At 38.4% G+C, this 58,832-nt stretch overlaps 3 protein-coding genes across 3 annotated transcripts; 2 read left to right on the forward strand and 1 right to left on the reverse strand.

Moving 5' to 3' along the window:
* The first annotated feature begins 2,017 nt into the window (after positions 1–2,017).
* Positions 2,018–7,675, forward strand: LOC149838181 (ran-binding protein 1 homolog c-like). The gene is made up of 4 exons (XM_090006436.1): positions 2,018–2,230; positions 2,329–2,480; positions 2,601–2,726; positions 7,127–7,675. The coding sequence occupies exons 1-4, from the start codon at positions 2,073–2,075 to the stop codon at positions 7,180–7,182; spliced, it is 492 nt and encodes a 163-aa protein (XP_089862562.1). The 5' UTR covers positions 2,018–2,072; the 3' UTR covers positions 7,183–7,675.
* A 21,828-nt stretch (positions 7,676–29,503) lies between these two features.
* Positions 29,504–35,374, forward strand: LOC149838182 (stromal 70 kDa heat shock-related protein, chloroplastic-like). The gene is made up of 8 exons (XM_090006437.1): positions 29,504–30,482; positions 31,093–31,345; positions 31,750–31,829; positions 31,950–32,092; positions 32,197–32,295; positions 32,716–32,905; positions 33,677–34,075; positions 34,830–35,374. Exons 1-8 carry the CDS (start codon positions 29,934–29,936, stop codon positions 35,220–35,222), a joined length of 2,106 nt encoding a protein of 701 aa, XP_089862563.1. The 5' UTR covers positions 29,504–29,933; the 3' UTR covers positions 35,223–35,374.
* A 407-nt stretch (positions 35,375–35,781) lies between these two features.
* LOC149838183 (RAF-like serine/threonine-protein kinase PRAF) lies at positions 35,782–39,374 on the reverse strand. Its single transcript, XM_090008202.1, has 2 exons — positions 38,091–39,374; positions 35,782–36,488 (listed from the first exon to the last, which is right to left on the reverse strand). Exons 1-2 carry the CDS (start codon positions 38,275–38,277, stop codon positions 35,782–35,784), a joined length of 894 nt encoding a protein of 297 aa, XP_089864328.1. The 5' UTR covers positions 38,278–39,374.
* Between the last annotated feature and the right edge of the window lie 19,458 nt (positions 39,375–58,832).

The following is a 58,832-nucleotide window of genomic DNA, read 5'->3' on the forward strand; positions in this document are numbered from 1 at the left end:
ACATATTTCTCATTCAGAAGTCTTCTTAACACCATTCTCGTTGGACATCCACATCTTGAATCTGGCTTGCTCCTTGTTGGATTTTCACTTGACTTCTTCCAACCTTCCTTAGAACAAACATATGTCTTTCTCACCACGACACCCTCTGTATTTTTTGACCAAGAATACCTTCTAACACTGAAGCCAAGTTTTAAGGCATAATCATTGTAAAATTTATATGCAGCTTCTTCATTATTAAACTACATTCCTTCTACGAGAATAAAGTCAAGTGTACTATCATGTTCATTCTTAGTGCATGCACCTTTATCAAGTGTACTGTCATGATCATCTACCTCATTATCGAATTGCATTTCTTTTACTTGAACATTCAAGTTAAGAGTGAGTCCAATGCATGCACTCTTCTTACCATGTACATCATTAGTGTACATGTTCACTTCTCCATAATTTTCCAAAGATTGAGATAGATCATCTTCACTGCAACCAAGTGATAAGCTCACCACTGTCATAAGCAAGATATCATTTTGCGTTAAACGGATATCGATAAGGTTAAGCAAATCAAAGAAATGATTGAATGAATCACAATATAAAAGCCACAACGATTTGTTATTTGCTTATACTATACATCAAGTTGTTACTTACCATGCCAATAAAAGAAACGATTTATCGTATATGTGTGTTGACGGTAGCGATTCAAGTGACGGCGATTTAATTATATCTACGATACTATGAAGCGATTTTAATAGAAATCGCTAAATGAGCAGTGATTTGAATACAAAAATCATCACCGCGAGTGCGCAATAATATATTTTCGCACGCACATGTTTTAAATTTTTTTCTACAATATCTTACAAATCGATACTAAAAAACACATAATATGTTACAAATCGATACTAGAAAATACATAATATCTTACAAATCGATATACATATCACATAATATATTACAAATCGATACGACAATTCAGCATAATAGCTAACAAATTGACACTATAAAATACATAATATCTTACAAATCGATATACATATCGCAAAATATATTATAAATCAATACAGAAATTCAACATAATAGCTTACAAATCGACACTACAAAACACATAATTTCTTACAAATCGATATACATATCACAAAATATATTTCAAATCGATACAAAAATTCAGCATAATAGCTTATAAATCGATATTAACAAACAAAACAATATCTCACAAATCGGTAGTATGTTATTATAACCGCAATTTGCGATACATTGCATATACTGAGTGAATGAACGATATCGGATGGGGTAAAGATCCTTCCTTGCATCTGTAAACAAACATTCTTGTCAACAGGTTTCAGCATACATATATCTTTAATTTTTCAATCGTCGAAAAGACAAGATCCACCTGCAATAACAAAACAATGCCTTAATGGCACTCACAGTGACATACGTTCTTCAACAATAGCATGATGATATGAAAAGGTACTCACGATGCTTTAATGACATTTGTTAGAATGTTTGTGTGTCATTGTTTTTTTTATATTGCCTAACGAAAACGAAAAAGAAGATAAGACTGTAAAAAGAGATGGCCGACAAATGCCCTTATGACGTTCACCAATGATCAAACCAGTCGATCAATTTATAGTTATCTTCATAAGGTAGAAACAATCTCGAGAATATTTTGTAACACAAGGCAAGAATGAAAAGGCGACAATGTGTTGTAAATTTGGACTCGAGATGACGATAAATATTGCTTCGACGACAATAGATGATGATAAAAAATGTATCATCAAAGAAAGGTCATGTTACCGCATATAGCGCAAAAGATTATTGCTTAGGAGGAAAACTAAACATTTCAACATCATCCCCGACTTTACGAATGAAAAGCATTTTTATCCTTTTGGAGAACCGTCGTTTCATGAGAAAATAGCAAGAAAGAATAATTAAATCTTTGCAACAGCACCGATGCTGATACGAACGGGGCCGAACACTCAACACCCTCCCATAAAATATGGGCGCCTCTCTCTCCCTCTCTTCTCTCGAGAGAAGAGCGTGGCTGCTGCTGCTTTTGCTGCTTCTTCTCTCTCCGACGATCGTCAATGGCGCCGACGGATCCAGAGAAGAACGAGCCCGAGGAGGAGGTTGCAGAGGCCGCCGGAGACGACGAGGACACCGGAGCAGTCGTGGCGCCGATTGTCAAGCTCGAAGAAGTCGCCGTCACCACTGGCGAGGAGGAGGAAGGCGTCCTTCTCGATCTGTAAGTAATGAGAGAGAGAGAGGGAGAGCTCTCCCATCCGATCCTTGTTTTTTGTTTTTAAGGGTTAGGGTTTTGGTCCGATGTGGTTGCTTTCTCAGGAAGGCGAAGCTTTACCGGTTCGACAAGGAAGGGAACCAATGGAAGGAGCGAGGCGCCGGGAACGTGAAGATCCTCAAGCATAATTTGAGCGGGAAGGTCCGGATTGTTATGCGGCAGGCGAAGACCCTGAAGATTTGCGCCAATCATCTCGGTACGGTTCGATTTGTTTGTTCAGCCTCTGGCTTTGATCTCTGTTTCGTTAGATCTGGTGCAATTTAGGGTTGGGTTTCGATGGTGTAATTTGTTGATGATGGAAGTTTTCGGTTTGCAGTTCTGCCGTCGATTTCAATCCAAGAGCACGCCGGGAACGATAAGTCTTGCGCGTGGCACGCAACTGACTTTGCCGATGGTGAATTGAAGCACGAGCTCTTCTGCATCCGGTTCGGAGGTGTCGAGAGTGAGTGTCGTTTTTAGAGTACCCTTATTTGCCTTTTTTAGTTTGTTTGGTTATCCTTTTGGTTTCCGTTGCTTGTTTTTTGTATCTCTGTTATTCTTTTCTTGATGTAGTTCGCAATGGTAAGACGTTTTCTAAAACGTGGTTTTGTATTTTGATGGAAATTTTACATTACATGCTGAATTCTGCTTTGGGGGAGTTCATTAATGTGTTTTTTAGATTTTTCTTTTGCTTACATGTGGTTTTGTTTCTTTGGAGTCTTCACCGGTTTGTTGAGTATGGGTGATTACTATCGTTCTTTGGAGATCATAAAAGGAGTAATGATTGCTGTTTCCATGTGGCATTGCGCCATTTCCAATAATCATACTTGCTTGGTGCATCTAACCATGACATTTGAGGCCTTGTCTTGTTTCAAGTTACCTTATTTGGGATTAATGCCTCAGACTTTTTTTTCCTCTCTTCTTTTCTTCTTCATTGGGCTTTTGGCCTAGCCTTTCTAGCACTTCCAGGGTTGTCAATACCCATTCCCTGACTGCATAAAGAAAAAAAGAAAGAAAAAATGACAGAAAAAAAGAAAATGAACCATAATACTCATTCATAGTGAAAATATTCTCGTATGGCATCTTTTAAGCAATCCTGGTACCAACATTTATGTATGTCTGCCCATTTATATTGTGGATAATGGCGTAAAGACTAAGTTGAATGATAAGTTGTAGCTAAAGCCATTAAGAGCTATTTTGAACTGAAGCCTGCTTCCAATGAGTCAGGTAATTATGCCGAAGACAAAGTCAGCCAGTTCAGCCATCTAATTAGAATCATCCAGTGTAAGCTTAATTCATCCTAGAATTCTTTTTCATGGTTGTAATCATATTTGTGAAGAAATCCTACTGCTCTGGAACAAAACCCTTCACTGGGGTTTGCTCACAAATTCCCTACGGCTCATGGTTACATCTTCTCCATGTAAGAGCAATCGCTTTCATTCTTTGATTGGAGTTTCTTCAAATCCGCTGAACTAAGTGTCTCTCGGGGATGAGAATGGAAATAGTGGAAGCATTTACTTAAATTTGTATGAATTTGGTATTCTCTTTATTGGTTTCTTACTTAGTTGTCCATTTATTATTTTTGTTATTTTGTTATTTAAACTATAAAGGTTTCCCTTAAACCTTCATGACTATATGCTGTTTAACTTTATGATTTTATTTCTATGTAATACTGTTAATATTGAATTAAACGATATAAATAGAATATTTATGAGACAAAAATATCTATAATGGGAGTGACTCAAAATCATCTGTGCTATGAAAGGAAATGACTGAAGTTTACTGATTCATCTGAATTTGTTCAGATGTATGTTCATCTAGGGAGGAATCTCAGGAATATTTTCTTGTTGTCATTATTTTGAATCACTTGGTCTTGTGTATAGAAGAAAAAAATATAAAGATAATTGAGATGTGAAATTGCATATTCAGATCTGTGATGATCTTGGTTGTTAAAGGTAGCGAGGTGACCTAGGCGCAGCCCCACGGCCTAAGCTTTTGAGTTTGGGTGGCGGGGCCTTTTTCTACCATTTAGGTGCCGCCTAGCTCACCTAGGCTGTTACTGTCTAGGCCTTAAACTCATTTGTGTCTTTTCTTAAAGCTAAGTTGACCGCTTGGTCAACCGTGTCAAAGGAGGAAATAAAAGGGTTTGAGGTTCACCCTTTTTGTTGTTGCAGCAAGAAGAAGAAGGAGAACGAGGTACGCTCCCCCCCCCCCCCCCCCCCCCCCCTCTCTCTCTCAGTCTCTCGGTTTCTCAGTCACTCTCCCTTCCCCACCTCTTTCTCAATTTTTCCTATTTTCCCTTCTCACTGTTTTTTTCTTCTCTCTTTTTCTCCTTTTGTTCTTCTTCCTGTTTTTTCCTTCTTCTCATATCTTTTTTTCCTTTTTCTTCTTCCTCCTTCTCTTTTCCTTTTTTCTTCTTTTTGTTGCTGTTTTTCCTTCTTCCTCCTCTCTCTTGGTCTTCCTGTATTTTCCATTCTTGTGTTTCAGTTATATTATATATTCTGTGTTTGTGTGTTTCATATATATGTGTGTGTGTGTGTGTGTGTGTGTGTGTGTGTGTGTGTGTGTGTGTGTGTGTGTGTGATTCATATATAATCTGTTTGACTGTTTCTGAGTATATAACTTATATTTCTGGTTGACTGTTTTTGAGTTGTATTTCTGAGTGTGTGTAATTCATATATGATTTGTTTGACTGTTCTTTTTCACAGTTCACACTTTACATGCACCCACACACACTTTTTCAGTTATTATATGATGTATATTATATATATTCTGTGTTTCTGTGTTTCATTTATATATATATATATATATATATATATATATATATATAATTCATATATAATCTGTTTGACTGTTTCTGGGTTATGTTTCTGAGTTATATATGTCCGTGTATCCAGATTTTGTGTTCATTTCTTCTTATTTGTCTATTGATTATATTATGTCTAGTGTTGTTAATTTTTTTGTATACATGATTTTATTTTTTGTATATTGTTCATTCACATTGTTAGTTGTATGGTCTGTTTATTGATTCATTCAATTGTTCATTTATTCTTATTTTTTTTATTTGGTTATTTAATATAATTGCTTTATAGTGTTCGACAGCATGTGTTTTGTCTATTGGTTATTGTTGATTGATTTTATGTTGTATACATGTTTTTTATTAATTTTAGCAGTTTGTTTACATATGCTGTGCATTTTTTTTTAATTGGGATACCGACTAGTCTGCCTAGTCCTGCCTAGGCTCTGCCTAGTCTTTTTAGGGGCTCACTGCCGCATTTGACAACTAAGGTGATGACATTGTGAAATTCTATCTAATTGACCTAGTTGATCTGAGAAATTGGTGCAAGATAAAAACGTAGTTGTCTGCAGCTAATTTTTCACATATTAGTAGCTTTGATGATGATAATGAGACAGACTCAAAAAATGTTAAGTACTATATCCTAGCTATCTATCAATTTTGTCATAGGGGTGGCCCCACACCATCCGACTCATAATCCTGTCACGCTTTTGTGAACAGTTTTGGTTGGCAACTTCTCACTCCATGAATTTCTTTCGATAAAAGTTTTTCTTTTTGGTCTTCAAAAGGGGAAGATAACATTATGAGTATGAGCTACATTCTTTGCATTGTGGTTCTGGAGCAATAAATGCAAAAGTACAGGCTGCATAGGAGTGTATTTTAGTGTCCCATGCTGAAAAAAAGTAGTTACAGCATTCAAGATTTCATGATCTTGTGTTAGTCTATTTCCATACGAAAACCTGGTTGATCAGATTGAATTGTCTGGGCATCAACAGCCCCACAAACCAGTCTTAAAAAATGGTTTCAGTGTCTAAATAAGTGGCAAGAAATAAATAGACATGCCCTCCTAGGTAAGTGGCAAAAACCAAACTAATGTGCATGGCTTTTAGTGGATGCTAACATAGCACTGGTAATCGAGCTGAATGAGCCGAGCTTGAAGTGTTAAAGCTTGGCTCATTCTTGTGGCACCTTGATCCAAGTTCCAGCTCATAATGAGTCCAAGCTAAATGAGCCAAGCTCGAGCTGAAGTAATAGGATTGCGAAAAATAATTTGTTTGAGAGCTTGTAGCGATAAGATTTATCTCTAGACCTATTGCTTGCAAACCAAATGCTTCAATATTTTGTTCTACACTATATTATTTGATGTAAAATATATCCAAAATATATTTATTTACTACTTAATGAACTCATATGAGCTGATTCGATCCAAATGCCTTTTGTTCATGTTCTGCTTGCTGAGCCTATTTTACAAGTTTGAATGAGCTCTTTATGAGCCAAACACGAGAAAAAACACGAGTGGCTCAGCTTGTTTCCTGCCCTAATGGAAACAAGTTCACAGAAGTTTTTTGCTCTGAACAAGTTTTGACCACATGAGAGTTTGTTGCATTAATTGCCAACATGACGAACAATTTAATTAACTAAAGAAAATGCAAAGTTCATCTATCAGTTGTGCTTTGAGAACACAATGAATCTTTTTGAAGCTCTGCCCCACTCATTGAGAGGCTATAACTGCAAAGCGAGCCTGCACAATATGCGTAATCAAGTGTGAGCTGTGATTAATGAAAATTCATGTGGGCATTTAAAGGATAAAGAGGCTCTTCAGCTTTGATGTCAATCACTGCATGTTTTTTTCATCTTCTCTTCAAGAGCTGCTCATTTTCTTTGTTAATTTAGTCTCATGCAGTTATCTTGAATTATCAAATGGGGGATGCAATCAGTATATGTGCTTGAGGCCTTAATTCATTTTTCCATTGAAGAGCAATACCCCTGACTTCATTTTGAATTTTCTTTTTCCTTCGGTAAGTATGGAATCATTTTGACAAATTGTTTCTTTCTTACTCGTGTAGACTGCAAGAAGTTCATGGAAATGATTCAAGATATCGCCGAATCCCTGGGTAAATAGGGGGTAGAGAATAAGGATGCTGCAGCGACTGCTGATCTTCTTGATAAATTGTCTGTTGGAGGCAAAAAGGATGGAGAATCCAGCAGTAGCAGTACACAAGAAAGCAAGAGCAAACCGGTTGAACCAGTCGAGTTAAAGAAAACTGATACAGAGGGACCAACTAAGGAGTAAACAAGGGAAGGAAGGTACTGTTGGTTGCTGTGGTTTGATAGCCTGCATATTTTTATCTTTGTGAATGCTGGCATTACAGAATTGGACTGGAATCCGTTGAACAAAGTCGGGGTGCGTCCGTCAGGTCAGTCCAAGGACAGAGTCTTTATATTGCATTGTGGATCTGAGGTTTGTGGCTTTTTTTGTGTATGAGTTTCTAGGATCTCTCTGGTTCCTTTATGTTTTGCAGGAATTGTAGTTTTGTATACTTGCCTCTCGAGATTGAGTTTTGTGGTGTTGATATACTCGTCAATATGTTTTATTATTTTACAAGATCATTGATTCAAAAGGCAAGGTAAAAGTTTAGATTGGTTGCCTCCTATGCTTGTAGTTGCTTGTTTTTGTGGTTAGGCATCTTTCAACATATCTGATGTTAAGGTGCCTCTTGGTGAGTTTTGCTCTGTTTGATGTGAATCTTGCATTGGTTGATGGGTTGCGAGTCAGCCTTGATTGACCACTCGAGCAGTGGGGGTTAACAGGCTGGAAACATCTCCAAATAGATCTTCATTTAACTCTGTCCAGCTGGTTACGTGCATGAGCAACCTGATCAGCGGTCCATCTCAAGGTGGAAGCCCTTGGTGTTGCGATCCTTGGGCATTCATCTTGAGATTTACTTTTGATCATGTTGCTGTTGCACGGAGCAATTCAGGCATAATTTTTGTTGCACACATGCATACGTGACTTGGTTGTGTATGAGGCATTCATGCGTTTTAGGCTAATGTTTGGGAGCCTTGAATCGGAGGTTGTGTTGTGGTTTCCACCATGCTCTCAGTCTCTTGCTGTTTGGGCGTTGCTGAAACAATGCATTGGGAATGGTGTTGTCCACCCCAACACCACACTTCAACACCATTCACGGGAGAATATTTTTGGCAACTCCATCTTTCAACATCACAGGCAAAACAATATTTTGGCAACGCACTGAAACCGTGTTTCCATCCCATTGCAAGGCTTCCAAGCTTAGCCTTATAGTTCTTGGTTGCTAAACATCACCTTTGTTCTCTTTGAGTCGTCAGGTTTTAAGCCTTAGATGTGGGTGATATCTCGCAAAACAAATCTCTGATGTTCTGGAAGATTCTTTGGGGGAATGTTAAAATCGAGCTATGAAATAGTGACAGTTTCTAGTGGCTCTTCGCAGAGCTTGAAGCGCTCAAACAGGCGTGCAGGACATGGAGAGAAATTACTTCTTTTGGCCGGCAAGTGGCTTTGTTTTCAACCTCACCACACACTTTGGTCTGAAAGTTCACAACTAAGCTGTCACCAAGCATATGCTTAGAATTTGAACATCTTAATGAAACAGATTATGGGTCATGTGTATGGGTGTCAACGGGTCGGACCCCAGTAAAATAGGTGGGTCCAAACTTGGGTCTGATTAAGTGAAAGTTTTTTATATTAAAAATTTGTGAATCTTAATTGGAACTTGGGTCCGACCTGGGTTTTTTGGTATAAAATTTTATAAATCATACCCAACCTGTTTAACATTTGGAGTCTGACCCAGATAATTACTCAGACCCTTTTCTTTGTAATCAAATCCTGACCGTATTGGATTGGGTTTGGGTCCCAGTTACGTGAGCCGGACATGACAAGGAAAGAAACTGAATACACGCTAGAATCTTAACACACGTTTTTGTGGGTGTGTACTCCCACGTGTTGGGCCCCTCTTTTCTAAGAGACAAGCCCTATTGGTGGCTATAAAACTAGTCAGTTTAAACCACCCAGTGGGGGTTTGAACTTGCAACGTCCCATGGCATGATGACTTGCACAAACTGCTCCTACCAAATCCAGAGCCGTTGATGGTGTGTCTATATATATATAGAGAGAGAGTAGCTGGGGATACCTGTTTGATGGGTTTTCAGGTTTTTTTGTTTTATTTTTAAATTATGAGATGTGATCTATGTACTTGATTTTATAGGATCGAAGTGTTCCATACTGACACATGAGTGAGTTTTTATAAGGTTCAAAAAATCAAAATCTTTGTAAATTTTTTAGTCTCTAAATATCATTTTTTTTCATTGAAAACACGTGATCCAGGTGTGGATTATTCATAAATTAACCATGCCCAACATATTTATAAGGTCGAAACTGCAAAAACAACACTGAAAGAGCATAAAAACCCATCAAACACGTATTACAAACACCTAATGTTCAAGCACCTATGCTCTACTCTCTCTCCCTATATATATATATATATATATATATATATATATATATATATATATATATATATATATATATATATATATATATATATATATATATATATAGAGATAAAGATACATAGATAAAGAGAGAGAGAAGTACCTGACAACTTATATGTATTAAGTTTCACTAGGTCCATTACGATTATAAGGTAAGTTTTGGAGGGCTATAAAACTTGGATGACCAACACCTCTTTTCTTGCTAATACTAAGTTAAAACTTGGGTTTTAATGAAATTAACCTCACCCACTTCATTATTCTTATTTTTTCACTCCAACAAATATTCCTCTCTAAAAACCTTCTCTCTCTCTCTCTCTTTGGACTAGCTTCTAACTTTGCTTAACTACCGCTCTGCTTTCCGTATGCAAGTTGTGGACATGAAAGAGGAAGATTTGAGCTGCATTTACAATCTACTACCATTCTCCATAAGGTTAATATCAAATGTGCTGCCCAGCGGGCTTTACACACCTGACTAGGTTGGTCAGCTTAAGACATTCTAAGTTGAAGGACATCGTTTGTTTGATACCTGAGATGTCATCTAGGGATGAAAGTGGACCCGGGGAAACGGGACCCTGCCCCGCCTCACCCCATTTGGACTGAAGATGGAAGACATAAAACACGGATGGAGGTTAAAATCAAAACCCGTGTGGGGATGGACTTGCACTTTTCCCCACCTTGATCTCCGCCTTGCCCCATCCCTAATCCTTCTTTAGAGATGGCAGTGGACCGAGGAGAAATAGGGCCCCACCTCGCCTCGCCCGGAGGACATGAAACGGGAATGGAGGCGGGATGAAGATTAAAATCAAAACCTGTACATGGATGGAGGTAGGGATGGAGGGTAGGATTTTGAGACGGAGCAGGGGTGGAGACCTTGTCCCCCACCCCGTTCCACTGCCATTCCTATGGGTATGTTTGATGGCTTGTCCAGGGTTGGACAAAATGAACAAAAAGAATAGAACAGAACATTGGTTTTGTTCATTCCGTAACAACTGTTCCAAGTTCAACGTTTGTTTAGACCGTACTCAAATGCTATGTTCTAAATGTACATTGTTTGATGACGATGTGCGGACAACTTGAACAATCATGGATAATGGATCAAATTATTTCATTTTGGATCATATGACCCAATTCATCTATTATTTTACATGTTTGAACAAGTTTATTATGGTTTTTTGCCTGAATATGGATCCAATTGAGAAATTATATCTAAAAATCATAAATTTTTGCCCTAAATATGGATTTGAAATTTGATTTTTGCCCGGAGTATGGAAGTTTCAAATCTATTGTACAACATTGTAATTGATGATTTTTTGCTCAAATCTATTGTATGTCACAAATATTTGAAGTTTGTTGAATTTATCATGAATATACCATGATAAAATCACAAAAAGACAAGTTGTAATAAGAGTTCAATTTTATTGATTTTCTGACTTATATTCATCAATTGTAATGTTGTTGATATTTACTAGATGCCATTACTTTGTTGTGATTCTACTGTTCCTTTTTTTTTATTAACAGGCTGGGCTTAAATCCCCTTCACTTGCATTCAGCACCCTTACTGAATGGTCGCACAAGCAGATCAATCAGGGGGTTTATCTTTCCATTTCTTACGCTCTCCATCACTGGAGACAATTCAACAAATGACAACAGATTTGGTTTGATAATCCTGAACCTAATCAGCAAAAAATTGCAGCCTCCATAAATTCAACTGTAAAGACCTTTGTCCGTCTAACACAGATTTCAATTAGATAACCAGACTCCGTTATTAGACGATACCTGCAACCATTTACCACAGCAATGTTGTACACAAAATCTCAGAAAAAATACAAAACTCCTGCCACCACAAATCCTCCAGCACTTGTCACACTCCAGCAACTATGATAAACCCAGAATGCACACGCATAGCATAAGCTGTTCTGATACTCTGCTGCACCATAACAGAAACAATGTATATCAACGCATAGCCTAATAAGAGACTCCTTAACAGTGGAAAAAACTCCAAATTTCACCCAGGAGTTCACCATCTGCTCTTCATCCTCATTCCAGCTCAACTTCAAGTAAATGCTCTTCACAACACTGCCTAATCTCTCTAATAAACCTTCAAACAAAATAAACACTAGAGCCGTGAAGAATAGAATTTCTTATACACCAAACTTTCCAAATCACCAGGTGAAAATCCAAATCACCAGAATAATTCATCGGATTTTCTATGAAGAACTTGAGCTCTGCGGCCCTCCTCGCAGACGCCAACCTCACGGCTGGCGCACGGTGTTGGATCATTTTTTTTGGATCACACAGTTTCACAATCGTCATCATGATATAAAACACGATATAAATCAGGAAATACAACAGTGTAAATAGCATGATGAACAGACGATCGAAACAACAACAGGGTGCAGGCATGTCGGTTTCCGCAAACAACCAAAATCCAGACGACAACATAAGAGTAAACAGATGCAAAAAACATAAAGAAAACAACATAAACATGTTTAGATTATGTAACAGGCTAAGGCATACGAAAGTACTCCCCTTAGAGAAGATTCGCCCCCACATACAGTGCAAATCAGGGTCCGGCGTCCTTCCCTCAGAATACAATAGCCACGACGAACCGAACGGTGCACTCTGACGGATCGTCCTTCGAAAACAACCTCCACGAACCAAATGTTGCAGAACACCCCTTTCGGAATAACTCAGGAAAGAGAGAGAGAGAGCAACAGGGAGATGAGAAATTGCAGAGATCTTCTTCAGAAAACCAGAGCGTCTCTGATCTCTCAGATCCTCTCCGTAACCCCACCACGCTTTTATAACCCACGAACGGTTACAAAGCGTGGAAGGACCCGTTACGGATTATGAGGAGACGTGATCCGTTAACGGACTTTGAAAGATCGAGATCCGTTACGGAATCCGAAGAGCCATAACGGGCATAGACTCCGAGGAGTCGTGACCCGTTATCATTTCTCATAACCCGTATCCATAGAAACTTTGGGTAAAAAGGTACTTTGGTCTTGAATGGATATGGCCCTAAAGGGCCAATTACCCGAACCCGAATCCAGCTCGGATCGACACGACACGGCACGACAAGCGAGAACGCGCGCGTGTGTGTGTGGTTGTCATCTCACTCACTTGTTCTCAGGAACAAGTGTATGAGTTTACATGTGGCTTATAAAGCACACAAAAACTCAAGCACAAGCAATATGGGACTATTTCACCTCATCAAGACCACCTTTTCCAAAACAACCCAGTTTCTCTTTTGAATTCTTTCTCCCTTCCTTCTTACACCTAACATTCTCTCACAAATTCAAAGAATGAAACGGGAGGAAACCAAGATGCAAGATGAGACAATCTGCAATAGGACATATCATGCTTTCAGCAATGGTACCTTCCGATTTGAACCACTACCTTAGTTAACTAACTTTACCCCCACAAGAACGAAGTGAACTAAAGTCTTGAACTTGAACCTTAGGTGTAGGAGTGTCCATTAGCAACAACATGATAAAGGTCATGGCTGTAATCTTTAGGGGCGGCACGTTAAAGGCCATGCGCCCGAATCCTGTTTCATGAGTGACTTCAGGAATAACCCAGTTCCTTAAACTGCGGCCACACAGTCATACTCACATAGGTGGGTTTCTCCAAAGATGCACTACTAACATCTCGCCTAGAAGGCTTTGAACTCATTGAGAGTTTTAACTCTTCCTTAACTTGCAGCTACAACACCTTTCCAAAGTAAACAGGGGAACAAACACAGATACAAAGTATCTCATAAATAAGGTGCTATCCAGTTCACCCTACAGCTTGTTATTACCATATTGAACCTACTTTCTGGGATCTCCACTCAGATAGGTTGGGTTGCTACTGCAGATGAACTACTGATGGGTTTCAGTCTCATCCTCTCTCTGGATTTCAGGACTAAAGACTTATCTAGTCCTTTCGTTAATGGATCAGCTGTGTTTTCTTTGGATCCAACATAGTTTACAACAACCACTAACTGAGACACCAGTTCCCTTACAGATTTTATTATGACTTGTATGTGTCTCCTCTGCTTTTGGTTATATTTTGTGTTTTTAATCTTTGCAATAGTGGCCATATTGTCACAATGCACAAATATCGTAGGAATTGGCTTGCACATTAACGAAAGTTCCTCAAGAAGTCCCTTTAACACTTTAGCTTCCAATCCTGTGACATCTAAAACACAGAGTTCAGCCTCAAAAGTAGACCGAGACAAGATGGTCTGCTTTACTAATCTCCAGGCGACTGCGCCGCCACCCAAGGTAAATACATACCCTGTCACGCCATAACTACCAGAGTTCATGGCTATCCAGCTCGCATCACTATATCCCTCAATAACTGCAGGGAATCTCTTGTAATGCAAACTCAAGAAAATAGTTCCTTTCAGGTATCTAAGTACCCTGTCCAATGCCTTCCAATGAGTGTGATTTGGACAACTTGTGTATCTACTTAATTTTGTCACGGAGAACGAAACATCCGGTCTCGTGCAATTTGCAAGATACATCAAACTTTCAATAACCTGGGAATACCTCAATTGAGACACAGGAACACCAGTCGTATTCTTATGAAGAGGAATAAAAGGGTCATATGGAGTTGTTACAGATCTCTCTTGGTTATAGCCAAATTTCACAAGTACTTTCTCAATAAAGTGAGATTGAGAAATGGTTAACCCTTCAGCTGAACGAGTCAGCTTTAAGCCTAAGATCACATTTGCAACACTCATATCCTTCATATCAAACTTACTACTAAGAAACGACTTTGTCTCATTAACAATTCCCATATTGGAACCAAATAATAGAATGTCATCTACATACAGGCATAAAATAATACAACCATCACTTTTAACTTTACAATAAACACACTTATCAGATTCATTAACAACAAAGCCAAATGATAAAATAATATTATCATACTTCTCATGCCATTGTTTAGGGGCTTGTTTTAGTCCATATAATGACTTAACAAGTCTACAAACTTTATCTTCATTATCAGGAGCCACATAACCCTCAGGTTGATCCATATAGATCTCTTCTTCAAGATCGCCATGTAAGAAAGCGGTCTTCACGTCCATTTGATGGACCGAGAGATCATAAATGGAAGCCAGTGCAATAAGCACCCTAATAGTGGTCATCCGAGTAACCGGAGAATAGGTATCAAAATAGTCTATTCCCTTCTTTTGTTTGAACCCCTTGGCAACCAGTCTCGCCTTGTACTTGTCAATGGATCCATCTGATTTCAACTTTTTCTTAAAGATCCATTTGCAGCCAATTGTGGAACTACCACGAGGAAGGTCAACCAGTTTCCAAGTGCCATTAGAGATAATGGAGTCCATTTCACTCTTGATAGCGTCTTTCCAATGCTTTGCTTCAGGTGAAGCCATTGCATCTCGGAAAGTGGAAGGATCATCCTCGATAAGGTAAGTGATAAAGTCACTTCCCAAATCCTTGGTAATCGTTGGTCTCTTGCTCCTTCTAGGTTCAACCACTTCTTCAGACTCAATGGGTCTAGGATGGGAACATGATGGTTCTACCCCCACATCTGTCATCCTTTCCACATGTTCGGGAATAGAACCAGAAGTTGAAGGTATATCTAAAGAAGAAAGATTCTGAGGTACACCAACTTTCATGGGAAATATATCCTCAAAGAATGTAGTTTCTCGAAGCTCAACAATAGAGTTAACATCTATGCCAGATATATTAGACTTAATTACTAAGAACTTGTAGGCATAGTTGTTCTCTACATAACCCAAGAAGACAACATCTACTGCTTTAGGACCCAGCTTCTTCCTATTATGCTCTGGGACAAGTACCTTAGCAAGACACCCCCACACTTTAAGGTATTTCAAGCTAGCTTTCCTATTTCTCCAGAGTTCAAAAGGGCTACTGTCCTTATGCTTTTGAGGAACTCTATTCAGAATATGGCAAGCCGTATTCAGAGCATCCCCCCACATATAGGTAGGTAATCCAGAACTCCCAAGTAGAGTATTTATCATGTCAGTTAGGGTTCTATTCTTCTTTTCTGTAATTCCATTGGATTGAGGAGAATATGAAGCAGTAAACTCATGAACTATTCCAACAGACTTGCAATATTCATCGAATTTATTAGAGGTATATTCCCCCCTCTATTAGACCTCAATCTTTTAAGTTTTCTATCAGATTATGTTTCTGCTTCATTCTTAAAAAATAAGAAACTTATCAAAAGCTTCATCTTTTGATTTTAGCAGATATACATAACAGTATTTAGTGCCATCATCTATAAAAGTGATAAAATACTTTTTATGATTTCTGGTTAACACTCCATTAAACTCACAGATATCTGTATGCACCAGATCCAATATTTCAGAATCTCTAACAATTGTATGGAATGGTTTCCTACATTGTTTTGCTTGCACACAAATTTCACATTTTTTAGTTTTATCAATGGAATGCTCAGGAATCATTTTCAAGTTCATCATGCGTTTCACAGAATTAAAATTCACATGACCTAATCTATTATGCCATAAGTCAGATGATTCTATGTTATATGCAACATTAGACAATGAATCAAAAGAAACATTATTATCTAATTTATCACTGCAAACATGTTCAACACGAAGTTTAAACAAACCATCATCCAAATACCTCTAGCCAATAAATGTTCCAGAATGTAAAATAACAACTTTATTACATTTAAAGTTAAATTCATAACCCTCTCTAACAAGACATGAACCACTTAGAATGTTTCTTCTAACTACAGGCACATGGTGCACTCTGTGTAAAGACAGAACTCATCCTGAAGGAAACTTCAGATCCACGTGTCCAATCCCTAACACCTTTGCAGCCGTTGAATTGCCCATAGTCACGAATCTACCTGAAGTAGCTAGGTATGAGACAAAGACAGACTTATCAGCACAAACGTGCACATTAGCCCCAGTGTCAACCAGCCACTCAGTTGGCTCATAAACGTGATAGATTTGCGGGTTAACAGAAACAAACCCAGTACTGGTCCCAACGACCTCAGTCACCATGTTGACTTGAGGCATTCTGTCTGTGGTCCCACGAGCTTTGGCCTTCTTGGAAGAACATTCCTTAGCCCAGTGCCCAACCTGCCCACAGTTCCAACACGGTTTGTTCTTTGCCTTTTTCTGGATTTTAGCCTTAGGTTTAAACTGGTTTTTCATTGCAGATTTCGGTTTTTGTCCCTTGCCCTTAAAAGCTCTGGTCATCATGTTCACCTTAGGCGGTTCAGTTGGCATCACGATCTGTTTCTGCCTCCTACGCTCCTCTTCAATGGCAATGGCTACCATAAGATCATCCAGGGAAATCTTCCCTCTACGGTGCTTGAGAGACATACCAAAGTCTACCCAAGACTTAGGAAATTTCTCCACGATGGTCATAACTTGAAACTTCTCAGGAAGTTTCATTTCAGCCTCAGCCAAACTATGGAGCAATAACAGAAACTCGTGTGCCTGCTCAATGACCGACTTGCCTTCTACCATCTGATATTTCAAAAACTTGGCAACAGAGTACTTTTCAAGACCTTGGTCTTCGGTATTGTACTTCTTGCCGAGTTGATCCCATAGACCCTTAGCAGTGGTAGACGAGGAACAGTACACATTGAATAATGTGTTGGACAGAGCCAACAGTATGCAACCACGGCACATACTGTCCTTTTCTTTTCATTGGACTGCCGCAGTGACTGCAGCAGGGTCAGGGTCAGTATCAGAAACCGAAAGGCAGTCGATTTTCAGTACCGACAACAGCCCTATCGTAGTGAACCAGATCTTTATGCGTTGTTGCCAACGCTTGAAATTCTGACCGGCAAACTTTTCCAGCATACCGGACATGTCTACTTTTGGTACAAACATGGAAGATGTCGACATGCTTAGAATCTTCTCTAAGATTGTTGAATCATTTTTTTTGGATCACACAGTTTCACAATCATCATCATGATATAAAACACGATATAAATCAGGAAATACAACATTGTAAATAGCATGATGAACAGACGATCGAAACAACAACAGGGTGCAGGCATGTCGGTTGCCGCAACCAACCAAAATCAAGACGACTGCATAAGAGCAAACAAATGCAAAGAACATAAAAAAAACAACAGAAACATGTTTAGATTATGTAATAGGCTAAGGCATACGAAAGTACTCCCCTTAGAGAAGATTTGCCCCCACATACAGTGCAAATCAGGGTCTGGCGTCCTTCCCCCAGGATACAATAGCCACGACGAACCGAACGGTGCACTCCGACGGATCGTCCTTCGAAAACAACCTCCACGAACCAAATGTTGCAGAACACCCCTTTCGGGATAACTCAGGAAAGAGAGAGAGAGAGAGCAACAAGGAGATGAGAAATTACAGAGCTCTTCTTCAGAAAACCAGAGCGTCTCTGATCTCTCAGATCCTCTCCGTAACCCCACCATACTTTTATAACCCACGAACGATTACAAAGCATAGAAGGACCCATTACGGATTATGAGGAGACATGATCCATTAACGGACTTCGAAAGATCGAGATCCGTTACAGAATCCAAAGAGCCATAACCGACACGGACTCCGAAGAGTCGTGACCCATTATCGTTTCTCATAACCCGTATCCACAGAAACTTTGGGTAAAAAGGTACTTTGGTCTTGAATAAATATGGCCCTAAAGGGCCAATTACCCGAACCTGAACCCAAACCGGCCCGGCTCGGCTCGTCACGACATGACACGGCACGGCGGACGGGTGCACGTGTGTGTGTGTGTGGTGGTCATCCCACTCACTTGTTCTCAGGAACAAGTGTATGAGTTTACATGTGGCTTATAAAGCACACAAAAAATTCAAGCACAAGCAATATGAGACTATTCCACCTCATCAAGACCACCTTTTCCAAAACAACCCAGTTTCTCCTTTGAATTCTTTCTCCCTTCCTTCTTACACCTAACACACGGCTCATCTCGTCTTTCACGCAGACCGAATCCACCCCGTCGGAAGCGTAAATCGCCTTGCAACCCTGGTTCATGCTCGCCACCAAGCACCCCTCGGTGGTGGCCATCGGCACATAGACATCCCCCTTCCTCTTAATCAGTAACGACCCCGCAATCCCCACCGGAATCTGTACATACCCGATCGACAACTCGCAGCATTGTCCCAAAATCGACCTGTAATCAAACCCATCCAGCGCCAACCCGTCGACCGACCTCCCGGAGACGATTTCCAGCGCCTTCCGCCACACGCCGGTTGCCCGGCCGCAATCGCCCAATCTCGACTCCAGCGAATGGGACGGCACAACGCCATTCACGACTCCCATGATGATCTCCTCGTCGGGGTCGTCGGAGAGATCGGCGGGCTGAGGGGTAGCCGGTGCCTAGGGGGCGCATGCAGGGGAAGGCCGACGCTCGGGCTCGGGCTCGAGGTCGTCCCACACGTCGGCGGGGCGGGAGACAAAGGGCTGGACGTAGATGATGCCGAAGAAGCCGAAAAGGTAGATGAATGAGGAGAGGAAGGAGAGTATGGCGTCGATCTCCCAGAAGGTGAGGAGGAGGAGGAGGGTGTTGGTGCGGATCTTCTCACGCCACCGCCGCATCAGATAGTAGGAGGAGAAAAAGAACTTACTAGTCACATTGGCGGGGAGGGGGAGGTCGTCTGAGGCGAGGGTTCTCATGCCAAATCACCGTGAGATTGGCGTCTGCGAGAGTTCTCATGCCGAAGACGAAGTAGAGAACCCTGGTCCTGAGCATGAAGTTCTGCTCGAGAGACGCATCGACGGGTGTGGCGTGCGCCTGTCGGTGCATTTTTTTTTTCGTTCCCTCTGTTCCTGTTCATTTTGTAACAGGGGGGGGGGTGGATCAAAAACTACATATTATAAAGGACGCGGCGGACCCGCGGAAAGCCGTCCGCCGTGTCCAACGTTTGGTGGAAATCGTTGTTCCCAGCGTGATTTTTGTCTGAATCACGCTGATAACAGTGCATCAAACATACCCTAATTGTCATCCCTTGGTACAAGGCTAAAACCTGGGAGATTTACTTAATCAACAGAGATACTCTCCTATTTTTCATGAGGCATATAGCTAAAATAGTGACATTTCAACTACGATATTGTAGTGGTAGCAATTGGCAAATCTTGAAACCAACTCTTCTCTCCCACCTGACGATTTAAGCATCGTGGGTGTGGGGCCGACGAGCAATGGGATTAACCCATTCTCATAGATTATAATAGAAGATAGAAATTAACTTTTTAGAGATGCATCATGGCCACTCAAACTCTATTAACAGTATTCATGTTAATAATCTATATGAAAAATTATACCTTGTTTTGTTTATGACTGCGTGGCTTATGAAGTGACCAACTTTGTCTCGGATTACACCTATCGTTATTGCAGTCGATAAATTATCTACCTCAATTGCCTCAAGGGTGGTTGGTGCAGTGGGGTAGGGCCTTGGCTGCTAGACAGGCAGTCGACATTCAATTCTCATGGGTGTCACCCCTCTGCGCAAGACGATGCCAAGCATAGGCTCCGAAAGCAGGGGTCATAGCCTCTGAGTTTTATGCCACCAGCATGACGACCATAGGTATGGCGAGCTATGTATGTTATTACCTCGTTGATCTTTTCTTCAGCCTCATGATCAAAATTATAAAAACGGAATGCCCCATTTAACAAGGTGGACTAGTATCTCTTCATTTCCTCCACAATAATTCTTGAAAACATATCCTTCAACACGTGAATTGACTAGAGTAGTTGGCAAATGTTAGAAAAGTTTTAAAATATAAAATCCTTTTAAGTTTTGTTTCCCACCAAAAGTGCTTTGAAAACGTGGTCTCATATCTAAGAGAAAAAAGTTTTTCAAGTGGTTTAAATAGAGAGTTTGTTATTTATTTTTTACTTTGGTAAGCCTTGAGTGTTTAAGTGGCTTGCAGACATTGCTAAAATGTGTAGCAGCGGACGCGTCGTTCATGCGTGTGTGTGCGTAAGGGCGTTTGAGGCACAATGTGACATTTTGATGATGCACTTTGCACTTATGAGGTACAAATATCTATTTTGTCTTTTCGGTTTTGAGATGTCTGACAGTTTGAAAGGTTTTAATTGCATTTATATTGAGTTTATGGTGCATTGTGGTTGTTTGACGGTTTTAAAGGCCTTTAATCTATAGTTAAAGGTGGGTAACCTTTTCAAATCGCCAGATTTATGGCATTTAATCTCATTTATCGCAAAATGTTTTGGCTTTACTAGAAGTCTATAAATCTCTTCGTTTTTTCATCTTTTGAAATAAGAATTTCTGACTCTCTAATTTTCTCCTTTCTTTCTTCTTGATTTGGCTTGCAGAGTTCAAGTATAGGAAGAGGTCATTCTTGCGAAGCAGGGACTCTCTGAGGTTCAAGCCTAGTTGTATCCTGAGAACTCAGTCAAAACAAACTTCTTTTTCGCATTTTCGAAATTCTCAGATTGGGGGGATTGAAGTTCTAAAGATAGCGATCTTAAGAACGTGTCTCTAGGCTTGAGCTCTCCATTTTCCTTAAATCCTTTTTGTCACCTGTTTGCATTATGTATAAGAGAGAAGTCAAATATTCATTGACAATAGGGATGTAAACGGGTTGGATTAGGTTCAAATGCAGTTTATACAAAATTTGGTTAATAAGGTTTTGGATTTGGATTCAGAGTAAGATGAAATAACACTCAAATCAAACCCAGATCAGATTTTAGTAAAAGCCTAATCCCACTGTTTGCATTCAGTTAAATGCAAGCATCAACTTTTTGATTGCTAAAATTTTAAAACCTGCATGAGCATTTATTGTTGGAACACGTGGTCTTTCAGTTTTTGCTTTAAGAAACCCGCAAAAATCAGGTTGATTGGGTATCCAACCCAAACCCAAACCGTTTACATCCCTTATTGACACACATAAAGACGTGTTGAGTCTGCCATCAAACAATGACAAACACAATATTTTGAAAAAGCAAGGCTCCTATGTTTTAGTCAATATTGGAAACCTAATTCTAGCTTTACGTCAAATATTTAGGAGATATAAGAGGATTTTGATTTGCTGACCATCATCTCAGAATTTTTTTTTTCAAAATCATTTAAATTATTTATAAGACAATTAATTTAGAACCCATAAGCTCTATAAAAAGATAAAGCATTGTTATTATTTCTTGTCGCGTGACTGTTACCACCAACCCACTGGTTAATAGCATAGTAGTAGTAGTTTAGAAGTATGTTTGCTATGGCTTGTTTGGATTGTATATGAAGTTTGATTTGTATACGTCATGTATTTTTGTTATGGTTATGATTATGAGCTTGGGGTGGGAGTAACCCACCTTTTACAGGGTAGTTACTCACGTTTTACGTTTTAGCACTCCTTACTGACGTGTCCTTCAGATAAACATAAGAGATTAGTGAGAACAATAAGGATAATTGCTCTCTAACTAAACGCTATAAAACGGGTGTTAATGAGAAACCCGATTACATGATATCTAAAAGAAAAAATACAGAAATAAAGGTTAATTACCTTCTCCAGGATTTTTTTATAAAGAGAGGGAAGAAGGATCCTACTCACCGATTGTTGAAGGTGTCTGCGCTCATTGAAAGGTTGCAATCTGATTGAGGAAAGAAACTCACCTTGCTCCAGCCACCGCCAGCCATTGATCCCGGTTCACCAATAATGGCATCAGGTACACCTTTTTTTGGCTTTTGTTATACGCAGGTATCAGGATCGCCCAACAATGGGTTATGGACCCACGACATGCTTCCGCTGTACGGGCGATGGCATTTTTTTGACGACTGTCGTCATGGGACGATAATGTTTTTTGGCAGAGCGGAGTCATCGTAGGGCGACATTGCTGGCAGTTGACAGTAGGTCGCCGTTGGGCGACATGGTGTCACCGGTAGACGGCGACTATCGTTGTGAAGCGACAGAGTAAAAAAAATCAACAGATCGGGTTTTTACCTATGGTCGTCGGGCTGTAGGAGCTTCAGCCGTAGTCGGGGGCAGCCACAGACTGTCGCCGAAAGAGGGGGTTGCTTTCATCGGATCGCCGATGATCCATCCTACGATATGCAGCATAAGGGTTTTTAAAAAAAACCCTTCTCCCTGTTTTTCCTGTCGTCAGGTAGCGAGTTTTTTCTCGCCATCTTCTGTAGGATGCCATGAATGTGTCATCGGGAAGAGGTGGCCTTCGTCGGTTGCTTCACCGCCATCGTGGTCCATCCGGCATCACGCGACATCCAGGGCAGTGAAACATCCTTTTCAGCTTTCGCTTTTCCGTCAGGCGAGGTGGGTGAATACATCGTCGGAGGTCGTTAGGGCCGGTGCCTTTTCTTTGTCGTGAGTCGACAGGTGACGTGGGTCGTTGGCAGGCAACATTGGTCGCTGACAAGCTGAAAGGGTGAAACCCCCTTTCCGGTTTCACTAATTTTTGTAAACAGAAACCCTCGGGTTTCTGTTTTTGAATTTTATTGATGGAATCAGATCGGGTTCGAGTATGGGTCTGATCCAATTAAAATGGGGTCAGACCTGGATTTGGTTAATACCGGGTCTGACCGGATCTAGTTAATATCAGGTCTGACCCAGATCTGGTTAGTACTGGGTCAGACATGAATCCAATAATTATCGGGTCAGACCCAGATTCGGTTAATACCAGGTCTAACACGAATCCGGTTAATACCAGGTCTGACCCAGATCCTGTTAGTACTGGGTCAAACCTAGATCTGGTTCATTTCGGGTCAGAACCAGATTCAATATTTACCGGGTCAGACCTGAATCCAGTTGGTAACCGGGTCAGACTCGAATCAAGTTATAACTGGATCAAACTTGGATCCAGTAAGGGTCCAGGCACTATTTAGTCTGAACCGGATCAGAGACTGATTCGACCCTTTTTGGGACCGATTCAGAGTTGTTTTTGATCGGTTCCTTCCAGTTTCTCACCGGTTCTGAATGCTAAGATCCTGTTTTCATAAGTATTAGAAGATACAGGGATTTTGGCATATGGTTATAGTGTTTTTACGAACTTTTGTTCATACTTGACACGAATTCATAAGGTTCAAAATCGTTTCAGAGCCTTGGATGACCGGTTTGGGGTTGTTTCAGACTAGTTCAAAGTGCTTTTAGAACATTTTCTGCTTATGGACCCAGGGTTTTACCCATTTAAGCTTGAATTTTGTTATTGTTCATGCATTTATTTGTAATTATGCATGCATACATGAATGTATAACATTGGCATCAAGCTATCTAGATGACTTAGTGAATTAATGTCACCAAAGTAACTGAATATACGTATGTTGTCAAGTTTTTTTAATATCATATAGATTTAGCCAATACTATTATTGTACTTAGATTCATGAAACGATAAACGGCCTAAAGGTAGTTTTATTGTGTTTGAAATTTAGGTAGTGTAAAATGATGTAAATGTATTGAGATACATCACACATGTATATCCAAAGGTACCATGTATTAATAGTCTAGCTTCACATGAGCCTCAATTTTACCAAATATTATCGATAAGTGAAGTGATTACGCATGTTGGAGCTCTTACCAAAGCAAGGCTTCAATGACCCTCTATACTCGCCTGAAAATAAGCATATTATGGGTCTTTTATCATTTACTTTTTCCATTAAGTTTTGTCTCATATGAATGCCTTTTGATATATGTCTTTTGTCGTGAAGTATCTAGTCCTGTGATTTTAGATGGCTCTAACTGTATTCCCTTTTCTAGTTAGATCAAACTTTAGTGATTGAAAAGAAACTGTTCTTTTTACATTAGGGTATATGGATTTAGATTTGGCTCTAAGGATAGATAAACTCGCTGCCCTGACTAATCAAAGCACTACTTATCAAAAGAGTGCTTTTAAGAAGTGAAAGCGTTTGAATAAGCTTAGCCTGTTACTTCTGCAATCTAAGGTGGTTAAGAATATTCGAAGTGCTATCTCGTAATGGAGGGCAGAGAGAGAATTCCTGGGTGCTATTGAAGTATAATTCGTGAGTTCAAATAAAGTCAGAGCCAGTACCCTAATGTTAAAGCTCATATATATGAAATATACTAGAGGGAAAAACATTCTCCAGCAGATTTTGGAAATGAGAAACATAACGTCTCAGCTGAATGACATGAAAGTGACCATTTCTGATTCTTTCTTAGTGCATTTAGTTATAACATTCTTACCCTTGGAATACAAACCTTTCAAAATCTTTTACAACACACATAATAATGAATGAACGTTTAATGAACTTATGTTTAAGTGTGTTGAAGAAGAAGAGATTGAAAGAAGAGAAGATGCATAGTGCACATATGGCTTCTCATGCACCCAAGATAGGACCGAAGAAGAATGCATTCAAGTGAAATGCTAGGAAGAAGCCAGCAAGAGATAAAACATCTCAAGGCAAGCAATCCTACTATGCTTCCATAAAGTGCTTTTTTCATAAGAAGGGACACCGAAAGGCAAATTGCATAAAGTACAAGAAGTGGTTGGAAAAGAAAAATAATTTATCATTTGTTTCTCATGAATGTAATTTATTATAAATTCCTGAAAATAGCTGGTGGATTGATTCTGGTGCTACTGTTCATATTTTTAACTGTCTACAATTGTTTCTGAGGAGAAGGAAACTAGCAATGCATGAGAAGAACATCTATTCGAGAAACAAGATGCGTTTGCATGTGAAGGGTGTTGGGACCTGCATGATTACTTTAGATACATGCATAGATTTGGATCTTCATGATGTCTTTTATATTCCATCATATAGTATAAACTTAATTTCAATTTTCAAATTGGTTAAAATTGGATATTGTTTTAAGTTTAAAAATTCTAAATTGTTCATTTATAGAAATTCTATTGAAATTGGTTTTACATCAATTTATGATGGTTTGTATAAATTGAATATGAAGATATAAACTAGAGAGTCTTTGACTTCTGAATATGCATTGGTTGGAAATAAATGTAGCATGATTAATGATAAATACTACATGCTTTGGCATCGAAGGTTGAGTCATATCTCTAAAAAGAGAATAAAAAGGCTTGTAAATGAAGGAATCTTGAAATCTCTAGATTTTATCGAAAATGATCCATGTGTTGATTGCATAAAGGCTAAGCATACAAACACATATAAAGAGGGTGTCAAATATAGTAGTGAGATATTAGAGATAGTCCATACAAATGTATGTGGACCGTTTACCCCTTGTTACACAGGCAAAAAATATTTTGTCACTTTTATTGATGACTATTTGTGGTATATGTATCTCTACTTGATCTTTGAAAAATCTGATATTTGTCAGATGTTCAAAAAATTTAAGAAAGAAGTAGAGAAACAAATCGATAAAGTTATTAAGATAATCAGGTCTGATAGAGGTGACAAATATTATGGTAGGTTTACTGAGATGGGGCAAAAAGAATGACCATTAGCGCAATTTCTAAAAGAAGAAGGCATTGTGCCTCAGTATACCATGCTTGGTAATGCCTACCAGAATGGTGTAGCTGAAAGAAGAAATAATACGCTTGAAGAAATGGTTAAGACCATGTTGAATTATTCAAAACTTCCTATGAAGTTGTGGGGTGAAGCCTTAAAGGCTATTGTGCATATTTTGAATAAGGTTTCTATGAAATTTGTGCCTAAAACTCTCTATGAGTTGTGGACAGGTAGGAAATCATCATTGTCTTATATACACATATGGGGATGTCTTACAGAGGCTAAGTTGTATAACCCCCATATTAAAGTCTTTGATCCAAGAACAACCAGTGGATATTTCATTGGTTATCTAGAAAGATCAAAATGATATTGGTTTTATTGTCCATCTCATTCACCACAGATTGTTGAAATGGATAAGGCAAAATTTTTTAAAGATGGTTCAATTAGATTAAGTGTACTTCAAAACCTTGGTTTTGAGAAAATATAGAATCTAGTTTCATTACCTGTTAAGGAAAATATCGAAATATATCATATTGTTATTCCTAATAATGATGTGGTTGATAACCCGATTGCTGATGTATAAATCCAAAGTGAACCTATTATGGACAATGCAGAAGAGCACGAACATAATGAACATGTTCAATCTGAGCCTGAAGAATGACAAGTTTGGAGATCCACAAGAGTTAGAAAATCTACCATACATCCTGATTATGTGGTGTACCTTCAGGAGCTTGGTGATTTCATAGATATAGATGATGACCCATTGACTTTTATGGAAGTTGTTGAAAGCAAACAATCTTCGCACTAGATAAAAGCCATGAAAGAAGAGTTGTACTCTATAGCTAAAAATCAAGTGTGAAATCTTGTCAAATTACCTAAGAGAGTAAAATCTAATTGGTGTAAATGGGTCTTTAAGACAAAAAGGACTCCAAAGGTAACATAGAGACACATAAGGCAAGATTGGTTGCTAAAGAATTCACCCAAATGGAGGGCATTGACTATAATGAGACATTTTCTTAAGTCTTAGCTAAGAAGTCAATGAGGATAATTTTGTCCCTCGTAGCTCATTATGACTTAGAACTATATCAGATGGATGTGAAAACAACGTTCCTCAACAAGAATCTGAATGAAGAGGTATACATGAAACAACCTCTTGGTTTCTCTGAAGATGATCGTTTGGTTTGCAAGCTTAACAAATCAATATATGGACTTAAATAGGCCTTCCAACAGTGGTATATTAAAATTTTCCAAGTCATTGTGACTTTCGGGTTTACAAAAAAGATTATTGATCAGTGTATATACCTTAAGAAAAGTGAGAGTAAGTTCATTATATTGATGTTGTATGTGAATGACATTTTGCTGGCAACCAACGATATATAATTACTTATACAGAGATACAATAATTTCTTGCATTACATTTTGATATGAAAGATATGGGTGAGGTTGCTTATGTACTTGGTATAGTGATCCGTCGAGACAGAGCAAAAGGCTTTCTAGGCCTCTCCCAAATATCCTATATAAATAAGGTATTAAAGCGATATAGGATGGAGAATTATTCTTCTGATATAACATTCATATCAAAAGGTGACAAACTGAGCTTAAGGAATTGTCCACAGGACGATATTGACAAAACACAGATAAATGCTTATTCATATGCATCAGTTGTTTGCAGCTTTCAATACGTGCAGACTTGTTCTCATCCAGATATCTCTTTTACAGTAGGGGTGCTTGGTAGATTTCAATCTAACCCAGGCATACCCCATTGGAAGGCTGCCAAGAAAGTCTTGCGGTATTTGTAAGGAATAAAAGACTATATGTTGACATATCATAAGGTTAATCACCTCGAGGTCGTTGGATGCTCAAATGTAGACTTAGGAGGATGCCTTGATAATTGAAAGTTTATTACTTGGTATGTCTTCTTACTTGCTGGGGGGGACGATCTCTTGGAGGAGTGAAAAGCAGACGACCACTGTTGCTTACACCATGGAGGCAGAATTCATAGCATTGTACGAGACTACTTTGCAGGTCATATGGTTGAAGAACTTCATATCATAGTTAAAGGTGATCGATTCCATCGAAAAAACACTGAATGTCTATTGTGATAATAAAGCTGCAGTGTTCTTTTCGAATAACAATAAAAGTACTACGTCATATAAGCATATGAAATTAAAATACTTCGTTGTTAAAGAAATGATAGAGAATCATCTAGTGTATATTGTTAATATTGGTACAAAAGAGATGATTGTTGATCCTCTTAGTAAAGGGTTAGCACCAAGATTATATTTCGAACATGTATTGAGGATGAGCTTGTTAAACTCTTTTTGATATATGATATGAATAAAGTGATCACATTCAATTCATTGATTCTCATTATTACTTGTTTGTTGTTAATCTCATAAGGATTAAAGATTTAACTAAGGATCTATTAAATAGATATGTAAAAGCCAATCTATTCATCAAGTTATTCCCATAAAGTTTTCTGGTTAAGTGTTTATCGTTGGGACAAGTGGAAGAATGTTGGAGTAACCCACCTTTTCCGTGGTAGTTACTCACGTTTTAGGACTCCTTACTGAGGTGTCCCTTCTGATAAACATAAAGGATTAGTGAGAACAGTTAAGATAACTGCTCTCTAACTAAAGGTTATAAAACGGGTGTTAATGAGAAACCCGATTAAGTGAGATAAAAAAGAAAAATACATAAATAAAGGTTAAAGGTAGAAATTACCTTTTCTGAGAGCTTTTCATAAAGAGAGAGAAGAGGGATCCTGCTCATCGATTGTTGAAGGTGTCTGTACTCATTGGAGGGCTGCAATCCGGCTGAGGAGAGAAGCTCACCTTGCTTCGGCCACCGATCTCGATTCATTGATGACGACATCAGGTATGCCTTTTTTTGACTTTTATTATGCGCAAGTATCAGGATCGCCCAACATTTGGTTCATGAGTTTAGTTATTGTAATTGGGTTGGATCTAGATGGACAAGATCCTGATTGAGTCTATGTGCTTGTATGGGGTATAAGTACTTCTTCCACTGTAAATAACAATCCAAGTGATGACTCATTTGAAATTTCGGCTGGTTTATTATGGTGGCATGAATAAAATCAAGATTTCAATGAGCATACACCTAGAGAATGGGGGATTTTAATGTTGTGAGAGATGCTTTGGGGTTTGAATCGATTTTGAAAATGATTAAGAGAATCAACCAATTCAAAATCGAACTCAATCCCGCCCGCCTATTTCGTTTATTAAACAAGTTGCATACCCCTAACACGAACACGACCCGTTTAATAAACAGGTTAGGCGAGTCAACCCATCTACCATATGAACCTGTTTAAGCCCAACCCTAACCCGGCTAAAGAAGCGGGTTGGCGGGTCGGGTCAGATTTTGCCACCCCTACCCGTGAGAAAGGAAGCTACTAGAAATTTAGAACGAGCCAAGAAGCCGCTGGAAGCTCAAGCCACTGTGGGCTGACCCATCAAACCACTGCGATGTCGACACGTGTCCCTTCCTATCTCACAGGAAACCATCTTGTAAACCCTCCGCCGTTTCCTTTATCTTCTCGTCCTCTCTCTGAAAAAGTAGAGAGCCGAAAAAGTGAAGAAAATAGAGAGAAAATCAACCAAACCCTAAAATTTTCCTCCGATTTCGCTCATTCCCATCCGTCTCTCTCAGCATTTCTAGTCCAAATCTCCGCGTTCCTATTTCTCAACCATTTTTCCCCAAGAAAAATTCGTTTTCTGGGGTTTATCTGGTTCGGATTGGGGTTTTTCCGGTTCATATAAGAGTTTTTGGTGGTGGTGTTTGTCTAGTGTTTCTGTTTGCTTTTTGCTCTAGTTTCAGTTTGTTCTGTAGAAACCCCAACATATAAATAAAAGTTTCCCGCTTTTTCCCATTTTATCCCATTTCCCGTTTCATTGTTTAAGAAGCCTTAACCCTAGTCTCCTAGGGCGGCGGAATCTGGTTTTTCCAAGGGTCTAGAGGAAAATGGCTTCTGCTGCGCAGATTCACATCTTCGGGGGTTCCGTCTTCCCCTCTCGTTCGAAGAAACCTTCGTCTTCGAACACTGTCTTCTTCGGCCAGAGGCTGTCGACGAAACCCTTCTTGAATTCCTCACGCCCGGCGTTCCTGAAGCTCAAGCGAAATGGGAGGAACGACCGTGTTGGTCCTGTCAGGGTGGTGAGCGAGAAGGTGGTGGGCATCGACCTCGGGACGACGAACTCGGCCGTCGCCGCGATGGAGGGAGGGAAGCCCACCATCGTGACGAACGCCGAGGGGCAGAGGACGACCCCCTCGGTGGTGGCGTACACCAAGAACGGGGACAGGCTTGTTGGTCAGATTGCAAAGAGGCAGGCCGTCGTGAACCCAGAGAACACGTTCTTCTCGGTGAAGAGGTTTATAGGGAGGAAGATGGCGGAGGTGGACGAGGAGTCGAAGCAAGTGTCTTACAGGGTTGTTCGGGATGAGAATGGTAACGTCAAACTCGAGTGCCCGGCAATCGGAAAACAGTTTGCTGCCGAGGAAATCTCTGCACAGGTTCGTCTCTCTCAAACTTCTGGAATAATGTTTGTTTTTCTTTTTTCTCCTTTTCTCTTTAGAGGGGAGTGAGGGTTTCCAATGTTTATGTGTCTAAATTGCAGTTTAGGAGTAAATGTATTTGTTTCTGTGGAGAAATAATTCGTGAATGATTTCACAGTTAACTCTGTTCGATTGTTGAAATTTTCGATTTATTTGGTCTCCAAAATTTGTTGTTTGTTGCTAATGTAGACTCATAGAAATGTGTCATAAAGAGCCTCATGCTAATTGTTAGTGATGCTGGAGGATTTTTTTCCCGTTCTGCATTTCTGTTGATTGATAATTTTACTGACCCTGTTGTTGTAACCATATATGTTCTTGTGTTTTTTTTCCTGAAATCGTTAGCAGTATAATGAGGCAGGTGTTTATGATTTTTTTTCTGTGAAGGTGTGAAGGATATGGAGATGCTTCACAGTCTTAGTTATCGTGTGTTATTAAGGATAAAAGCGTATTCTCGGCATTCATGATTAATGTGCTGGGAAGCAGTGCATTCTTTATTATATGGCATGTAGTCTTGTTGATTTTTCCAACTGCTGCCTACTCATGTAGTTGAAACATTCTATTTCTTTAGGTTTTGAGAAAGCTTGTAGACGATGCATCAAAGTTTTTAAATGATAAAGTCCAGAAAGCAGTGGTTACAGTGCCTGCTTACTTCAATGACTCCCAAAGGACTGCAACCAAGGATGCTGGGCGGATTGCTGGATTAGAAGTTCTTCGTATCATTAACGAACCAACTGCTGCTTCCTTGGCATATGGATTTGAGAAGAAGAACAACGAGACCATTCTAGTTTTTGATCTTGGTGGAGGGACCTTTGATGTGTCAGGTAGTCCCACTTGCCGCTCTGATCGTTGCTTACCGTTATATTTTCAGTTCATTCGTTGTGTGATATTTTCCTTATATATTAATAATTTAACTAAAAGTGGGTTTGCCCTGGTTGTAAAGAAAAAGCACCAATTTGTTTCTTGGTTTGTGTGGTTTATTGGTTCATGATGCATCCGAGGGGAAAGTCTCATTTTTCTTGGACTGGGACCGAATCAGCATAGTTGGTCAAATACGGCCGGGCAAAATTATATATTTTTTTCCTTTATCAGACATCAAGTTATTTTCCATGGTTCAGATTATCATGGATTATTGCTTTGAAATATCATTCATCTTTGTGTTCTCCTTGCCTTTTTCTTTTATGTATGTTGGCTTTGTATTAATTATGCTTATCTAATATACATGTAGTTCTTGAGGTTGGGGATGGTGTCTTTGAGGTGCTTTCCACATCTGGGGATACTCATTTGGGCGGGGATGACTTTGATAAGGTTCTCTCATCATCTACATTATATGAGATAAAAAATTTTGTTGTATACAGCAATTGCATGTTGTGTATATATTTTTGTTGTTATTGATACTTTTCTAATTTCTAACATTTAATGAAACAGAGAATTGTGGATTGGCTTGCCGGTAACTTTAAGAGGGATGAGGGTATAGACCTATTGAAGGATAAGCAAGCTCTACAGCGTCTTACTGAAACAGCTGAGAAGGCCAAGATGGAGCTCTCATCATTGACTCAGACAAATATAAGGTTTTATCATATGATTTTTTATTCCTCTTTATTTTCTCAGTTATCATATGATTTTTTATTCCTCTTTATTTTCTAAATTAACTATCAACTGGTTTCTTCTACAGCTTGCCTTTTATTACTGCAACAGCTGAAGGCCCCAAACATATTGAGACAACTATGACAAGGGCCAAGTTTGAAGAGCTGTGCTCAGATTTGCTTGATCGGTAAGTATTTTCTTTGTAACCCCGAAGCTATGATATTTCCAATAATGAAAAGGTCAGATGGAGCTTGGGGGAATGATTTCTCTCATGGTTGCTGGAGTCAGAAAACTTCTAGTAACATATATATGATGAGGAAGACTTCAATGGGCCTGCTTTATTTTATTTTTTCAAGTTATTCCAAGTTTTGTGAAGCCTTCTTTATCCTGGATATGAGTTGGCCTATGCTCAATTCCGTACATCATTTGTGAGCCACATAATGTGGATTGGTTGCACTGATTGAAATAAAAGGGAAACATTGTCAATTGATATTCTGATTTTCCTTTGTGGATTTCGTGGGACAAAAAGGATTTCTGAAGTTATTTTTTATTCTGAAATTGTACCATTATTGTTTCATTGTCTGACTAATCTGGTTGGACCTCTTAGGTTGAGAACGCCTGTGGAAAATTCACTGAGGGATGCAAAACTCTCGTTCAAGGATTTGGATGAGGTGATTCTTGTTGGTGGATCTACAAGGATTCCAGCTGTGCAGGAGCTCGTGAAGAAGTTGACTAGTAAGGATCCTAATGTTTCTGTCAATCCCGATGAAGTTGTTGCTCTCGGAGCAGCAGTACAGGTAAGTTCTTCCATCCATTTCTCCTATGATATCTTTTAACATCGTGTGCTGTATCCTCCTGTTTTATGAAATGAAGTTCTTTCAGAAGGAATCCTATCTTGAAATTTGAGCACTTGATTCAGAAATCTTGCAGTGAAGTTTTTTTTTATGATCAGTTTTACTGATTGAGCTGAATTTACTTCAGCAAGTATTCAGCCCCTCTGTTTCTAGGATATTTGGACATTTCTAATGCTCTAGATGATAAAATTGTTGCTCTCCATATGCATGTTCTGTTGTGGGGAAACTCTCAATCCATCTATTAGGTGCATTGAAATCCATGATGTTTTAATATATCTATTGTTTGGAAGATCAATAACCTTAGTTCATTACACCTACAGTGGCATTTAGTTCACGCACTTACCGGGACCAAGTTATATATAATGTCAGCCTGACTACATACATGTTTCGGGTTACTGTTCATATCTCTTGCCTGTGCTTCTTTCTCACCTTTCATATATAAAGTGAGTCTACCAAGTGTAAAATGATATTAATCATGGCTGCAAGCTTGTTATTAGCTGAGTTAGTGCGACCATTGATATTGATGTGAAGTTAACCAAAGCATTTCAGATGTTCTACTGTGCTGAGTTAGACCGGGATGGGAAATCCAGGTTACTGATGTTAAATGCATGCTTTGACTATTAAAGCTGCTCTAGATAATGTGCCTTCATTCTGACAATGCACTGCGAAGAATTTGAGAGTAACTTCACACTTACATATTGGCTGTTCTTTCAGGCTGGTGTTTTATCTGGTGATGTCAGTGACATTGTTCTGTTGGACGTGACCCCCTTGTCCCTTGGTCTGGAAACGCTTGGTGGTGTGATGACCAAGATCATCCCTCGAAACACCACACTTCCAACCTCAAAGTCTGAAGTCTTCTCCACAGCAGCTGACTCACAGACTAGTGTGGAGATCAGTGTATTGCAGGGCGAGAGAGAGTTTGTGAGGGACAACAAGTCCCTTGGTAGCTTCAGACTCGATGGTATACCCCCAGCACCACGTGGAGTTCCCCAGATAGAAGTCAAGTTCGACATTGATGCCAATGGTATCCTTTCGGTCACTGCCATTGATAAGGGCACAGGGAAGAAGCAGGATATTACCATCACTGGTGCTAGTACCTTGCCTGGTGATGAGGTATGTATGAAGCGCCTATTCTTATAGTTTGATCATTTGTTTATTTTTTATACCTTTTGCTCCATACATTTGATTTGCCATCTGTGTTGTGAATTTGAGCCTATTCTCTTTGCGACTTTATCTAAACCTTCAAGTTTTGCAGCTTTGTGTTTGGGCTGCTTATGCTTCATACTTTTAGTCTGTTTTTTTTTTTGAAAGGCTTTAGTCTGTGGGTTTTATCTATCGGGATTCTGATTGCTAGAGTTTTGTGATAGCATGGGCTTGCAGTTTTATTCATTTCGATTGTGAAGCTGCTCTTCTAAGGGATTTATGAAGCGATTACAGAAGTCCCCTTTTTTCTTTTCCTGGATTTTTGGGTGTCGATCTCCCTGTTTTGAGACTCGATACTATTTTCCTTTTATTGGTTCTCTGTTTTGTGTGTCTTGTCCTTTCCTTATAAGGCTTTAATTGCCTTCCTCTTTGGTCTCTGCTGTTTCTTTTGTGGGGCAGTGCTCTTTTCATCTTTATATTAACCCCGTTTTGGTTGAGCATGTGTGCTGTGAATTGGACTTCGTTTCCGTTTCTGCTATCCTTGGCATTTTAGGATGACTTTTTTTGCATTTTGTGTAGACTCAGGACTGATCAATTCTTTGTTGGTGGTTATTGGGAATGTGTATGAGGAAGATTTGAACTTTGTGTTTGCCAGATTTTCTTGGTTGAGTTTGGGTATTGTCAAACGGTTCCATGATCTTTGCAAACGCTGGTATGATTGCAGGTGGACAGGATGGTCAAGGAGGCTGAGAAGTTCGCCAAGGAAGACAAGGAGAAGAGAGATGCAATCGACACAAAGAACCAAGCGGAGTCCGTCGTCTACCAGACCGAAAAGCAGCTCAAGGAGCTAGGGGACAAGGTGCCTGCTCAGGTTAAGGAGAAGGTGGAAGCCAAGCTTGAGGAGCTCAAGGGTGTGATCTCTGGCGGTTCGACGCAAGCCATGAAGGACAGCATGGCGGCACTGAACCAGGAGGTCATGCAGCTGGGTCAGTCCCTCTACAACCAGCCGGGTGCAGCAGCAGGCGGGCCAGCCCCAGGTGGTGATGGCGGGCCTGCCGGCAAGGGCCCAGCAGATGGTGGGGATGTCATTGATGCAGATTTTACCGACAGCAAGTGATGAGCTAATAATAAGTTTTTGGCAACCACATCTTAAAAACATTTTTTTTTCTTCTTGATGTTTTTTTTTGTTCTCTATAATTTCTCATTTTTGGTACTGTAATATATGGTTTTGCCTGGGAATGTGAAACCGATTTTTGGTTTGTGGGTCAAGAATGGAGGGTGGAATGATTTGAGAGGTGTCTGTGTACGTGTGCGTGCATAGTTGTGTCTACTTTGGGTTTGAAAATTTTCAACCTTTGGAAATCCCAAAATTTCCCAGTTTTATAATTTCGCGGTCGATGATGTGCACTAAATTGACCATCTAAAACGATTCCGATGGGCCGTCAACCGGAGAGGTAGGGGAAGGCAGATGAGGCTGATCTTTTTCACCGCATCTATGAACCGAATCATTGCTTTTAAATCAAGCATGTAAAACAAAAAAAGCACTTAAGCAAAACAATATAGTAAATTATGAGACGTTCTATTATTATACATAAAATACAGGAGTACCCAAGAAAAGGTAAAAGGGTGCAACTTTCATTTGCTCACCCCAATGTTTGAAAAAGCCCAACGGTGTCCTATAGCCTCCAGTCGCTGTCCAAGAACCCACCACCTCCACCACTGCCTTCTCTACGATGATAGCATTCCTTCTGCAAGGGTGTGTAGAACCGGCCGGAACCGTTCCTCTGCATCGCCTGACCTACCTGACCCTTTGCAGGCACCGCCCGGCCTACTGCCGCAGGCAACTTCCCTTCCCTTTGGCCATAGAACCTAGAGTGGGGCGCGATGCCGCTGCTGCTCAGCAGATTGGGCGAGCTGAACACCCTCTGCAGCGAGCCTGTAGTGACGTCCTTGATGATGGTGTTGGTGGTAGCCAGTTGCTCCGCGGCCGCCGATCGGGGGGAGCACTCTCCAGATGAAGGAACGAGATGGTGGTGGTGGTGGTAGTAGGGGTGGTGGTGGTGGCCAGTTGAGGAGATGGAAGCGGTGCGAATGCCATTGATGGCGTCAATGTAGCGTTGCTCAAGGGTGTCAGTGGCGGCGGTGGCGGTGGTGTCGAGGACGACGAGAGGAGGGTGGGTGGGGAATAGGAAGGCGCGGAGGCGGGCTGCTCCGGTGCCTCCTGTTGGGGCGGCGAGGGACTGCTGGCGGTCGTATTCATCGATCATGTTGAGGAGGTCCTCGTCGGAGGTGACGGAGACGAGAGAGTCCAGGTCCTCTGAGAAAAGCTGGTACTTGAGCACCACGTCCCCGTCAAAAAGCGTCGTCAATTTCTTCATCAGCTCTGCAATTCCTCCATAATGAGAGAGAGAGAGAGAGAGAGAGAGAGAGAGAGAGGCATGTTCACCCATTCTGGCCTTATTCTCAAATACGGATTCAAACAAAAACATTTATCTTTCCTGAACTCAAGTCAAAGCTACCTGATCTATTATAGCCTTCAATTTGGACATAATACCACAATTTGGATATGGATTCAGATCAACTATGATCCACTGTAGCAGATCCGTTGCACGCTAAAAGCCATATGAAGCAATCAAGCAATATACAGAGCAGAAACTCTCAATAAACAAACCGTCGTCTACGTTGATAAACGGCCTGCCCGTTCAGCCAAATGCCCGTAAACAAGTTGAGTGTGAGCAGAGCAACTATCCATATCCCTTTCTTCACTGTCAGTTTGTTTTGATAGTCTGAAGCATAATTACATAAAACTTCTTGCTACACGAGGAAGCATGTTTCTCGGGAAGCTCACTTCGGAAGCAGAAAACTCTTCCCTTCTCTGAAACGAAGGAAAGCTTTGAGAAACCCAATTCTTAAATATAAAAAACTTGATTCTCTTTAAAGGAAGCTTGCTTACTCTGGCGTTCCAAATCGATTTCATTTCACTTCCATATCGTTTTCATCACTTAGCACTAGCTTCCCTTCCACTTATGTTTTTCATATTAGAATATTATAACTTTTTTTTTATAACAAACTTGCAAGTTGGTTTTATATCTATTTATAATTGTGTTTAAAATCATTTCTTATTTGCTTCTACCAGCGCTTTATATGCATTTATGTGTTTTTTTTTAATTTTTCATGTATTTGCGTAATCGCTTCCCAATCTTATCCCGTTCCCGCATCTCATATCCATTTTGTTTCCTGGGTGGCAATCGGGTCGGGTTGGCAGGTTACTGGGTCAGCATACCTCAACACGAACCGTTTATTAAATGGGTCGGCTGTGGCAAACACAAACCTGACCCATTTATCAAACACAACACGGTTAACCCGTTTAATGAACGGGGCCGTAAACGGGTTGGCGGGTTAGCGTGTGGGTAAACGGGTTGGCAGGCGGGTCGGAGTCGGGTAAACGGGTTGGCGGGTCGGGTTCGGGTAAACAGGTTAACCCGCTCACCTAACCCGTTTATTAAACGGGTCAGCTGGGTTGGCATACCCCCAACACGAACCCGACCCGTTTAATAAACGGTTTAATTGGGTCGACCCGTTTACGACACGAACCCGTTTAAGCCAAACCCGAACCCGGCTAACAAGTGGGTTGGTCGGTCGGGTCAGATTTTGCCACCCCTACTGGTAACTATGGTCTGAAGTTTATAAAATAGGGATGCAGCCTACTCAGATTCAAAGTCGGATGGAGAAAGCCAGACATTTATAGGATCTTGATCGAATTTGTACTCAGAATTGAATTTGAACTTGATTCGTAAATTGCTAAATCCATATCCAAATCTGATATATAGAAATCCAACTAAATGAATACGGGTCAGATCAGATATCTGACCAAACCCGAAAACTCACTTCCCTCAATAAATCTGAATAATCAAGCCAGGGAACCATAATAAATCCCACCAAACGGAAGGAAAAACAAAAATAAAACGGCGGCCGGAAAGCTTGCCTGAGAAGGTGGTATTCCGGGGAACGGCGATGACGCGCGTCTCGCCGCCGACGTACTTGAGATGACCGTCGGACGGCCTCGGCAGGATCCGCCCCCCGTAGCTGCACAGGAACTTCACCCGATTCCTCGGCGACTCGCTCGACGATCCCGGCGACGCCGGCACCGTCTCCTCACCGAGAGTTGCCATCGCCACCCGCGCGCAAGGAAGACGAGAGAGAGAGAGAGAGATGGCCGAGTTTCCGTCGATCTTTTTGCACCGTCTACAAAGAGTCGTCGGAGAGGGAAGGACGTCTCGTTAGACTTATCGCTTCGTCCACCGCTTCGATTCCCTATCGATCGGACGCCGAGTAATCAGGAGGCAAGATTCAGGGGATCGGGAGCGACGGAATTCTTCAGAAGTTCTGTAAGGTTGAAAAGGATCGTCCATCTATTTCAGGATATTTCGACCGCCGGATAATTAAAGAAAATTTCTCTTTTTTCTTCTCCAAAACAAAAAAAAAAAACTTTTTTTTTCTTTAGTACTTTACGTTGAGGAAAATCTTCTTGTTTATTGCAAAGAATTCTCGTTTGATCTGCATTTAATTTCCTTAATTCTCTAATGAAAATCGCTTCTTTGTTCCATTTTTCTTTACTTCATTTTCCGAACGATGAATTCAATGCAAATCCTAACAAAGAATGAATTTAATGAAAAAACGAAGCTTTTCAGAAGTTACGGAATCGTAGAATTGATGGAAATTAAAAAATAGATATTTTTCTTCCATTTTCATATCTTTTGCGCCAAAAGAAACCCGGTTCTCTTATTTTCGTCATGAGATTCCGCAAAGTCCAACTTTTTTCGGGAAAATAAAAGTAAAAAGAAACGCATTTCCTCAAAAGAACGAGTCTCCCAATTAGATATCGAAGACGAAGGGGGGGCAAAGAGGAAGAATCGAGAAAACTTCGTGTAATATTTCAAAAACCTTTCTCTGTTTGAAATCTGACACCAAAAAAAAAACTTCAGAAGATAAAAAGCACTAGAAAGCAAATAAAAACCCTAATTTCACCCAAAAGAGAAAAAAGAAGGAAGTTTTATCTTTCTTCTTCAGAGAAAAATGAACCTAAATCCATGAAAAGCTGCACTAAAGAGTATCCAGTAAACCCAGTTTTCCCATTCTTCTGGGATAATACAGCCTGATTATCCAAGAACAAGAGCATAACAGCATAGCCAACAAACTCTATTGGCCTAACGTGAACCTAAAAAAGAGAACCAGAATCAGAGAAAGCAAAATAAGAAGATAGCAGAGAGAGAGGATACTAGGAAAGAAGCTCTTTAGGTGGAAACGACCGACGCGCAAGATCTCCGCCAAACTTCCATAAACGGACGACGAAAGGAAGACGAAGAAACGGATAAGGCCGAGATGGCGCTCCAAAAGAAGCGAAAATGGCGCTCAGAGAGAGAGAGAGAATGAATTTGTGGAGATGGAGACTCCGTCTCCTAACTGTGCTCTCCTCCTCTCGAGCTCAGCCCTTCTCTCCTCCCACCACCCCCCTCTCATGCTTCCGTGGCCACCCATCTCTCTCCCGCCCTCCGGTCATATCTTAAATACCCCCACCGCTTTTTTCTTTTCCATTTTGCTCCTTCTGATAAATTCAGTTTCGTCTTCACCTTCATTTCAGTTTTTTCGGAGACGCGCCTGTAATAACTTTTATTTCGGTTGGGCAGATGCACTTTTATGTATTAGCTCCTAAGGTGTTTGATTTTTTTTTATTTCACCTTATTGATATTTTCACCTTACTGATGTGATCTACCATACCAACTGTTAGACTGTCCGATTATCACACTCAAGCAAGTTCTTTTTAGGGCATGAAAATCAATAGATCAAAAAATTCTTAAACAATCAATCCTCACGAAGTAATTTTTTTCATTAAAAGGTTCTTATACTGTCAGGACAGCGTCAGTAAGGGCAGGCTTGAAAGCGAAAAAATGTAAGAAAAGTGATTTAAAATAGAAAATCTCGTAGAGACTTTTAATTAAGAGAGTTTTTTTTTTAAAGTATACTTTTTATTAAAAATATTAAAGGTTAAGAAATGTTTTCTATCAAAAAATAATTTATTTTTACACTCTCCCCTACCAATCTCATTCTATCTCACCACCACCATAGCTCACCATCTCACAATCACCACCACCATCCATCTCATAACCACCCACATCTCTTCATCACCACCACCATCTATCTCACCACCACCCCACCACCAGCACGACCACCCTCCTCTCTTCTTTCATTTTTTCATATTTTTTTACTTTGTTTTTCTCATGTTACACAAACAAGTGAAAAACTTTCTTTTTGAAAACTGCTCGTATCAAAAACTCAAACTTTCTTTTCTTTATGAGTGTTTTTATCTCTTTCAAAAGTGCCCTAAGTAAGGCGGGCAGAGCCAGGACAGCTATGTTTCTATAGTGGGAATGGTTTCCCCGTGTAAATAAAAAAAAAAAAGGGTTAAGGCAGAATTATAGATAATTGAAAGGGACATATAAGTTATTTTATTGTCTGTAAGGAGGCATGGGAGACCTTTTTCGCTTGTTTGGGATAACAGCAAATGTGAAGGACGGTTTCGTAATAAGCTTCCATTTTCATCCGTGAGGGCGTAAGCGATCAATCGAAAGCTTTTCGATCTCCACCGTCCGTTGTCCACGTCTTCACCACAGGGATTGAGTTTCTTATACGGCTCTAAATCATACTTACACGTGGCTGGTCTCACGTGGCAGATGGGTCCCACCCAAAAAAGGAATTCTTGGGGACCCACAATGAATAAAAAAAGGAATATTAGCGAATATGTTCAGCGTGTAAATGGATTGCATTGGGTTGGACTTTCAATCCGGATACAACTACGACACACTAGTCTAGGATATGGATCTTAAAATAAGATCCGGCTCAGATTTGGAGCAATGTGACTGGACCTTTTTTATTTTGGATCGATACTTTCTACTAGATCTACATTAGGAACTATATCAAATCCGATCCATTTTGCACTTTATATGTATAAAACCTTTGTCTTCATCCTTTTTATCAGATCTTATGTTATCTTCTAGAGTTCAGATCGGGATTCAATTCCAATACATCGGATGTAGTTCTTAATCAGATCTGTATCCAAAATTGATGACAAAATTCAAATTTGGATTAGGATGTATCCAACCCGTTTGCACCCAGCCACCAGCGAGTCGTCTGGACTCTGGAGTAGTAGGGCTGCCAAAGGACTGGACCTGATCCAGATACGTGAATCTGTACCCACATCCAACTTTGGTGTGGTGAAACTTTGTCTGAGTTAGTATCCGACTGGACCTGGGCAAAAGGAAAACTTGGTCCAGATTCTGGTAGCATGAATCAGACACAATGTGATTTTAAACATTATTATTTTATTTTATTTTTATTATTATTATCATTATTATTATTATTATTAATATTGTTGTTGTTGTTTTAACAAAAAAAAGTATGGGCCATAACTGGATCGTAGCTCAGATAAAGTCTTGTTTCACAAGCATGGTCGATATATTCAGATCCGGCTGGAACCAAGTCGGCAAAGATGGTCAGATACGGGTCGGAATCAGGTCTAATGTGACTTATTTCGGCTCTTTCACTTGAAAATCAACAGATCTCACCTATTTTCAATGGATCCAATATCACAGAGGTTCAAATATCAACCTGATCCAGAAGTTCAATGTGAGATCTAATAAGGTCCAGATCTGAAATTGCCTCACTCTTCAAGAAACAAATCCATTGCTAGGTCAAGCTTGATCTGACTAATACTTGACCCAGATTCATTTATCAGGTTCTGTATGGTTTCCATTTACAATAGGAGGGCCCGGCTGGCCTGACCCGTTTAGTAGATGGGCTTGACTGGGCCATTGGCGGGCTGGGCCTTGCCAAGCCCGACCCCTTGACCAACCGGGACGGCCCCAAGTCTAACAAAAAACCCATGGCCTGCCCGTTAGCCCTATGGGCCTAATTCATTCCAGTTCACGGTGGGTTGCAAATCATCATATATTTACAACATTTTTCATTCTTTTCCTTGAATTCACAGGTTCTTTTAACAAAAATTTAAAAATGGAAAAGAATAGATAGGATCTAAGATGAATTTACTTTTGATCACAGATTTTTTACTATATATATAGCCCTTGAGTAGCTGTTAGTTTGTGGGTTGGCCCAACCCAACCTGAGATTTTGTGGGATCGGCATTAAGCATGTTTCGGGTCAGGCCTTCTTCCAAAAACCAGGCCTAGGGCTGACCCATTCGTGATAGGCCACAAGCCGCCTGACCTGTTGTCCAGCCCTCTCTCTCTCTCTCTCTCTATATATATATATATATATATATATATATATATATATATATATACACACACACACTTTAAAAAGAATACATTATCAATAACAAAATATTGTAATAAATATTGAAAAATGATTGTACTATCTTTGCAAAATGGTGCGTCCTCCAAAATGCCTACCAAGTATCCCACATATCCAAAATCTTCTATTTTTAACTTTTTTTGAACATTTTTGTCCTTTCACAAATATGGTATGACTATCGCAAATCATTTTTGCGAATGTCACTTAAAATGTGAGAACCTTCTTTAACTAAACACTCTTGACGTACATTCACCAAATATGGTATGACCTTTGCAAATCAATTTTGTGAATATCTTCAAAAATGTGTGAACCTTCATTACCTAACAATCTTAACGAACATCGGCTAATACAGTACGACATTCACAAACAATTTGTATGAATGTCCTCAAAATATGTGAACTACCTTTAACTAAATACTCTAGAAGTACATCCACAAATATAATGAGACCTTCGCAAATCGTGTTTGTGAATGTCCCCAAAATATGTGAACCTCCTTTAACTAGTACGTATGTAAATACAATACAACCTTTACAAATAATTTGTGTGAATGTCTCCAAAATGTGTGAACCTCCTATAACTAAATACACTATGAACATCTTCAATAATTATGTGAATGTCCCCAAAATGTATTAACATTCTTTAACTAGTACGCCCACAAATACACTACGGCCTTCGCAAATAATTTGTGCAAATGTCACCAAAATGTACAAACTTTCTATAACTAAATATTCCATACGTGCATTTGCAAATACATTACAACTTTGTAAATAATTTATGCAAATACCCCCATAATGTGTGAACTTCTTATAACTAATTATAACTATGATGAAAATGCCTTGACATTCTTATGTGGATATCATCACATATTTGCGGAGGTCCTCCTGATGTTCGCTTGATGATTTGTGAACATCCTCTGTGTATGCAAAAAATCTTACCTCATTTGCGGACATGCCAAACATTCAAATAACATTCGACATGAGATTCTCAAATTGACTCATGACTTTACTATGAATCTTCTCCTTCTTTTGTGAATCTTTGTACAAGCAAACAAGGTTTCTTCAAAATGTATCATTCGCATTTTAGGGATATTTTAACATAAATAAGGTTTTTGTGATACCCAATCTGTGGTCCGCAACATGTTTCTACTATCAAATTTTTTTGATGATTTTTTTGGCAACTATTTTCGATGAATCTTCAACGTTTTTGCTTTCTCTTCATCGCATGGTGATACCTCATCAGTGATTTTTGAGCATTTGACACATCATTGGCAACGAGATATTTTAGTAAGCACATCTTTAATGGTTGAATAAGTTATGTTTTAAAACAGTGGCATGCATCCGTTATGTTTTGAAATAGTGGAATGAATTTGTTATTTTTTGAAACATTGGCATGAATATGTTATTTTGTGAAAGAGTTTTATAGTTCTCAAGTTATCTTTACATGTTCAATAGCGTATTCTATTTGTTTAAATTTATTTTTATGTGAGACTTTGTTTCTCACTTTATTTCCTTAATTTGGTATGTCTCTATCCTCAAATTTGATCATTTATCTGTTGTGTATCTTGTATAATAAAGATGACTAGGGAACACTTGTATGATTTTCAAGTTTTTTTCATTATCAATAGCTTTTTATGTTTATTTTTATAATCATATTTCAATAACCTATTTTGTGTCTTGTTTGCCCGCATGTTTACCTCTATCCTCCATTTAGTTATTGTAAAAAATTATTCATTTATTTATTATAAAGAGACTGGCATGGAGGCAGATACACCTACACTAACACCTATTAAAGGAACAAACAAAACATATTATGTATTGGGTGATCTGTCCAATTATAGAGTACGAAAGAGACTTGACACATGGATAGAAAGAAAACTTGCTATGCAACCAAAAGTATGGATTTCAGACATATTTCACAATAAATGCAGCATCAATGAGCATAAGCTGAGAAATCTGCATTCAAATAAGAAGCAACAAACACCTATTGTGACAACAAGAAGAGTTGTTCCTGTGCACAAAAGGTTGATGATGTAGTGACCAAAATCTTGTCTGTTATCTCGAAAGCATTTAAGGAGGGAGATTCATGTATGCAATCAATGGTGAAGAAGATAAAAGAGTCATTGGTTGAGTATAAGGTTGTTGTTATGTGGCTGCTTGCAATAGCAGTGGTGAGATGGAGAGGAGATTGTGGACACCATGAGGGTGAAAAGGGTGGAGGAGAAATCTCGACAAAGGGAGGATGTCAAGGCTGAGGTGGAGGAGATTATGAATAAGAGGGAAGGTAGAGATGTTGATTATGAGGTAGAGATTGATGTTGATGATCCTTAGCAAATGGAAAAGGTGAAGAATGAGGTGGAGAGTGAGGGTATGGTGGGTCAGAGGTAGAGGTGGATTCTCAACAAAAGGATGAGGTTGAGGTGGAGAGCGTGGAGGAGTATCTTCAAGCGGTTGAGGTGGAAGATTATTTCTTAAAGGAAAAAGTCCATGCCCTGAAGAAGACGTTAATCATGCATACATTTTAGGGTTTAATTCACATTAAAATATGCATGATTTCATAAGAAAACATTTAAAAACTCAAATTATGCTAGTTTCAAGAAAATGTGCTAAAAGAATAAAATACGAAAAATGCTTGAAAAATAAGTTTGTTTTGCGATTTATTTCAAAGTTTATAGTTTACAATCAACTTAGTAGGTTAGGTTAGAAAACTAAAGTGGAAAAAAACTTTTTAGAAAATAAATATAGCTTAGTTTGGTAAAATAATGTAGGAATTAGTGCTTTAGGAAATATTAGTTTTTGGAGGCTCTTAGAATTTTCAGAAAACAATAGGGGTTTATGAAAAAAATCACATAACTGCCAACAAACCTCTATAAAAGCTCAACGAAGAGGAGGGAAACATCCGTCTTCTCTTCTCTATGCATAGCCCTCTTCTCTTCCCCTTCTCTCTCATCTGAAGTCTTCTTCTTCTTCTTTTTCCCGCTTCTTCCTCTTTCCTTCTTCCTTTTTTCTCTCCTTCGATGGAGCTTCAGATCCGGCGACGACGTATAAGTGGAGATAAATCTCTCTTCAAACACCTCCAAAACTGTAAAGTAGATCTTATTCTCTCCTTCCTTCTCTACTTTCTCCATATTCTTCTTCTTCTTTTCCCCTCTTCTTTGCTGAGCATTCTAGATTAGTATAAATTGTTTTAGTAAAAATTGAAAGAAAAAATGAAGAAAAAACTAGTTTACGTTGTTTCTAATCTGCATTTTATTTAGTTTTGATTTCTCATTTAGTTTACGTTGCTTTAATTTGTGCATTTTGTTCCTTTTGGATTTACGTTTCAGTTAATTTGCATCAGCATCATCAATAAATCTGAACTCTGCATCCATCGCATCCAGCATTCATAGGCACATGCTTAGAGTATTAAGCATTGATTCGACAGTCGTTTATGCTTTAGCACCTATTACGGATCTGAAGCTGATTTGTTTTGGATCTAATGCTAACTCTATCAGCAATCGTGAAAGCATAGTGAAATGTATCGGAAAGTCATATTTTGAATTACATTCACCGGTTGCTTTGAGTTTCATTCATCGGATATGCTTTGAATCCACTTTCACTCTACCTGAGTACACCTTCATGGCAACAAAAATTTTCACAACATCATCTCTGTGAAATTCCTCCGCATTTACCCTTTTTTTATCTCTGCATCCCTTTGTTCATTGCATTATTTTTGCATCTTGTTTCTTTAATCTTCCTCAGTTCACAACATCGGCATCTTCTGATCTTCATTAGCATTTCATTCACATCTCATTCATCGAGTCATTCATTTTCTGTGCACTCTCTCTTGCTGTGCATTTTCTTTTATTTTCCTGGGTGCATAGTCATTCTGCATTTTCTTTATTTTAGTTTTCCCTTGTTGTGCATTTGCAGTGCATTTTCTTTTAGTTTCAGCATCTCTGTGAGCTGCTGCTTTAGCATAGAGCATTAGTGTTTAAGTCTCAATTTCATGTGTTGTTACAATTAGTGTTGTAAGATGAGAGTGTGTTGTGTGCTGAGTGAGTAGTGTGCTGTGTGCATATGAGTGGGAGTAGTTGTGTGAGTGTTGAAAGTGTTGTAAAAGTGCGTGAGTGAGAATGTTGTGAGTGAGTGAATAAAAGATAGTGTAAGTGTTGTTATAGTGTAGAGTGGTGTTGTGTTTACAACATATGTATGTTGTGTATGTAATGTGAATAGTGATGTTTGCAGTAAGAGTGTGAGTGTGTGTGAAAGTAGTGTGTGCTGTGAGTGTGAATAAAAGTGAGAGTAGAGAGTACTGTGTGCTGAGTGTGAGTGAATATATATATGAGTGAGTGTGTTGAGTGAACAACAATAGTGTTGTTTACAGAAATGTGAGTGAGTAGTGTGAATACAGTGTGTTGTGAATATGAGTAGAAGAGTGTTGTGTGAGTGTTGCAAAGGTGTGTGTGCTGTAATATTGAGAGTGTGATATGTGTAATGGTGAGTGTATGCTGTGAGAGTGCATGTGCTGTGAGTATTAAGAGTATTGTAAGTGTGTGTGTGTTGAAAGTGTTGAGTGTGTGCTGAAAGTGAGAATGTGTTGTTATAGTGTGTGAGTGTTGTAAAAGTGAGAGTGTTGCAGATATTGATATCTAGTGAATATTATTTTGAAAACTGATTGAATCGGATTTTCGGCTTGTTGTTGCTAACTGTTTGATGCAATGTTGTTAAATTGTTAGATGTTAGTTAAGTGATTAGTTAGCTGTTAGTTGCTTTGTAATTAGAATACTTAGTTGATTTGATATAATTAGCATTGTTAATTAGGTGTTTAGTAATATTACTTTACAATCATTCATGGTAGTAACTAGTAGTGAGTTTGCATACATTCATATTATAGGTTTAGTATAGTTTTACTTGTCATTTAGATTTCTTTCACATTATCCTTCATTGTTTTAGCATTTAATTAATATATTTTGCTTAGTATAGTTTCTATTAGTATCTTGTGTTGCTCGCGTTCTTTTAATTTGTGCAGAATAGCACAGAGTGGAGCATAAGCGAACAAGTGACACAGAGGCACAAGCATAGAAGACTTTTGCTTTTCTTTTAGAATTTAGAAATTTAATTCAATTTTTGGGTTTGTAATAAAACCATTTTAAGCCCTCTGTGTAGGGTATTCATTTGTTGTAATAGTTAATTAGATTTACTTTTCTCGTACGTTTTCATTTTGGCAATAAAGAGTAGTTTAGTTGCGTGTTTGAATACAAAGTATTTTCGTTCCCTGAGTTTGACCCAGTCTCTACCACTAGTGAGAACCGGTTTTTATTATTTGATGTCTGGTTTTCACATTGCTTTCATTTAAAAATCTTTTCAAAAATACAATTTCTTCAAAATGATATCAATTTTTTGGCGCCGTTGCTGAGGAACGATGAAATACGAGTATTCACTTTATTGCCTTGTGTTTGTTCTCGTATTTTAGGTTGTTAGTTTAATTCAGTTCTTTAATTAGAATTGTTTAGTTGATTAATTAGGATTCTTTAGTTTGCTTTTCGTACTTAGGATTAGAACCACGTGTTTGCACAACATACAGAGTAGTCTACTTTTCCTGCACAGCCACCCATTAGGATTCTCTTAGAAGTGACTGTGTACGATTGGTACCGTGCACAGATTTTATTTTCGCAAATTCCTTGTTGAGTGCAACTGCGTGGTGCTTGTTTATTTCTCATTTTTAGTATTTGTTTCTGTTTACTCACATTGTGGTTTGTGTGGTTTGCCCGCTAGCATTTTAGTTAGGTAGAAAAACTCAAAAGTTAGGACGTGTGCTACACCGGTCTACTTCGAGGTGTATGCACGGGCGACGATCACTCGACCCCGAGCTAGTTGAGTCTATTGAGGATCCCGAGTCTCTCATTAGGAGAACCCCTCGTCCCATCACCATGGCCGAAAATCAATCGTTGTTCCGTACCCTTAGGGAGTACTTCATGCCCAACATATACACTCCTGCCTCCTGCATCACGAGACCTAATGTAGGAGCAAATCAATTTGAAATAAAGGCCAGTCTCATTCAAATACTACCATCCTTTCATGGCCTTAGCAATAAAGACCCATATAGTCATCTCGACGATTTTCTAGAGATCTGCTCGACAGTGCTGATCAACAACTTTGGAGATGACAGGTTGAGGTTGACGTTGTTTCTGTTCTCTCTAAAAGATAAAGTCAAGCACTGGCTAAAGGCTCTCGATACGATTCAGATTACCACTTAGGAAGGAATGCAACGCGAGTTCCTTAAAAAGTACTTCCTAATTGGTAAGACGAATCAGTTTTGTAAAGACATAACCAGTTTTTCGCAAATAAAGGAGGAAATGTTTCACGAGACTTGAGAGAGGTTGAAGGATCTTCTCTGCAAGTGTCCCCACCACCAGGTGTCTCGCTGACAATCAGTGCAATATTTCTATGACGGTCTTACTGAGAAGAATCGTCAAATGGTTGATTCGTCGTGTGGGGGCACTTTCATGCTCAAGAGTAAGGACGAGACTTGGTCTTTATTTGAGACCTTGAGTGAGAATGAGATGCATCATGCCTTGTCTTCACGGCTCGATAGGACCACATATGTGCCTAGTGGTCCTAGTAAAATAGAGATTTCTGAAGTAGGGTCCGAGCGAGATTTGCAAACCAAGGTTGACTTGTTGTCTAGGAAATTAGATCAATTCCTAGCAAATTCTTTGCGAAGTCTAGTAGGAAAAGTGTGCGAGCTATGCGCTAGCCCTGCACACTGTGTTTCAGAGTGTCCGACAATACTGCTATATCCTGAATTTGTTTAGGTTCAGGTGAATGTTGCTCAAGGTTTCGCTAGACTCATGCATGATTCATTTGCACCCTCATATAACTCGGGATGGCGAAACCACCCCATCAGTCCACCCATCAGCCCTCCCAAACCCAACATAGACAAAGTAACTTTTCACAAAGTTACTCGCGTCCCATAGTTCCACAGGTCCACCCCGAGTGTAGTCTGCCTTTTCCTCAGGAGCACACTTCGGCCACATTGTTTCAAGAGAAGATGTTAGAGGCCTTTTCTAATATTAAGGCTACTCTTTGTTCCCACACACAGTCAATAGCCAAGCTAGAGACTCAAATGAGACAGTTGGCTCAGGTCTTCAACAGGCAAAGCGAGGGGCACCTATCTAGTCAGCTTGTTATCGTTCCAAAAGGAGAGGATTCCATGTCATTTGACCTGCACCCCATAAATTCATATCTTGCGTAGGTCAAATCTATTACATCCCTTAGGAATGAGAAGGTGTATCACCCCATTCAGGAATCGACGCATGACCCCAATGTCATACCCACTGATGAGTCAATCTCCTCCATTAGGCCTCAAGAGAAGGGGCAAGGCCCGCAACATGCATTATCATCATATATTCATTGAGACCCACTCTCCCAGGCATTTAGACTGCCGATTGATTTTAGCAAGCAAGAGGTGCAAATGCAAAAGGTGCTTGACCTAGTCAAGCAGGATCATAACCACACCTTGTTTGATGTTTTATATATCAATAGTCAATCGGTCCTAGACTCTCCTTTTGAGAGTAGTCTCCCAGAGGAGACTAATCTCTGTCCTTTCTGTAGTGAGAGTCATGATACTACTTTTAGGAGTCGAGTGGGCGGGAACACAGTGCGCAGTGTCATAGATGAGACTCGTTTTCTCAGAGAGCCTAATTGAGCCTGACTTCATGTCCATTGATCTCATGGATGATGAAGGTTTTTCCAGGGACCCGTCTTGCTGAGGACGTGAAACTTAGCGCTTTATGGGAGGCAACCCATATGTTGTATATTATTAGATTTGCCTTAGGATTCGTAGATTTTATTAGGTTTTATTTTTCCTTTTTCATTTTTTTTAATGAGTTTTCATGTCATATCATGTACACATTGCATTCATTATAGTTATAGAACATGCATTTCTATTTCATATCAGGTGTTTCTACTCTTTTTCCTCATTTATTGTATCTCATGTGCATTCACTTAGTTTCATATAAGCACGGGGGAGTGCCATTGGGACAGTGTCATTCAAGCATGGGGGAGGGTGTAGTTTACACACCTTGATATTTATGTTGATGTTCTTGCACATGTTTACACATTTTACATAAAAAGTAGGTTTTTAAAGAAAGAGTTTGAACTTATATGAATGTTATTTCAAATCTAATATTTTTAGAGGATTTTTAAGCCTCATGAAATTTTTTCTGACATGAATCTAGAAATTATAGTTGTTTATGTGGATTTCGAAGAAATAATGATAGATATATGTTAGAGTTTATTTTGAATCACAAATATGAATATGCATAGTTTTATTTTTGAAAAACTAAGCAAATGAACAAAGGCACAAAAATAAGCTCAAAAGTAAAAAGAGCATGCGTTAGGTTGTTTGGATAATTTCACAATCCCTAGTAGATGGGCCTTAGATGTAAGTTGAAGTGTTTGAGTTCTATTTTGAAAAGGAGAGTGGAAAACTTTGTGATCCCTAGTAGTTAAGAGCAGACACAAGTTGAAGTGTTTCAGTCTCACGTCGAAAAGGTAAATGAAAGAAGTCACTTTTATGTCTTAGTCGATATCTTTTGGTATATATTGAAAAAGTATAAAAGATATTGACATTGCACAGGGCATAAAAGCAGACCATACGCAAGCCATAAAATATGAAAAAGCATGAAAAAAATTGAAAATCAAGAAAAGAAAAGAGCTTACAAAGAAAAAAAAAGTTCACTGCTTAGAAGTGTGATTGAGAAAATTTGTGCAGGAAACATATGAGTGGGGATAAATAAATAATAACTTGTTTTTATTGAATTTTGTAAGAATAAAACATAAATAATTGTGATATTTAGAAAAGTGAAAGAAATTCTTTTTCTGTGGTGGTATATAAAAGACTAATTATGTTTTGATTTTTTTTGTAACAAATATTTGTGAAAACAAATTCTTTAATTACTTAATATTTGTGAAGATGTATAATATTATACATACATGACATAGATGCTTGTGGGTAGCATCACTGCAAACCCTCACAAGACCTTACTCGTCCACTGGGGTAACCCAAGGGTTGAAAGGGCTTGTTGCATATGTTAAATGCAACCATGATTCCTACGAAAGTGAGTTAGTGATAGTTATATTTCTGCATTTCTTTAGTTTGCTCGAGGACTAACAAAAGATAAGCATGGGGACATTTGATCATGCATACATTTTAAGGTTTAATTTACATTAAAATATGCATGATTTCATAAGAAAATGTTTTAAAAACTCAGATTTATGCTAGTTTCGAGAAAATATGCGAAAAGAATAAAATACGAAAAATGCTTGAAAAATAAGTTTGTTTTGCGATTTATTTCAAAGTTTATCGTTTACAATCAACTTAGTAGGTTATGTTTGAAAAATAAAGTGGAAAAAACTTTTTAGAAAATAAATATATCTTAGTTTGGTAAAATAATGTAGGAATTAGTGCTTTAGGAAATATTAGTTTTTAGAGGCTCTTGTTAGAATTTCTAGAAAACAATACGGGTTTATGAAAAAAATCACATAACTGCCAGCAAACCTCTTTAAAAACTCAACGAAGAGGAGGGAAACATCCGTCTCCTCTCCTCTATGCATAGCCCTCTTCTCCTCCCCTTCTCTCTCATCCGGAGACTTCTTCTTCTTTTTCCCTCCTCTTCTTCGATCTTTCCTTCTTCCTTTTTTCTCTCCTCTGATGGAGCTTCAGATCCGGCAACGGTGTATAAGTGGAGATCAATCTCTCTTTAAACCCCTCCAAAATTGTAAAATAGAACTTTTTCTCTCCTTCCTTCTTCTCCTTCTCTAGTTTCTCCCTATTCTTCTTCTTCTTCTTCTTTTTCCCTCTTCTTTGTTGAGCATTCTAGATTAGTATAAATTGTTTTAGTTAAAATTGAAAAGAAAAATGAAGAAAAAACTAGTTTATGTTGTTTCTAATCTGCATTTCATTTAGTTTTGATTTCTCATTTAGTTTGCGTTGCTTTAATTTGTGCATTTTGTTCCTTTTGGATTTACATTTCAGTTAATTTGCATCAGCATCATCAATAAATCTGAACTCTGCATCCATCACATCCAGCATTCATAGGCATATGCTTAGAGTATTAAGCATTGATCCGGCAATCATTTATGCTTTAGCACCTGTTACAGATCTGAAGCTGATTTGTTTTGGATCTAATGCTAACTCTATCAGCAATCGTGAAAGCATAGTGAAATGTATCGGGAAGTCATATTTTGAATTACATTCACCGGTTGCTTTGAGTTTCATTCATCGGCTGCTTTGAATCCACTTTCACTCCACCTGAGTACACCTTCACGACAACAAAAATTTTCACAGCATTATCTCTGTGAAATTCCTCTGCATTTACCCTTTTTTTTATCTCTGCATCCCTTTGTTCATTGCATCATTTTTGCATCTTGTTTCTTTAATCTTCATTAGTTCACAACATCGACATCTTCTGATCTTCATTAGCATTTCATTCACATCTCATTCATCGAGTCATTCATTTTCTGTGCACTCTCCCTTGCTGTGCATTTTCTTTTTTTTTCCTGCGTGCATAGTCATTCTGCATTTTCTTTATTTTAGTTTTCCTTTGTTGTGCATTTTCTTTTAGTTTCAACATCTCTGTGAGTTGCTACCAAGTTGAACCAGTTTTCATTAGCACAGAGCATTAGTGTTTAAGTCTCAATTTCATGTGTTGTTACGGCTAGTGTTGTAAGATGAGAGTGTGTTGTGTGCTGAGTGAGTAGTGTGTTGTGTGCAGAGTGAGAGTGAGAGTGAGAGTGAGAGTAGAGTGTGAAAGTAGTGAGTGTTGTGAATGTGAATTGAGAGAGTGTTATGTGTTGTGAGTGAATAATACATATCAGAGTGTGTTGTGTGCTGAGTGAGTAGTGTGTTGTGTGCATATGAGTAAGAGTAGTTGTGTGAGTGTTGAAAGTGCTGTAAAAGTGTGTGTGAGAATGTTGTGAGTGAGTGTGAATAAAAGATAGTGTAAGTGCTATTATAGTGTAGAGTAGTGTTGTGTTTACAACATATGTATGCTGCGTATGTAGTGTGAATAGTGTTGTTTGCAGTAAGAGTATGAGTGTGTGTTGAGTGAGTGTGAAAGTAGTGTGTGCTGTGAGTGTGAATAAAAGTGAGTAGAGAGTATTGTGTGCTAAGTGTGAGTGAATATATATATATATATATATATATATATATATATATATATATATATATATATATATATATATATATATATATATATATATATATGTGAGTGAGTGTGCTGAGTGAACAACAATAGTGTTGTTTACAGAAATGTGAGTGAGTAGTGTGAATACAGTGTGTTGTGAATAAGAGTAGAAGAGTGTTGTGTGAGTGTTGCAAAAGTGTGTGTGATATAATATTGAGAGTGTGATATGTGTAATGGTGAGTGTGTGATGTGAGAGTGCATGTGCTGTGAGTATTAAGAGTGGTGTAAGTGAGTGTGTATTGAAAGTGTTGAGTGTGTGCTGAAAGTGAGAATGTGCTGTTATAGTGTGTGAGTGTTGTAAAAGTGAGAGTGCTGCGGATACTGATATCTAGTGAATATTATTTTGAAAATCGATTGAATCGAATTTCCGACTTGTTGTTGCTAACTGTTTGATGCAATGTTGTTAAACTATTAGATGTTAGTTAAGTGATTAGTTAGTTGTTAGTTGCTTTGTAATTAGATTACTTAGTTGATTTGATATAATTAGCATTATTAATTAGGTGTTTAGTAATATTACTTTACAATCATTCATGGTAGTAACTAGTAGTTAGTTTGCATACATTCATATTATAGGTTTAGTATAGTTTTACTTGTCATTTAGATTTCTTTCACATTATCTTTCATTGTTTTAGCATTTAATTAGTATATTTTGCTTAGTGTAGTTTCTATTAGTATCTTGTGTTGCTCGTGTTCTTTTGATTTGTGTCGGATAGCATGGAGTGGAGCATAAGCGAACAAGTGACACGGAGGCACAAGCATAGAAGACTTTTTCTTTTCTTTTAGAATTTAAAATTTTAATTCAATTTTTGGGTTTGTAATAAAACCATTTTAAGCCCTCTGCGTAGGGTATTCATTTGTTGTAGTATACGTTTTCATTTTGGCAATAAAGTGTAGTTTAGTTGCATGTTTGAATACAAAATATTCCTGTTTCCTGTGTTCGACCCGGTCTCTACCACTAGTGAGAAGCGATTTTTATTATTTGATATCTGGTTTTCACATTGCTTTTATTTAAAAATCTTTTTAAAAATACAATTTCTTCAAAAGAACATCAGAGGTCATAGTGGCAAACAAGATCCAATACTTATGGACATATACTTTCTGAATTAGTTAGTATGTGCAGTATGTTTGCAATCAATTTCAATGTTGCATTTAATTATTTATTAAATTGTCATATATGTGTGTGTGTGAAGTATGTTTAGAAGATAACTAGTTTGAATATTGTAATTTAATAATTAATTTTTCATATATGTAAGAGGCATGTTTTTAGGATAACTAGTTTGAATATTGAAATTCAATTATTGATTAAATTATCATATATGTGTGTGAAACATGTTTATAAGAAAACTAGTTTAAATATTGTAATTCAATTATTGGTTAATTTGTCATACATATGTGAAACATGTTTTTAGGATAACTAGTTCAAATATTACAATTCAATCATTGTTTCAATTGTCATATATATACATGTGTGGAACATATTTATAAGATAACTAGTTTTAATATTGTAATTCAATCATTGATTAAATGATCATATATGTGTAAAGCAAGATTTTATGATAACTAGTTTGAATATTGCAATTCAATCATTGATATATGTGTGTGTTTGTGAAACATGTTTATAATATCACTAATTTGAATATTACAATTCAATAATAGATTAAATTATCATATGTTTATGTGAAACATCATTATAAGATAACCATTTTGAATATTATGATTAATTTATCATATATGTGTGAAGCAAAGTTTTTAGATAACTATTTTGAATATTGCAATTCAAGCATTGATTAAATTGTCATATATGTGTATGTGTAAAGCATGTTTGTAAGTAAGTAGTTTGAATATCATAATTCAATCATTGATTAAATTATCATATATGTGTAAAATATGTTTTTAAAATAACTAGTTTAAATATTACAATTTAATCATTGATTAAATTGTCATATATGCATGTGTGTGAAGCTTAATTCCTTTCAATTAAAGAAATCAACAGTGAGTTTTGTGGGAGATGGCAATGAAAAAAAAGTTCTTGTTCTAAAATTCCACGAGGACCACAACAAATGCAGATCAGGACATTAAAAATCTAATACTAACTCATTAATTATTCAATAATGTCTTAGGTTTTCTTTCATATTATGTTTAAATGATGTTAGGTTTCGGGTTTATTTTTTTGTCACTTTTTGGCTACAATGCTTATTCTGATTGAGAAGACTATTTCATGAATGATATTCATCAACAAGATAATGTGTAATTGCTTTGTATATGATTATTAACTCAATATGTACATGTACATATTTTTGACTTTGTATATAATTGTTGCAACAAAGATTATGGTATATTTATTCTATTGTACATGCAGTTGTTGGGCAAAAACTTTAAACTCAATTTCACTGTCATTTGGCCTGTTTAGTTTGGTGTTTGGGATGTAACCTAATTATTTGTTTGCTAATAACCTTCATTTTAAGTTGATGCAATGGCAATAAGGGCGAGAAAGAGAAGAAGATGTAAAAATAGCAAGCCCTAAAAAATGTAGAGGTAACAAAGACTAAAACATAGGTAAGGGAAGCAAAGCCAACCACCACAAAATGTCAATAGGCCAAAAATAAAGCAAAGTAGGAGAAGCAGGAGACTTCTGATGGTATTAAGGAGATGTGTGATGTTCGAAATCGTTACTCATATAATTGAATTTGTAATCATGCACTATATATATATATTACACTATCATTGATATGTGATTACCACATAAATTTTATCGTATATTACATTATTTATTTAAATTTTACTGTATTTTAGCTTTTTTATATTGACTGTAGATATTTACTGTGGATACTATGTGGATGATAGTAACAAGGATATGAGAAAAGCATGTTCTAAATGATATTTGGATAATAAACTCATGACCTTCACAACCTCATAACATTAGCAAGAATCATTAATCTTACAAATTGGTGATGCATGCATATTGCAGTATATAAAATGAACATTTACAAATATAGGTCACAGTTTGCAAATGGTAGACATTCACAAATAGGTCACATTTTGACCTTCGCAACCATGTGATTATTGTAAGCTCCACATATTGGCATCATATATTTATGAAATTGAGGACCTTCACGCATTCATTGCATGTAGATCTCTTTTAAGTATACAAGATTAAGTTGAATACTAATGGCTTCACCAAATACATGATAGTTCATAAATATGTGTTGCGAACATCCCGACCTTCGCAACCCTATCATGATGAAGAAATTGCATTTTGGTCACATATTTGTTGAACTGAGGACATGCAAATCTCCTTTAAATATACATGCTTAAGTTGAACACTAATGATGTTAGCAAATACAATACAAATTTCACAAATATGTACTCTGAACATCCTGACCTTCACAACCATGTCAATAGGGATGGCAGCGGGGCGGGGGACAAGGTCTCCACCCTCGCCCCGCCTCAAGATTAGAACCTCCATCCCTGCCTCCATCTCCGACGGGGGTGGATTTTAACCTCCACCCCCACATTCATCCTCGTTTCATGTCCTCTATCCCTGATTCAAACGGGGATGAGGCGGGGCGGGGCGGGGATGAGGCAGGGAAAAGTGGTAGGGATGGGGTGGGGTGGGGAAAAGGGTATGTCCATCCCCGCCTCCATCCCCGAACGAGGATGGATTTTAACCTTCGTCTCTGCCTCCATCCCTGTTTCATACCCTTCATCCTCGGTCCAAACGGGGCGAGGCAGGGCGGGGTCAAGATCAAGAGGTCCACATATTTGCGGAACTGAGAACCTTCACAACTATGTCGTAATCATTGAATTGCAATGTTCAAATTAGTTATCTTATAAACATGCTTCACATATACATATTTGACAATTTAATTAATAATTAAATTGTAATATTCAAACTAATTATTTTATATCTGCAACATAAATCACATTAATGACATAAACACACATATCACATGTATTGTAAATGTAAATGTAAGTATGCAATATTATTCAATGGATACCTTGTCATATTCTTCAAAAAGATATGACAAGTATTGGTTCTTCAAGAAAAAATGAGCCCCTAATCGCGAAGATGGAGAGGTAATCAACTTTTTTGTCAATAATTAATGTTAAGGTGTTAGTTTCTGTTAGTCGGTAGAAAAACATGATGACTATCGCTTTCAGGACTCACCGATAAATATGTGGTAAGTTAACTGGTCTTTGGTAGTTCTATTCATTTTGTTATGTCTTGTCTGTGTTTATTCTCAATTCTGGTTATAAATATTTATAGATGTTATAACCAACATATGTGATACATTCATACTAGATTTAAATGAATCTACATAAAATGTAACAAACATGCAAACCTAACATGAGAGACTCTTCAATATATAAACAAATACACAAACATGAAAACCTAACACTTATGTAATTGTTCAACAAACTGTCCATAAAAAAATCATGCTCGGGCAACTCATCCACTTCACAACCATTCACAACCATGTAGATGGTTGTCATCAAATTGTTTTTATGGTCAATTGCAATTGTATATAAGAATGTACATGTAGTAACACTAATTATATAAACATAACTTCTTTCATTATACATCTTACCACAGCTAGATTTATCCTCTGAGATGAGAATTTGGTTTTTTTTATGCTGACATATTTTCTTTAGGTATCATATCGCGAAAGACTTAGGTTATACATAAAAGAAATAAGGCATTGAAACAATTCATTAAAAAACTCTCGATAAATACATAAAAAAAATTCAATCAATAATTCTTAACAAATACACATATAGAGAAAACCGAACACAAGCATACATTTCATAACAAGAGGTACTAAACCAAACTATTATGTGTGCTTCCACCTGTTGTGGCCAACCTCATCATATATACTACACTTGTATGGCATAACATGTTTTGGTGTTATTTTTCTTTTCTGCATGGCCTCCACGCACATATTAAAAAAACCAATATTGCAAACTTTTTTAGATAATTGCATGCACCTCAGGACTGCGCTCAATAGATAGTGTTTGAGATAAATGTATATTCTTCACAAAAATTTCAACATTGTTTTTTAGTGAATATTTCATTCATTAATTGCTTCTTGTACATCATTTTCAACTACTACTTGTTTATCTTTGCAAGCAACT

Source organism: Nuphar pumila, chromosome 5, assembly GCF_984573655.1.
Source record: "Nuphar pumila chromosome 5, dmNupPumi1.hap1.1, whole genome shotgun sequence".
Classification (NCBI taxonomy): domain Eukaryota; kingdom Viridiplantae; phylum Streptophyta; class Magnoliopsida; order Nymphaeales; family Nymphaeaceae; genus Nuphar; species Nuphar pumila.

What these genes read in the sequence shown, in the direction of transcription:
- LOC149838181 (XM_090006436.1), top strand. Translation starts at nt 2,073, where the DNA reads ATGGCGCCGACGGATCCAGAGAAGAACGAGCCCGAGGAGGAGGTTGCA. An exon ending in GAAGGCGTCCTTCTCGATCT is followed by an intron (nt 2,231 to 2,328) that starts GTAAGTAATGAG and finishes TTGCTTTCTCAG; the next exon opens with GAAGGCGAAGCTTTACCGGT. An exon ending in CCGGTTCGGAGGTGTCGAGA is followed by an intron (nt 2,727 to 7,126) that starts GTGAGTGTCGTT and finishes TTACTCGTGTAG; the next exon opens with ACTGCAAGAAGTTCATGGAA.
- LOC149838183 (XM_090008202.1), bottom strand. Translation starts at nt 38,277, where the DNA reads ATGGCAACTCTCGGTGAGGAGACGGTGCCGGCGTCGCCGGGATCGTCG. An exon ending in CCGGAATACCACCTTCTCAG is followed by an intron (nt 36,489 to 38,090) that starts GCAAGCTTTCCG and finishes GAGGAATTGCAG; the next exon opens with AGCTGATGAAGAAATTGACG.
- LOC149838182 (XM_090006437.1), top strand. Translation starts at nt 29,934, where the DNA reads ATGGCTTCTGCTGCGCAGATTCACATCTTCGGGGGTTCCGTCTTCCCC. An exon ending in CTCTCGGAGCAGCAGTACAG is followed by an intron (nt 32,906 to 33,676) that starts GTAAGTTCTTCC and finishes CTGTTCTTTCAG; the next exon opens with GCTGGTGTTTTATCTGGTGA. An exon ending in GTACCTTGCCTGGTGATGAG is followed by an intron (nt 34,076 to 34,829) that starts GTATGTATGAAG and finishes GTATGATTGCAG; the next exon opens with GTGGACAGGATGGTCAAGGA.